Source organism: Oncorhynchus kisutch, linkage group LG19 (assembly GCF_002021735.2).
Source record: "Oncorhynchus kisutch isolate 150728-3 linkage group LG19, Okis_V2, whole genome shotgun sequence".
NCBI lineage: Eukaryota > Metazoa > Chordata > Actinopteri > Salmoniformes > Salmonidae > Oncorhynchus > Oncorhynchus kisutch.
Window position 1 is genome coordinate 56,206,015 of NC_034192.2, and position 72,089 is coordinate 56,278,103.

General features: G+C 44.2%; 1 protein-coding gene, 1 long non-coding RNA gene and 1 pseudogene across 3 annotated transcripts; 2 read left to right on the forward strand and 1 right to left on the reverse strand.

Moving 5' to 3' along the window:
* Positions 1-4,158: 4,158 nt before the first annotated feature.
* On the reverse strand, positions 4,159-37,138 carry si:ch211-153b23.7 (uncharacterized). The gene is made up of 9 exons (XM_031797175.1): positions 37,040-37,138; positions 21,468-21,539; positions 12,797-12,946; positions 9,655-9,817; positions 9,342-9,485; positions 9,068-9,202; positions 6,845-7,129; positions 5,304-5,429; positions 4,159-4,896 (listed from the first exon to the last, which is right to left on the reverse strand). Exons 3-9 carry the CDS (start codon positions 12,919-12,921, stop codon positions 4,636-4,638), a joined length of 1,239 nt encoding a protein of 412 aa, XP_031653035.1. The 5' UTR covers positions 12,922-12,946; positions 21,468-21,539; positions 37,040-37,138; the 3' UTR covers positions 4,159-4,635.
* Positions 23,809-35,749, forward strand: LOC109882157 (uncharacterized). 2 transcript variants are annotated; one of them, XR_004204164.1, is made up of 4 exons: positions 23,809-24,343; positions 29,945-30,063; positions 30,654-31,123; positions 35,629-35,749. It is a non-coding gene; the product is annotated as an uncharacterized LOC109882157 (long non-coding RNA). The 2 variants fall into 2 exon arrangements; XR_002253962.2 differs by lacking the exon at positions 35,629-35,749 and having other exon boundaries at positions 23,814-24,343; positions 30,654-32,864.
* A 30,117-nt stretch (positions 37,139-67,255) lies between the features above and the next one.
* LOC116354980 (histone-lysine N-methyltransferase PRDM9-like) overlaps positions 67,256-72,089 on the forward strand; it is a 32,450-nt pseudogene continuing 27,616 nt past the window's right edge.

Below are 72,089 nucleotides of genomic sequence, written 5' to 3' on the forward strand. Positions count from 1 at the left end.
AGTTTGAAAATATGCAATGGTGACCAGGGAGGAATCTTTGTTTGATATCAACTCTGGCTGACTTCTTAATGGAACAGTAGCCTATGGGTTGTTGCCTGGCTGATTCCTAAGAAGAATATAGTAGCAAAAACATGAGTTCATCCTCAGAAATATGCCCAGATTAAGATAAGGGATCTAGGTTTTGTTGTCATCCATGTCTAAATATGTCTAAATAATTGTTTTACCTTTTCTTTTGTATTTGGGATGCTTGAACTTCTCTATAGCTTGGTGTTAATGGACCTTTGTCTAGAGCAGTTTTGCACTGTAAAGGAATGGAGAAGTCAGTGGTCTTACTCAGAAATGTAATACTGTATATTATGGATATATTTGCCTAATGCTACTCCCACATTCAATGAATTACAAAGTTAATGTAAACTTAACTATGTAGCAAATATTGAGAGTGAAACACTATTTTATTATATGGTGAAGGATGGTTAGATAATTGTCACGTTCTGACCGTTATTTCCTTTGTTTTGTCTTTATTTAGTATGGTCAGGGTGTGAGTTGGGGTGGGCAGTCTAGGTTTGTCTTTCTATGTTGGGGTTTTGAGTTCAGCCTAGTATGGTTAGTTGTCTCTGATTGAGAATCATACTTAGGTAGCCTGGGTTTCACTTTTGAGTTGTGGGTGTTTGTTTTCCGTGTGAGTGTTTGTTGACACACGGTGGGTTAGGGGGGTTAGATAATAGTGAAGGGGGGTTAGATAATAGTGAAGGAGGGTTAGATAATAGTGAAGGGGGGTCAGATAATAGTGAAGGGCAGTTAGATAATAGTGAAGGGGGGTAGATAATAGTGAAGGGGGGTTAGATAATAGTAAAGGAGGGTTAGATAATAGTGAAGGGGGGTTAGATAATAGTAAAGGGGGGTTAGATAATAGTGAAGGGGGGTTAGATAATAGTGAAGGGGTTAGATAATAGTGAAGGAGGGTTAGATAATAGTGAAGGATGGTTAGATAATAGTGAAGGAGGGTTAGATAATAGTGAAGGGGGGTTAGGTAATAGTGAAGGAGGGTTAGATAATAGTGAAGAGGAGTTAGATAATAGTGAAGGGGGGTTAGATAATAGTGAAGGGCGGTTAGATAATAGTAAAGGAGGGTTAGATAATAGTGAAGGGCAGTTAGATAATAGTAAAGGAGGGTTAGATAATAGTGAAGGGGGGTTAGATAATAGTGAAGGGCAGTTAGATAATAGTGAAGGATGGTTAGATAATAGTGAAAGTCGGTTAGATAATAGTGAAGGGGGGTTAGATAATAGTAAAGGAGGGTTAGATAATAGTGTAGGGCGGTTAGATAATAGTGAAGGGGGGTTAGATGATAGTGAAAAGGGGTTAGATAATATTAAAGGGGGTTAGATAATAGTGAAGGAGGGTTAGATAATATTAAAGGGGGTTAGATAATAGGGATGGAGGGTTAGATAATAGTGAAGGATGGTTAGATAATAGTGAAAGAGGGTTAGATAATAGTGAAGAAGGGTTAGATAATAGGGATGGAGGGTTAGTTACTAGTGAAGGATGGTTAGATAATAGGGATGGAGGGTTAGATAATAGTGAAGGAGGGTTAGATAATAGTGAAAGAGGGTTAGATAATAGTGAAGGAGGGTTAGATAATAGCGAAGGAGGGTTAGATAATAGTAAAGGAGGGTTAGATAATAGTGAAGGGCAATTAGATAATAGTGAAGGAGGGTTAGATAATAGTAAAGGGCAGTTAGATAATAGTGAATGGTTGTCATTTTGGGGGCAGCAAGTAGCCTAGTGGTTAAGAGTATTGGGCCAGTAACTGAAAGGTCGCTGGCTCAAAAACCCCAGCCGACTAGTTGAAAAATCTATCGATGTGCCCTTGAGCAAGGTACTTAACTCCAATTGCTCCTGTAAGTGGCTCTGGATAAGAGCATCTGCTAAATCGGTAAAATGTAAAAAAATAAAATAAATTGTAAACAGAATGGTAATACTACGGTGGCTGCTAAGGAGGATTTCTACAATCCAATGGATGCTCCATATCATGGGACCACTGAGATTGTTTTTACACTTCCAACATTTTAATGAAAGGGTTGTTCTCAATGATGATCAGTCTTTATAAAAACTCTTCAAAAAATGTCTATGCATTTGGTCTAACAGGTCATTCAAATATGTTCTATACAATAAACCTCTACAGTAGTTTTCAAAAGGCTTGGTTTGAATAAGACCGTAGTTGAGAAGTGTACCGTTAATTAATCAAGTACTTATCGTCAGATGGAATTGAATGCGGATACATGGTGGGTGTCATGTATCTGGGTTAGATGGGATGTAAACATGCATTTGATGTGCCATCTTAGAATACATTATGTATAGTGTGTTGGTGTGTGATTCCATAATATTCTATAATGTTAGTGAAACAGTGAGATGCTACAGTAGGATAATTGATGAAGTGGTATTGTCTTTACACTTCTTCCACATGTGGACAGTCCGTAGCCCATTCCTGCAGTCAAGTGACCTAATGGTGTCATTGGTGGTATTCCTATTTATCATAATTGTATAATTAACAAACATTATAAAAAAATATCTAGATATAAATCTGGTGTTTCTATGTCAAACGGTTTTGTTATATTTCAGTCTCCTGTGATGTATATCAAGTGTAATATTGGGATGCACTCAAAATTAAAAATACATTTCCACTCTATATCTGACATGGTGCAGGTGTCTTATTGTTTTTAAGCCCATAGCCATGTGTGTGAGGTGTATACTTTTGTTTCAAAGTAGATTTGTTTAAGATGACTGCAGGAGAGGGTTCATGATCTCTTCTTTCCGGGCCTCTGCTATTTGAGGGGTGTGAGATGTTGATCTGTGCAGCACCAGTAAATCTGCTATTTGAGAGGGTGTGAGATGTTGATCTGTGCAGCACCAGTAAATCTGCTATTTGAGAGGGTGTGAGATGTTGATCTGTGCAGCAGCAGTAAACCTGCTATTTGAGAGGGTGTGAGATGTTGATCTGTGCAGCACCAGTAAATCTGCTATTTGAGAGGGTGTGAGATGTTGATCTGTGCAGCAGCAGTAAACCTGCTATTTGAGAGGGTGTGAGATGTTGATCTGTGCAGCACCAGTAAACCTGTGAGAGAGATCCCCACTCACCAGAGCTGCTTGGGTGTCACCAAAGATCAGCCTCTCGAGGAATGCCTAAAGACAGTACAGGCTATGTAGGTGGGAGTGGCAACGCTAACAGTGATCCACAGATGGCATTAGACCAATAATGTTGTTATGCTATGGCAGGTGTAGGCAACCCTGGTTCTGGAGTGTTTTTGATTTCACATTACAGTACCATCCCATTCCATCTCACAGCCCTAGCGGAGTTATCGTAGAGGAGATTTCCACGTGCAAAATGTATTCATCTGAGACAACAAAAACCTGTCTGAATGCCACCCTTGCTTTTAGCTGTGTGTTGTATTCAGATTCAATGGTTACGTCCCAAATAGCACCCTATTCACTGGGCCCTGGGGAAAAGTAGCACCCTATTCACTGGGCCCTGGGGAAAAGTAATACCTTATTCACTGGGCCCTGGGGAAAAGTAATACCCTATTCACTGGGCCCTGAGGAAAAGTAATACCCTATTCACTGGGCCCTGGGGACAAGTAACACCCTACTCACTGGGCCCTGGGGAAAAGTAGCACCCTACTCACTGGGCCCTGGGGACAAGTAACACCCTATTCACTGGGCCCTGGGGAAAAGTAATACCCTATTCACTGGGCCCTGGGGAAAAGTAGCACCCTATTCACTGGGCCCTGGGGAAAAGTAATACCTTATTCACTGGGCCCTGGGGAAAGTAATACCCTATTCACTGGGCCCTGGGGAAAAGTAGCACCCTATTTACTGGGCCCTGGGGAAAAGTAGCACCCTATGTAGGAAATAGGGTGCCATTTGAGATCAGACATTTTAGAAGCTATATTAGCAGTATGCTGTAGCTTTGGTGAGGACTGACACCAGCAGGTGTGGATGGAAGATGTTTTGACACTGGAAAATATCCACCCATCTTCAGTCCCCCTTTTCTGCGGATTACAGCATGGTAGCCTATGTAGGAGACTTGGCTTGGTTGGAGGGTGTGGAGGACGAGTGACGCAGAGTTATTTCAGGGAAATTAGAAGAATGACCAAAACGGTATTTCATAGTTTTTATACATTTGTTATATTTGTTTTAAGAAAATGACAACATCTGAAGTTGATCACTTGTATTTAAGGACATCCTGGTGTTATTTGAAATCAAGGGGTGTATTTAATTAGTTGAATTCACTGTGGCTTTTACAGAGATGTCCCAATAACTGCATCAAAAAGCATGACATTATGTAGGATTAAGAAAACCACTAGGTGGTAATGTTGACCATGTTATCTAAGTAGGAGGCAGAGACAACTGGAAAATCACTCAGTCCCTTTGTCGATAATCAACATTATCGGCAGAATTAGGAAATAACATAAGGTTCATACAATTTGAGAGAAAGATAATAGATACAAATCATTTAATTGTCAGATAGACACAGTCACTCAGTACTGGAGTAGGCTAGTCCTCAACGCGTTAGTGGTAATACCAACATCGTAATACAAGTTCAATGTGTGTGAGCATGTTTGTGTGTCGTCTGCCTCATGTGGACTCTTCAGTGTTCCTCCTCTCACAGTGTTTGGGGCACAGCGGGTGGTGGTCTGGCTGGGGTGTACTGGTGTGAGGATCTCTCTGCTCCTCTCTCTGCCGCCTCCTGTCTCCCCCTGCTGGCTTCTGCTCATTATTACAGCGGTGGACCAGGACAGGCTGTTTGACCAGAGCGGGACTTTTCTTCATCAGTAGACGCTGCAGGACCTGCTTGTCTGACCGCTCCTTCCTAAAGTCATCCTCGTATACCTTGAGCTGGACACAGGAGACCAGAGACAGTGGTTAGTTAGTTCGTTTTTAGTCAATTCAAGAAATATATCCCTATTTGATGAAATCCTTTTGAAAATACATTACAATATGGAATAGAAGTTTCTCCTAAAATGGAATTGACTCTGACCCTAGGATATAAAATAAAAATGATCTTTACAGCTAAGCCCTGTTGGTAGATTCACATGCAGCACATCTCCCAGATGTCTCATGAAACCATGTGGGCATTACGGATATGCTGTGTCCCATTATTTTCACGTTCAACTTAACCCGATGTCAGTTTATGTCCTCATCTGTTACGATACATCCCGTCTGCCCAGCTGTCGTTATTAATTCAGGTGTGTGTGTGCATGTATATTATATATGTGTGTGTGTGTATATATATATCCCACTACCTGCTCCTGTAGTAGGGCCATCTGTTGTCTCATCTCCTCTCTTGTCCTCCTCAGTCTCTTGTTCTCCTGCTGGGTGTGTTTGTGGTCCTTATGCTCCGTCTGGTAGTCTGCTTCATAGATCTCAGTCTGGACAGAGGACAGGGACACTGGTAGTTAATGCTAGGTGAAACACAGTTGGAGGAGAAGGGAGTGGAGGGGGTATGGAGGAGGAGGGAGCGGGTAAGGAGGAGAGAGTGGAGGGGGCATCGAGGAGAGAGTACGGAGAAGGAGGGAGCGGAGGGGGTAAGGAGGCGGAGGGGTTATGGAGGAGAGACTGGAGGGGTTATGGAGGAGAGAGTGGAGGGGGCATTCAGAAGAGAGTGGAGGGGGTGTCGAGGAGAAAGTGGAGGGGGTATCGAGGAGAGAGTGGAGGGGGCATCGAGGAGAGAGTATGTAGGAGGAGGGAGCGGAGGGGGTAAGGAGGAGGAGGGAGCGGAGGGGTTATGGAGGAGAGAGTGGAGGGGGTATCGAGGAGAGAGTGGAGGGGGCATTCAGAAGAGAGTGGTGGGGGTGTCGAGGAGAAAGTGGAGGGGGTATCGAGGAGAGAGTGGAGGGGGCATCGAGGAGAGAGTATGTAGGAGGAGGGAGCGGAGGGGGTAAGGAGGAGGAGGGAGCGGAGGGGTTATGGAGGAGAGAGTGGAGGGGGTATCGAGGAGAGAGTGGAGGGGGCATTCAGAAGAGAGTGGTGGGGGTGTCGAGGAGAAAGTGGAGGGGGTATCGAGGAGAGAGTGGAGGGGGCATCGAGGAGAGAGTATGTAGGAGGAGGGAGCGGAGGGGGTAAGGAGGAGGAGGGAGCGGAGGGGTTATGGAGGAGAGAGTGGAGGGGGTATCGAGGAGAAAGTGGAGGGGGTATCGAGGAGGGTGTGGAGGGGTTATGGAGGAGAGTGTGGAGGGGGTAAGGAGAAGGAGGGAGGAGGCTGTGGAGGGGTTATGGAGGAGAGAGTGGAGGGGTTACTGAGGAGGGTAATGAGGAGAGAGTGGAGGGGGTAAGGAGAATGATGGAGGAGGGTGTGGAGGGGTTATGGAGGAGAGAGTGGAGGGGGTATCGAGGAGAAAGTGGAGGGGGTATCGAGGAGGGTGTGGAGGGGTTATGGAGGAGAGTGTGGAGGGGGTAAGGAGAAGGAGGGAGGAGGCTGTGGAGGGGTTATGGAGGAGAGAGTGGAGGGGTTACTGAGGAGGGTAATGAGGAGAGAGTGGAGGGGGTAAGGAGAATGATGGAGGAGGGTGTGGAGGGGTTATGGAGGAGAGAGTGGAGGGGTTATGGAGGAGGGTATGGAGGGGGTAATGAGGAGAGAGTGGAGGGGTTAAGGAGAAGGAGGGAGGAGGGTGTGGAGGGGTTATGGAGGAGCGAGTGGAGGGGTTATGGAGGAGAGAGTGGAGGGGTTATGGAGGAGAGAGTGGAGGGGTTATGGAGGAGAGAGTGGAGGGGTTATGGAGGAGAGAGTGGAAGGGGTAAGGAGAAGGAGGGAGGAGGGTGTGGCGGGGGAAGTGAGGTGAACTACCTGGCATCTGAGGGCCTCCAGCTGCTCCTTTAGGTCTTGCACCTCCTTCTGGGGGTTTGCTTGGTCCTCTAGTGCCCTGTAGGGGCCAATACTGATTCTACCACTACTCAGGGCTCCTCTACCTGGGGTGGAGGAGGAGAAGAGATGGGATGATGGACCATGGCCGGAAGAGGAGGAGAGGCCGCGTATGGTGCCATGGCTGAGGCTGGGGGACAGATTCGACCCCCCAGGAGCATCAGAGATGGGGGTGGTTTCTGGAAGATGGGTCACAGTGCTCAAACTGGTCTACAGGATGGAAGGAGAGGGTAGACACATACAGTAGATATATTATATGTCACGTCCTGACATTTTTTTATGTCTCTGTTTTAGTTTGGTCAGGGCGTGAGTTGGGGTGGGCATTCTATGTGTTGTTCTATGTTTTTGATTTCTGTGTTTGGCCTGGTATGGTTCCCAATCAGAGGCAGCTGGTTATCGTTGTCTCTGTTTGAGAACCATACTTAGGCAGCCTGTTTTCCCACTATGATTTGTGGGTAGTAGTTTTCTGTGTCTGTGTGTTACCATACAGAACTGTTTCGGTTTTCATTTATTTCTCTTGTTCTTTTGTATTCAGTGTTCAGTTATATTTCATTAAAATATGGACACTTACCACGCTGAATATTGGTCTGATCCTTCCTACTCCTCCTCAGAAGAGGAGGAAAATCATTACATTATACATATATCTAATACAGTTGAAGTCGGAAGTTTACATACACTTTAGCCAAATACATTTAAACTCAGTTTTTCACAATTCCTGACATTTAATCCCAGTAAAAATGCCCTGTTTTAGGTCAGTTGGGAAATGTCAGAATAATAATAGAGTGATTTATTGCAGCTTTTATTTCTTTCATCACATTCCCAGTGGGTCAGACGTTTACATACACTCAATTAGTATTTGGTAGCATTGCCTTTAAATTGTTTAATTTGGGTCAAACGTTTAGGGTAGCCTTCCACAAGCTTGGGTGAATTTTGGCCCATTCCTCCTTACAAAGCTGGTGTAACTGAGTCAAGTTTGTAAGCCTCCTTGCTCACACACACCTTTTCAGTTCTGCCCACACATTTTCTATGGGATTGAGATCAGGGCTTTGTGATGGCCACACCAATACCTTGACTCTGTTGTCCTTAAGCCATTTTGCCACAACTTTGGAAGTATGCTAGGGGTCATTGTCCATTTAGAAGACACATTTGCGACCAAGCTTTAACTTCCTGACTGATGTCTTGAGATGTTGCTTTAATATATCCACATAATTTTCCTTTCCCCGTGATGCCATCTATTTTGTGTGCACCAGTCCCTCATGCAGCAAAGCACCCCTACAACATGATGCTGCCACCCCTACAACATGATGCTGCCACCCCAACTTTTTTGATGCGCCTCCAACTTTTTCCTCCAAACATAACGATGGTCATCATGGCCAAACAGTTCTATTTTTGTTTCATCAGACCAGAGGACATTTCTCCAAAAAGTACGGTCGTTGTCCCCATGTGCAGTTGCAAACCGTAGTCTGTCTTTTATATGGCGGTTTTAGAGAGGTGGCTTCTTCCTTGCTGAGCGGCCTTTCAAGTTAATTTTGTACTTGTTTCCTCCAGCATCTTCACACGTTCCTTTGCTGTTGTTCTGGGATTGATTTGCACTTTTCGCATGTTCATCTCTAGGAGACAGAACGCGTCTCTTTCCTGAGTGGTATGATGGCTGCGTGGTCCCATGGTGCTTATACTTGCGTACTATTGTTTGTGCAGCTGAACGTGGTACCTTCAGGCGTTTGGAAATTGCTCCCAAGGATGAACCAGATTTGTGGAGGTCATTTTCTGGAATCATTTTCTGGAATTTTCCAAACTGTTTAAAGGCACAGTCAACTTAGTGTATGTAAACTTCTGACCCACTCGAATTGTGATACAGTGAATTATAAGTGAAATAATCTGTCTGTAAACAATTGTTGGAAAAATGACTTGTGTCATGCACGAAGTAGATTTCCTAACCGACTTGCCAAAACTATAGTTTGCTAACAAGAAAATTGTGGAGTGATTGAAAAACGAGTTTTAATGACTCCAACCTTAGTGTATGTAAACTTATGACTTCAACTGTATATAGTATAGATAGTATAGATACAGTCTAAAAGAAAGCATGACAGAGTACATACACTTTTAAAAGGATCTAGAGGTAATAATAATGATAGTCATGGGGCTCACCTGTGTGCTCTTTGTCCAGTCTCTGGTGGTGTCTGTCTGATGTTGTCTATTCTCCAGCATTCTGACGTATTCATGTAGCTGCTGGTTCTTCTTCAACTCCTGCATCAGTGTGTGTTCATAGTACTCCCTCTTGTTCTACAGAAACACAGTCAGGATACAGTCAGTGTGTGTGTGTACGTGTGTGTGTGTCTGTCAGTGTGTTTGTGCGTGCACATACATTAATCTGTTTGTGCATGTGTGTGTGTGTGTGTGTACTCTGCCGGTCTGTCGGTACCTGTTCATGGTCTACTTTGAGCAGCAGCGTATTGTTGAGTTGTTTGACTGTGTTGCTCTCCTGCTCCAGAGTCTCGACTCTCTTTTGGAGACTCAGAGTTGTGCTGCGATACACATGGTCCCAGTCTTCATTCAGCTTCATCAACTAACACAGACACATCATCATCGCCACCGTCATCAGCTAATACAGACATACATCATCATCAGCATCGTCCATTCTGGCCTCGTCCAAAATAGTTTGTATTCACAGAATGTGGTACACTTGTCTCTGGTTTAATTCCTATAGTTAGTTGCGGTGTAGTTTTGTGTGTCACCTCTTTGTTGACTCTGCGTAGCTCAGTGTTCCTGTTGAGCAGTAGTAGTTTCTCCTGGTCAGCTGAGGTGACTGACATACTGTCAGTGATCAGAGACCCCTGGTCCTCCCCGGACAACAACCTCTCACCAGCAGGGACTATCTCCTCCTCCACCACCTTCGCCCTGTACACACACACACACAGTCACACACAGACACACAGACACACAGACACACAGACACACAGACACACACACACACACACACACACACACACACACACACACAGTCACACACAAGCACACACACACACACACACACACACACACACACACACACACACACACACACACACACACACACACACACACACACACACACACACACAGTGAGAATATTGTGTAGGAAACCAACAGCACTCGCCTGAACATAGCGTACCTGCAAGCAGATAGAAACATACTTGTCATATAGAGGAGCATGAACTACTACTGTGCACGACCTCACACCTACACACACGCATACACAGTTACACAGTAACACCATGTAGCATTTACACATGCCTGCAAACACAACCACCATCACTCTCAAACATCCAATTAGCTCAGTTGGGCAGGTGTGGTGCCTAGTTGGAACAAAATCCTTCAGTATCCTGCAACACTCCTGGAACAAGGCTGTCTACACCTGATCTAGTCCATTCCCCTGTGAGCTACCTGTCAACTGCGGCAGATTCAAATCATCATCGCCATCTAATGATCCCTGTGCTGTGCCTCCTGCATGCTTCTTGTGTCTAGAGGAAACCCTGCATCCTGAGATCAGGTTGTTTTTCTCAAAACTAGGGTATCATCAGAATTAAAGAACACTAATTTTGAGGCATAACCACCATGTTTTGATTTGGCTTGAATCCAATATAGTATGTTATAGTGAGTTATAGAGCATGTCCATCAACAACATTGTCTAGTCCATTCAACCTCAGAGATGGATCTCCAGCCCTTCTGTGTCCTGAAAATCCAACATGTTTTCTTCTTCTTGGACTGCAGATTAATGTGACCCAGATTAAGGAAGTTTTCAATCATAAACACTGTCTTGGAAGGACACCAAGATGCTATTTCTTCCCGTGGCAGTTTGGTCATTTATTGTAATCTAACATGAAAAAATATAAATGATAACTTCCTTCCTCTTCAGCAGGCTGCCATGCTGGGGAAATAATGGATTATCCTATAAAAATACAAATGGTCAATGGCTACTAGCCTATTCTCTCTGAGTAGGGAGTATGGCTTTACTACTGGCCTATTCTCTCTGAGTAGGGAGTATGGCTTTACTACTGGCCTATTCTCTCTGAGTAGGGAGTATGACTTTACTACTGGCCTATTCTCTCTGAGTAGGGAGTATGGCTTTACTACTGGCCTATTCTCTCTGAGTAGGGAGTATGGCTTTACTACTGGCCTATTCTCTCTGAGTAGGGAGTATGGCTTTACTACTGGCCTATTCTCTCTGAGTAGGGAGTATGACTTTACTACTGGCCTATTCTCTCTGAGTAGGGAGTATGGCTTTACTACTAGCCTATTCTATCTGAGTAGGGAGTATGGCTTTACTACTGGCCTACACGTTATGAACCAAATAATGACTGTGTCTCAAATGGCAACCTATTCCCTTCATGGTGCACTACTTTTGAGCAGGGCCCATAGAGCTCTGGCCAAAAGTAGTGCACTATATAGGGAATAAGAAGCCATTTGGGATGCCGTCAATGTCTTTTGATGTGTGGGTGCTGTGCAGTAGCAGGCTATACTACTATCAGAAGAATTGATAATTGGGTCATTGCACAAGCTAGTCTCAGCCACTTCTGGGACAAAAACAATTTCAGGATAAAAGCCTTCCGTGCAACAGGACTCAATGATCTAATTATCATTCTGCAATGTCATTCCACAGGAGTAAACAGATCATTGCACTGCAGGCTAAGTAGTGTTTTATTTGGAAACAAATTGCCAAATAATGAGTTTTATTTTTTTGTATGTGAATGCACCACAGCCTCTGCTGAGAAGTCTGTGCCTTATTGACACAGGCGGTAGTGCACTGGCACTTACTATAACTCTGGAACATAGCTCTTGGTTCCCCTTTAATGCTACTGAACAAGTCATAGAGCCTCAACAGTAGTCATGTGACCGGAACAGTGATGGACAATTCAATTTATTGACCTGGGAAACTCCCCTGACGTACCAAGTTCCGTTTTTTAATGTATGGAACCACCCACATCCGATTGATTCACATACACCCTGTTATTCACTGATAGTATTGCAAGTGTTTTCCCAGCTAGCACATAACGTTTTAAGAACCATGTGTTTTGTAGAATTTGGTGAGAGCCTGGTTGTATTATGGTTATTTTGCATACAACCTTTCCAGAATGTTTCCTACAGGTATCCTTACGGCCATATTTAAAGTGATGTTCTCAAATTGTTCAGAGAACGTTAAGAAAAAACCTTCGGTTGGAATTTCAGTACTTCAGCATAAAGTTTTCCACTGGTATCCTTATGGTTCTATTTCAAGTTATGTTCTCAGAACATAAAAAATCCATAAAAAATGTGTAACGTTCTAAGAATCTAATTTAAAAACATATACATTCTTTTCTCAGTACCAACAAAACTCTCTCTATCCTCTATCTGGTTACGTGTGTTTTCCCCTTTAAAATAGGGTCTGGTTGAATAGACTAAAATGAACAGGTTTGTATGAGTTTAAAACATGGCATACTATTGTGATCCTTGAGACGGAGTGGACTTATTCCATGGATAGCAAGGTTAGGTTCAAATCTCACTGATGCCATGTCAAAATGTAAAAAAAATAATGTTTGCATGATTAATGCCTGAGCAAATTAATTTCTGTGTGTCATATTTGTGCTTGGAATTCAAAACAGTTCATCTAAGGTAGCAGTAAAATGCTCTCAGAACCTCCCTGCAACCCCAAAAATGTATGTTCCCAGAACAGGCTAAATGTTTACTGGTGTTCTCAGAAGGTTTAAAAAAAACATTCAGTTTTAGTGGTCAGGAAACATATGGCTTCGTTCCCAGAACCAATGGGAAATCAAAAACGTACATTCCCACAACTTCCAAAGAGACAAATGTGTCAGCTGGTTTTAATCATACACACTGTGGTGGTGTTTTGGACATGCATACCTTGATTCCTCTATAGCCCCATTTTCCTCTGGGTTCTGTAGGAGAGCACTGACGCTGTAGGGTGAAGAATCTGCCTCCTGCTCAGACGATGATGATGATGATGCTGAAAGTGAACCTCCATCCATGACTGATCTGAGGCAACAAATGAACCTGACAAAAGTTGAAAAACTCCACTCAAATGAAATGAAAAAACAAATAAGAATTGAATAATTCGCCAAGATTGGTCAAGGCTGTCTTCTCTAGTGTTGGTCAAGGCTGTCTTCTCTAGTGTTGGTCAAGGCTGTCTTCTCTAGTGTTGGTCAAGGCTGTCTTCTCTAGTGTTGGTCAAGGCTGTCTTCTCTAGTGTGCAGATTTGACACTTGTATTTGACCTGATCCAACTGTCAACTGAGCCAGAATCCTCTGACGTAATGAACACAAAAGACTGACAAAATAAAATTCTCAACTGATCCAGAATCCTCTGAAGTGATGAACACAAAGTATTGACCAAATTGAAATCAATTCTCAACTGATCCAGAATCCTCTGATGTGATGAACACACACCCAAGTTGTATAAAGCCTCCACAGAGCATATGGTGGAAAGTGAATATGACTTTCAGTCTGTCTGTCTACCTAAAAAGGAAGTCTAAACATACCCTGCTGCCTGCACCCACATGCAAATGATGTTAGAATATAGGAAGTCACAGAACAATTTAGGTTGTTTTTAAACATCGTATATATAATGTGAGAATAGAAAGTCACGGAACAACTCAACTTATCTCAACTCTGTCAGAGGGTTTTTAGACTTTAATAATGTGAGAATGGGAAGTCACAGAACTCATCTCAACTCTGTCTGGGTCTGAACAATAGGTACATATTGTTCTGTTTCTATGTCATTACTTTCAAAGTGTGGGTTTTTAAGAGGTTGTTCCAAAGATTCCGAAGGTATTTTCGAGTACAAATAAAGAAGTATGACATCAGTGGGGAATTCCATTCATGCTCATGTTTCTGTTTCTCTCTGTGAGTGAGTGTAGTCTGGAGTTCACAGCATACTCTCAATGTACCAACAACTGACCAGTCCCCAATCTCACAAGTATCACAGTTACTAAATCAAAGGCATTACATGTCAATAAAAGAACACAAATGTTATCATCACAAAGCAGCCAACTAAATATTTGACTGCAAAAGTGGTTCGATTTATAGATATTGTGACACACTCCCTGAACTCAAAGTTCAGAAAATGCCTGTCTGGAGGGGGATGGGCCACATAAGCTCGTGTAACCCAATATTGCAAGATCTGATATTGCTCAAATGTGGAATACAAGTAGCCAGTTGTCTGCCCTACATACACAAACACACCAGTATTAGGATCTCTTAATACATCTTGTAAATATAGACCTGTGACTACATACACAAACCAACCAACCAGTATTAGGATCTCTTAATACATCTTGTAAATATAGACCTGTGACTACATACACAAACCAACCAACCAGTATTAGGATCTCTTAATACATCTTGTAAATATAGACCTGTGACTACATACACAAACCAACCAACCAGTATTAGGATCTCTTAATACATCGTGTAAATATAGAGCTGTAAACAGTGGTACAATGGGCAGAAATATACTGTAAACTAGGAATATTTATGATGAATGTAAGCTTGACTTTTTTTGTAGCTGATTAGTAGACAACTTTCTAAGTCAAATGTTCTCTCATTCAGTGCTATATGATCCTGCTAGACAACAATACCTACAGTTACACCTGTCTTTTGATGTTGTGGCTATTGGAATCAGCTCTAAGGAAAACAAGTGGGCTCAGACATTGGAATGACATGTTTTGGGGTCTAAGGTTCCTTGACGGATATTGTATCTTTAGCCTCTACATTTGTAATTTAGTCAGGGGGCCGCCACAGATTATCTTTGGGTCCGCACTGGATTTAGCCTCTACATTTGTAATTTAGTCAGGGGGCCGCCACAGATTATCTTTGGGTCCGCACTGGATTTAGCCTCTACATTTGTAATTTAGTCAGGGGGCCGCCACAGATTATCTTTGGGTCCGCACTGGATTTAGCCTCTACATTTGTAATTTAGTCAGGGGGCCGCCACAGATTATCTTTGGGTCCGTCACTGGATTTAGCCTCTACATTTGTAATTTAGTCAGGGGGCCGCCACAGATTATCTTTGGGTCCGCACTGGATTTAGCCTCTACATTTGTAATTTAGTCAGGGGGCCGCCACAGATTATCTTTGGGTCCGCACTGGATTTAGCCTCTACATTTGTAATTTAGTCAGGGGGCCGCCACAGATTATCTTTGGGTCCGCACTGGATTTAGCCTCTACATTTGTAATTTAGTCAGGGGGCCGCCACAGATTATCTTTGGGTCCGCACTGGATTTAGCCTCTACATTTGTAATTTAGTCAGGGGGCCGCCACAGATTATCTTTGGGTCCGCACTGGATTTAGCCTCAAATCCATAATGTCATTCAAAATCAAATATGGCTGCCATAATACTAATGACCATAAAGACTGTATTGGTGTAAAGCAATTTTATTCAGAATACAATATGGCCAACATGATTACACACTCAGACATCCTTCGCCTAAAAATACATTTCCCTTGTTCATTTTGTATTGTGTTATTCTGTCTTTAAGGTTTCATACGGGTCTTGGTATATCTAGGACTATGATAGGACTTGTTCATTTTGTATTGTGTTATTCTGTCTTTAAGGTTTCATACGGGTCTTGGTATATCTAGGACTATGATAGGACTTGTTCATTTTGTATTGTGTTATTCTGTCTTTAAGGTTTCATACGGGTCTTGGTATATCTAGGACTATGATAGGACTTGTTCATTTTGTATTGTGTTATTCTGTCTTTAAGGTTTCATACGGGTCTTGGTATATCTAGGACTATGATAGGACTTGTTCATTTTGTATTGTGTTATTCTGTCTTTAAGGTTTCATACGGGTCTTGGTATATCTAGGACTATGATAGGACTTGTTCATTTTGTATTGTGTTACTCTGTCTTTAAGGTTTCATACGGGTCTTGGTATATCTAGGACTATGATAGGACTTGTTCATTTTGTATTGTGTTATTCTGTCTTTAAGGTTTCATACGGGTCTTGGTATATCTAGGACTATGATAGGACTTGTTCATTTTGTATTGTGTTATTCTGTCTTTAAGGTTTCATACGGGTCTTGGTATATCTAGGACTATGAGTGGCACTGCCATGCCTCTTGTGTTTGAATATCTGAAGCCAAATACCTTATTAATGTGTTGTCGTGTTTACATTCATCAATACATGCTAACGAGGGATTAGCTAATGATTAGCCAGTGTTTTTCTTAAGGGTAGCTTTAGTGCATCTTAACATCTTCCAGTGTAAAGTAATTGGTAGCTTGGTAAACTATATTTTCAGAGTAGCTTCCCTAACACTGATTAGCCCATGGTAAATGCAGATGGGCAGATCAGCATCCCTATACTGCATCAGTTGGGCTACAGGTGATAATGCTTATTGCTAATAGCATAGCTGATAATATGGACCATGCATAGTCTATATACATAGTCCAATATGTTTAAAACAATAATATATATATATATTTCTTTACAAATATGCTATTGGGCTCATTTCCCTAACCGTAACCTAGATGTGACTCTGTATGGTCCATGTCTTCAACAGTGTTATCAGCTGTGTTGCTGTTGGCTCTTGTTGTTTTGTCGTTAGCTCCGATCGCCGCTGGAGATGAGACAACAACACACAGACACACAGATGTTAAAAATGATGACATGCTAGAGCAGGGGTGTCCAACATTTCAGCCTAAAAAAAGGTTTAGATTACACTCATGGTAGGCATTAATGATTTGTTTCTTTGGATTGTCATTTGCTGTTGCTACTATTCCTGGCCCATTTCATACTTTTTCAGTTAACCGATTCATTAAAGATGTTCACCTCTGAAAGGTTTCTAAGAAAACATGTTTCTCAGATAAAAGTGTTTTAGCTGTGACAAAGGGTTCTGGTATGGGACCAAGACTACACATCAAACTGTTTGGATCCATTTTTTATTTGAAATCACATTACCAGTTCTGGGTTGACCGCCAGACCACAGGCTTGCCATTGTCTCAGAAGTAGGGTTGCAAAATTCCTGGATTTTCAATCAATTCCATGGTTTTCCCTAAATCCCTGCTGGAATCGGCAGGGAATCCGGAATCCTCCAATCAGGATTTCTGGAAAAGCAGGGAATTTGTTTGAGAGTTCCCGGGATTTTGCAACCCTACTCAGAAGCTCTTCCAGTTAAGCATCATAGTCTTCCTCTGAAGTCGAAGCCATACTATGTGCCTGTTGTGATGGAGGAAGACAGACCGCTCAGGCAAGCAGTTCAGACAGGCAGCTCAGTCAGACAAGCAGATGGGCAGCTCAGGCAGACGGGCAGCTCAGGCAGACGGGCAGCTCAGGCAGATGGGCAGCTCAGGCAAGCAGTTCAGACAGGCGGCTCAGGCAGACAGGCAGACGGGCAGCTCAGGCAAGCAGTTCAGACAGGCGGGCAGCTCAGGCAGCTAAGGCAGACAGGCGGCTCAGGCAGACAGGCAGCTCAGGCAGACAGGCAGGCGGGCAGTTCAGGCAGATAGGTGGCTCAGGCAGATAGGTAGCTCAGGGAGACAGTCAGCTCAGCCAGACAGGCAGGTCAGGCAGGCAGACTGATTGACTGACAGATGGACAGACAGGTAGAATAACCGACCTACTAAGGCAGACATATAGGTGCAGGCAGACAGACCGAGAACACATAGAGAGAGTATGAGGAGCGAGAGAGAGATGGAGAGAGAGAATGGATCTCTAAAGAGCCTATGAGTTGGGTGAGAAGAACCAAGAAAGCAAATGAATATGTACAGACAAAGAAAGTCTGCAAAGAAAGAAAGAAAAACAGTGTATTTTTGAACAATGAATGTTGGCTACTGGAGCGTTTCAATATCAGTTACAATGAATGTTGGCTACTGGAGCGTTTCAATATCAGTTACAATGAATGTTGGCTACTGGAGCGTTTCAATATCAGTTACAATGAATGTTGGCTACTGGAGCATTTCAATATCAGTTACAATGAATGTTGGCTACTGGAGCGTTTCAATATCAGTTACAATGAATGTTGGCTACTGGAGCATTTCAATATCAGTTACAATGAATGTTGGCTACTGGAGCGTTTCAATATCAGTTACAATGAATGTTGGCTACTGGAGCGTTTCAATATCAGTTACAATGAATGTTGGCTACTGGAGCGTTTCAATATCAGTTACAATGAATGTTGGCTACTGGAGCGTTTCAATATCAGTTACAATGAATGTTGGCTACTGGAGCGTTTCAATATCAGTTACAATGAATGTTGGCTACTGGAGCGTTTCAATATCAGTTACAATGAATGTTGGCTACTGGAGCGTTTCAATATCAGTTACAATGAATGTTGGCTACTGGAGCGTTTCAATATCAGTTACAATGAATGTTGGCTACTGGAGCGTTTCAATATCAGTTACAATGAATGTTGGCTACTGGAGCGTTTCAATATCAGTTACAATGAATGTTGGCTACTGGAGCGTTTCAATATCAGTTACAATGAATGTTGGCTACTGGAGCGTTTCAATATCAGTTACAATGAATGTTGGCTACTGGAGCATTTCAATATCAGTTACAATGAATGTTGGCTACTGGAGCGTTTCAATATCAGTTACAATGAATGTTGGCTACTGGAGCGTTTCAATATCAGTTACAATGAATGTTGGCTACTGGAGCGTTTCAATATCAGTTACAATGAATGTTGGCTACTGGAGCGTTTCAATATCAGTTACAATGAATGTTGGCTACTGGAGCGTTTCAATATCAGTTACAATGAATGTTGGCTACTGGAGCGTTTCAATATCAGTTACAATGAATGTTGGCTACTGGAGCGTTTCAATATCAGTTACAATGAATGTTGGCTACTGGAGCGTTTCAATATCAGTTACAATGAATGTTGGCTACTGGAGCGTTTCAATATCAGTTACAATGAATGTTGGCTACTGGAGCATTTCAATATCAGTTACAATGAATGTTGGCTACTGGAGCGTTTCAATATCAGTTACAATGAATGTTGGCTACTGGAGCGTTTCAATATCAGTTACAATGAATGTTGGCTACTGGAGCGTTTCAATATCAGTTACAATGAATGTTGGCTACTGGAGCATTTTGGTATCAGTTACAATGAATGTTGGCTACTGGAGCGTTTCAATGTCAGTTACAATGAATGTTGGCTACTGGAGCGTTTCAATGTCAATTACAATGAATGTTGGCTACTGGAGCGTTTCAATGTCAGTTAGAATCTTTAGGCCCCAACTTTAAACACAATTTTATAACCTGTCCTTCATGTAAATACCTAATATGTTGATAATTATTTATGTCATTGTTTCTGTTGTCGTCATTGGTGTTGTTGGAATAGAGTTGATATTAAGTTAATTCCAAAAATATACTAATGCTGCAACAACAGCGAAGCATTGATGATGCTTTTGCAGTTTTGTTAGCCCTAGCTAGCGATCCTGGCAGGTTATCACTGCTGAGATTCATAACATTATCTATTAATCTGTGTGTCAAAATGTACGTTGAGTTGATGTAAAGTACAAAAACTGGCTGCAAAAGTTATCCTACAACTGCCTATTAGTTATGAAAATACAAGACTTCAAATCAAAATGTATTGGTCACGTACACATATTTAGCAGATCTTATTAAGGGTGTAGTGAAATGTTTGTGTTCCTAGTGTCATGACGTTGGCCTGGGGGGAGGTTTATGACAGTCATAAATACCTCTACCCCCCTTTTTCCTCTCTCTACCCTGCTGATGTGAATTTTGAAAACCCCTTAGTTAACATAGAGATTCTGGGAACATCAGAAGGTGGGGGGAAATTAACTATATTCTGGTAATCCGACCAATTGAACATATACGGTGGTACTTAATGAATATGATGTCAGTTCGGTTGTCATCTGGGACATTCTCATCAATGATAGGATGACATAAACTCTACAGTGGAAAGTCTACACATCAGAGTTATCGGATTCACATGGAATTGTGGTTCAATTTAAATGTTTGAATATAAAATTATTGGTGAAGAGATTAAATGTAATTTTACCTTCCAAATGAGAGATTTGGGTTTTCATAAGGTTAGGGCTCTGCTCAATCAGTGGCCCGCCCCTGTGAAGAGACATGGGTTATAAAACTTTTCAGACACACCCTTCTCGCTCCACTATATAAAGCCTTGACGACAATATAACCTCCTGTTCCGAGGATGTGAGGACGACGGTCCGATGTCAGAATGGTTCAGATAATAACTACAGAACGAAGCCAACATCAGCGTGAGATTTGGTTGCGAATGGTATAAACTTTGAACTCTTATTCACTGCAGAAGTGATACCTCCTAGCCGTTGAGTTAGCAACAGCAGCTGCAAATGAGGGTTAGGAAGGAACAGACAGAGTATCCCGTCTATCACACAACAACGTTACTACAACGTATCCAATTGACCAGCAGAGACATTCTTCAAAGGACAAAGGACTCGGTTTGGCAACACAGCCTTCCATCTACCACCAACCTACCGAAGCAGCTTTGAGTAAATATTTATTGCATTTTCCTCTTCCAAATGGGTGGTCATTTAGAATGCATAAAATACTGTATTTACGATAGCACAGTTTCTTCCTTTGTTCCTCAGTATTCCCGCTCTTTCACTCAAACCCAGCCCTTTTTCTTTTGTGTAACCAGCTGTCATATCTGTTCCGCCCGCTTGGGACATTTTACTTTATGACATAATTTGTGATCAAGGTATGATTAATTCTGTGTATATGTAATTCTGTGGGATTAGTTAGGTATTTAGTAAATAAATAATGAAACCCAATTTTGTATTGCTGATTCAACTTGTTAGCCAGGGTTCGTGAAGATAACCAAGAATCTACAACTTTCAGATGAGACTGAATTAAGGTGACGATTAATATTGATGTAAAATATTACTAGGTCTTTAAGAGTTTATTCGGAAGATAACAGCTCTATAAACACTCTTTCATGGTGCCCCGACTCTCTAGTTAATTACATTTACATGATTAGCTCAATCTGGTAATATTAATTACGGAGAAATTATTTTATAGAATAGCATGTCATATCACTTAATCCGGCATAGCCAAAGACACGACACTAGCACCAACAGTACAGTAGCATCTAACAATACACACATCCAAATGTTTGTTTTCCTAGCACCAACAGTACAGTAGCATCTAACAATACACACATCTAAAAGCTTAGTTTTGAAACATGGACAAGGTATCAGGAAAGATTGGATGGGAGTGAGAACTTGTTCCAATAAACTGGGCAGGTTCAGGGGTCACAGTATTCTAGCTGCTCATCATTGGCTCAAACCATACAGATAGATAGAGGACTCATCTTTGCATCAGTGCCATTATCGTGTCTGACAGCATCGGCCTCGCCATTGAGGAAATCTAAATGTTTATGTCGTGAATTTTCTTCTTCACGATTGGCTGATCCCTCCTGATGACCCGGCTGGACTTGACTCCAACAGGGTCATTCCGAAAGATCAGCCAATGATCAGCGCCACTGAAGATCACCTTCAGTGGCGCTGCCCATGCTAACACAGCCTTTTGGCCTCCTATCATTCTCTATGGCTCAAACTAAACATACCTGATCAAATTGCAGGGAGGACCGTGAGCAACGATATAAGGGTTCCATCCATTGTGTTCTGTTTATATGGTTCTGTTGGAGAAAGAAAAAAAGTCATACTACACGTGTCAAAACATGCAGGTGCAATCAAGACTTAGGATACGTCTGTATTATATGGTTCGACAGCTATTCCATTGGAACCTAACAAGTGATACTAAATGGAGTGTCCCGTAAAATACATAAAGAATCATTCTAAATGGAATGTCCCGTAAATACATAAAGAATCATTCTAAATGGAGTGTCCCGTAAATACATAAAGAATCATTCTAAATGGAGTGTCCCGTAAATACATAAAGAATCATTCTAAATGGAGTGTCCCGTAAATACATAAAGAATCATTCTAAATGGAGTGTCCCGTAAATACATAAAGAATCATTCTAAATGGAGTGTCCCGTAAATACATAAAGAGTAATTCTAAATGGAGTGTCCCGTAAATACATAAATAATAATACTAAATGCTCTGAGGCCAGGTTGCAACCGTCTTGCAGACCAGAGTGTGCTGGCTCGCAAAATGTGGGCTCGTTCCTCTGCCCAGACGTTGCTGCCTGGATAGGTATTCATCAGCTAACCTCATAATAGTTGCGTTCCCCTGCTCAGACGTTGTGTGCATCAACCAATGGTTGTGTGCTACGTCATTGACTGACAGATTGCTATGACGTATGATGTGGTTAGCAGATACGTAAAATACCTATCCAGGTATTTGTAAGATCTGTCTGGCGTCAGCAATGCCTGGGCTTAGGAACGTGCCCCACAGTTATAGCAATCTGTCAGTCGATGACACTAGAGATGGTCTTATTCAGATTTTTAGATCAGCGGAGGAGAATAAGTGGGCTTTCTGCCTCAAAAAGATATCGGAGTGAAATGTTTTATGTATGGATCTTCAAAGCAGAGTGCCTATCAAGGGGGTTATCTCTGGGGTGGCGCATGAAGTGGGTGCAGATGAAATACCTGAGGATGTAGGTGGAGTGGTTGGTGCACGTCGACTGACCCGCATTGGTAGATGGAGTGAAGAAACTCACTTCATCCATACTTTTCCTCTTTGATTAGGAGTCTCTCCCTTATGTTAAGTCGGCCCACATGAGATACCATGTAAGAGCCTTCATGCATAAACCCCTTCAGTGTCAAAGATTTTGTCATCTGGCAAGTAAATGCAGAAAGGAAGAGTATTGAATGCCAGCAGAGGTTATATGTTGCAATTGTGGTGGGGAACATGCACCCACATTCCTGGGTGAAGGGTGAAGGAGCCAGAGGTGGCCAGGGTGAAGGAGCCAGAGGTGGCCAGGGTGAAGGAGCCAGAGGTGGCCTGGGTGAAGGAGCCAGAGGTGGCCTGGGTGAAGGAGCCAGAGGTGGCCTGGGTGAAGGAGTCAGAGGTGGCCTGGGTGAAGGAGCCAGAGGTGGCCAGGGTGAAGGAGCCAGAGGTGGCCAGGGTGAAGGAGCCAGAGGTGGCCAGGGTGAAGGAGCCAGAGGTGGCCAGGGTGAAGGAGCCAGAGGTGGCCTGGGTGAAGGAGCCAGAGGTGGCCTGGGTGAAGGAGTCAGAGGTGGCCTGGGTGAAGGAGCCAGAGGTGGCCAGGGTGAAGGAGCCAGAGGTGGCCAGGGTGAAGGAGCCAGAGGTGGCCTGGGTGAAGGAGCCAGAGGTGGCCTGGGTGAAGGAGCCAGAGGTGGCCTGGGTGAAGGAGCCAGAGGTGGCCTGGGTGAAGGAGTCAGAGGTGGCCTGGGTGAAGGAGCCAGAGGTGGCCAGGGTGAAGGAGCCAGAGGTGGCCAGGGTGAAGGAGCCAGAGGTGGCCAGGGTGAAGGAGCCAGAGGTGGCCTGGGTGAAGGAGCCAGAGGTGGCCTGGGTGAAGGAGCCAGAGGTGGCCAGGGTGAAGGGCTAGCCAGCTTGTGTCCTATCTGGAGCCGGAGAGACGAGTGGAAAGAGTGAGTAGCGTTCAATATGCAATGGTAGTAGAGCCTGCACCAGTGAATATTTCTCGTCAACCTAGGGAGTTAAAAATGTGGACTTTGTATCATATTTGAGTTTTTATGAGTGATGTCTGTCTTTTCCCCCTTTCCTACTATGGATATATATATATTTCTTTTACCACCCGTACAGTAGGTGGCGGCATGCACCTCTTGACGCTTGTTTGCGGACCGCCATTATACATAAGAAAAAGAAGAGGATGACACAATCATTGGTTGATGTATGCAACGTCTGCGCAGTAGACGTCAGATCGAAGACAGTACATTATAAAGATAGGCAGAAACTGCTTCTCCAATAGAAATCCCCCATCACGCTTGTAGGCAATGTTATCTAGCTAAACTCATGCTCAGTAACATGCCATCTGCTTTCACTGTCAAACACGTTCTCGTTGTTAGTCGTCTCGCGCCACACTACGCATGTGCAAACCGTAGTTCGATATAAAAGTTTTTGACGAAAATGAAAACGTGTCAATTTGTCATTTTCACGAGATTGGGGTAATACCATGTTCAACTACTTAAGACATTTGCTCGAATCTCGGTTTTGCCTTTAGATTTTGAGAAAATTAACAAATAAGGAATAATTTGTCACTTCTCTCATACCCCAAACCATGACCTTCGCAAGCGTTCCAGGCAGTCTCGTGATGTTGCGGCTTTGGGTTTAGAAACTGGATAATGTAGCTAGCTTTTTCCAACAACGGTTTCAAAAGGCCAGTAATTTACAATACCTGGCTGAAAATTACGTTCTTGTTATTATAACCAATTTGTTTTTTAATTTATGTATGTAATTTAGTAAATGCAGCAGCTACCGCCTCAGTCTGGGACTAAAAGCGTCATCAATGGACGACTGCAAATTCATTAGGATTATAAATTCTTCTGACGAGGTGAGTTGAAACATTTCTAGCCTAATGTTACTGTAGATATCTAGCCAGTAGATCCTGACCCTACCATTACGCTTGTTTGCACAGCTGCACTGTGACTGGAACGAATTGCAAAAATCGCTGAAGTTGGAGACTTTTATCTCCCTCACCAACTTCAAACATCAGCTATCTGAGCAGCTAACCGATCGCTGCAGCTGTACATAGTCTATTGGTAAATAGCCCACCCTTTTCACCTACCTCATCCCCATACTGTTTTTATTTATTTACTTTTCTGCTCTTCTGCACACCAATATCTCTACCTGTACATGACCATCTGATCTTTTATCACTCCAGTGTTAATCTGCAAAATTGTAATTATTTGCCTACCTCCTCATGCCTTTTGCACACATTGTATATAGACCCCCCCCTTTGTTTTTTACTGTGTTATTGACTTGTTAATTGTTTACTCCATGTGTAACTCTTTGTTGTATGCTCACACTGCTATGCTTTATCTTGGCCAGGTCGCAGTTGCAAATGAGAACTTGTTCTCAACTAGCCTACCTGGTTAAATAAAGGTAAAAAAAAAAAAAAAACTGGGGTCGGAATAAAAGCCAATTTATGCTTGATCCTAAAATGTGAAATATGGTCTAGGCTTTTTATGGAGTGTGTGACGCAATTGCGGGGCATGCAGAGGCCAAATCAAGCTCCATACCACATTCCCTTGCACATCTCACATGTTATATCTTCTTCAATGAGTTAACGTTTGTTGGCATTGAATAAATATTGCATTACCGCACCAACTAGACTGGAGTATAACTCCCTTACTCTTTGCTTGAAAAAAAAAAAGGGTAGAAATCAACAAATACCCTACCATATAACCCAACACTAGTTAAAAACCCACCACCATATTCTACTGAATCTAGTTGTACCTCAGGCCAACAGCCTGAAAGGATGGGACACTACCACTCAACACACCCTGTAACTCTTCTGATGTCAAATCTTGTACACCCAAATACTTCTCTGCATATAATCCTCCTAAAGCATATATCACTCGTTGGCCTGTCCATCTGTACTGGTACTGAGCTACTACTCACAGCACTTCTCTCAGGATCCCTACCCCTTGACCCATCTTCCTATAATTTCTTCACTGCTTCCACATATGACAAGTTCTGCAGTACTCTAACCCTGGTACCCTCAACCTGCCTCACTCTCACCGGACATTTCTGATCCCCAGCCGTATGGGCACCCCTATAGATAATACATACCGCTTCTTTCCCCAATGCTACACATTCATTTTGTCTTATGCCCTTCTGCACACTTCTCACACCTAGGAACCTCCCTCCCACACTCTGCTGCCACATGCCCATAAGCTTGACGCATGTAACAAGGTAATGTATTTGGTACAAAAGCTAGTAAGGGATAACTGATACACTATGTACAAAGTATATGGACACTCCATCAAATTAGTGAATCCAGCTATTTCAGCCACACCCGTTGCTGACAGGTGTATAAAATCGATCAAACAGCAGTAGACTTTCAACATGGCACTGTCATAAGATGCCAGCTTTCCAACAAGTCAGTTCGTCAAATTTCTGCCCGGCTAGATCTGCTCCGGTCAACTGTAAAGTGCTGTTATTGTGAAGTGGAAACATCTAGGAGTAACAACGGCTCAGCTGCAAAGTGGTAGGCCACACAAGCTCACAGAATGGGACTGCCAAGTGCTGAAGAGCATAAAAATCATCTGTCATCGGTTGCAACACTCACTACCGAGTTCCAAACTGCCTCTGGAAGCAACATCAGCGCAATAACTGTTAGTCGAGAGCTTCATGAAATGGGTTTACATGGCTGAGTAGCCACACACGCATAAGATCATGCGCAATGCCAAGCGTCGGCTGGAGTGGTGTAAAGCTCACCGACATTGGACTCTGGAGCAGTGGAAATGCGTTCTCTGGAGTGATGAATCTCGCTTCACCATCTGGCAGTCCATAGGACGAATCTGGGTTTGGCGGATGGCAGGAGAACGCTACCTGCCCCAATGCATAGTGCCAACTGTAACGTTTGGTGGAGGAGGAATAATGGTCTGGGGCTGTTTTTCATGTTTCGGGCTAGGCCCCTTAGTTCCAGTGAAGGGAAATCTTAATGCTACAGCATACAATGACATTCTAGATGATTCTGTGCTTCCAACTTTGTGGAAACAGGTAGGCCCTTTTATTTTTTCAGCATGACAATGCCCCAGTGCACAAAGCAAGGTCAATAGAGAAATGATTTGTCGAGATCGGTGTGGATTGGCCAGCACAGAGCCCTGACCTTTACCTCATCAAACACCTGTGGGATGAATTGGAACGCTGACTGCGAGCCAGGCCTAATTGGACAACATCGGTGTCCAACCTCACTAATGCTCTTATGGTTGAAGAAAGCAAGTCCCTGCAGCAATGTTCCAACATTTAGTGGAAAGCCTTCCCAGAAGAGTGGAGGCTGATGTACCAGCAAGGGGGGGACCAACTCCATATTAATACCTATGATTTTGGAATGAGATGTTCGACGAGCAGGTGTCCACATACACTCAATGATCAAAAGTATGTTCTAAAGTCACTTTGTCGGGCAAAGACTCAACATCAAAACGCAAAAGAACAGACAACGACTCAGTTTCTCCGCTCACGCCACCCTGTCTGTGTCGCACAAAATAACGAGCATCACAAACACCGGATATATTTATCTTCAGTTGGTCCACTTTCACATTTACCGCTACGCCAGTAATCACTCGCCCTTTTCTTGAGAGCAAAAACAATTCACATCTCTTGTCCCCCGTAGTTTGATGCGGAGAACCTTCTCCCTCTCACCAACAAACACAAACAATTATCACAAGACCACTTGGGGTTACCTTCACCGATTCCACGGCACCTAATTCTGTTTTAACCCGCCCTGAAAACATAAAAAGATCAGCCAAAAGGCAAGGTTCCCCTTTTTCCAAAAATGTCACTCCTACCATCAGACTCATCCTGACCCTCGGTGCAAGCCTCTGGCTCTGATAACCACACCTACCACCTCCGATACTTCACCCTCATTCACTTCCATTTCTCCTCCTGTCTTCGATCTGGTGTACAGCTCACTCTGCTTACACGTTCTACTATTCTTCTTCAACAAACCATTTCCATTTGTAACCAATTCAAGCTCACCCTCTAACTCCCTCTTTCTCTTCAACCTCCTCTGCTCCCCCATTCCTCCACCGTAATTCAAGTAAATGTCTCCTTTATGATAATACTAAATTTCTCCTAACATGAATCTTTCCCTCTGAAGCGATGTCATTCCCTGCTTGCTCCAGCCCTCCCACTTCAGCTGTGACACAAGTGCAAATGACCACAATTTGTAACAATGTGTAGGGCTTCCATATAGCTCTGCGTTTTCATGATTTGTTGACAGTAGGTGGGGGCGGTATGTCTTGTGTAAACACAAACGCACTTCCTTTACAATAGCCCTGCTGTGCTCCGCTAAGCTCAAGAAGTATGAAAGCCATGACGTCTGCGGGAGGCTGCATCGCAGTAAATGCTGTACGGCCACTTCCCTGTCGGATTGACCAAATAAGAATCTGTTCTTAACTGACTTTCCTGGTTAAATAAAATTGAGGTATGTTGTTTCTGACCCATATCTCGCGCCGGCTCTGCAGTGTCTTAATAGTTCCTTCTCTCATTTCCGGGGTTGGGACATACACTACCGTTCAAAAGTTTGGGATAACTTAGAAATGTCCTTGTTTTTTGTTTTAGAAAAGCACTTTTTGTCAATTAAAATAACATCGAATTGATCAGAAATACAGTGTAGACATTGTTAATGTTGTAAATTACTATTGTAGCTGGAAACGTCTGCTTTAAAAATAAAAATGGAATGGAATATCTACGTTTATCAGCATCCATCACTCCTGTGTTCCAATTGCATGTCACATCAACAGTGAAGATGCTGGCCTTCCAGGCAGAGTTAAAAGCCATATCTCTGTCCAGTGTCTGTGTTATTTTGCCCATCTTAATCTTCTATTTTTATTGGCCAGTCTGAGATATGGCTTTTTCTTTGCAACTCTGCCTAGAAGGCCAGCATCCCGGAGTCGCCTCTTCACTGTTGACGTTGAGGCTGTTGTTTTGCATGTACTATTTAATGAAGCTGCCATTTGAGGACTTGTGAGGCATCTGTTTCTCAAACTAGACACTCTAATGTATTTGTCCTCTTGCTCAGATGTGCACTCCCACTCTTTCTATTCTGGTTAGAGACAGTTTGTGCTGTTCTGTGAAGGGAGTAGTACACAGCGTTGTACGAGCATCAGTTTCTTGGCAATTTCTCGCATGGAATAGCCTTCATTTTCAGAACAAGAATAGACTGAGTTTCAGAAGAAAGTTCTTTGTTTCTTGCCATTTTGAGCCTGTTATCGAACCCACAAATACTGATGCTCCAGATACTCAACTCGTCTAAAGAAGGCCAGTTTTATTGCTTTAATAATCAGGACAACAGTTTTCAGCTGTGCTAACGTAATTGCAAAAGGGTTTTCTAATGATCAATTAGCCTTTTAAAACGATATACTTGGATTAGCTAACACAACGTGCCATTGGAACACAGGAGTGATGGTTGCTGATAATGGGCCTCTGTACACCTATGTAGACATTCCATTAACAATCATCCATTTCCAGCTACAATAGTCATTCACAACATTAACAATTATCCTAGTGGTTAGAGAGTTGGACTAGTAACCGAAAGGTTGCAAGGTCGAATCCCTGAGCTGACATGGTAAACATGTGGTTTTGCCACTGAACAAGGCCATTAACCCACTGTTAGGCTGTCTTTGACAATAAGAATTTGTTCTTAACTGACTTGCCTAGTTAAACAAAGGTAAAATAAAAATTTCTGATCAATTTGATGTTATTTTAATGGACAAAAAAATGTGTATGGCGTATGGTATTTCCTCAATAGAAACGACGTGAGCAGAGATCAGCTTCTCATTAGCTAGCTAACGTTAGCTTTATTATATCTATATAACGTTAGGTGTACTGTTTTGAAATAACAGTCTATATATTTATTTGATTGTATACTTTATATACATAGTCTTAGCAAGCTCTTTGGCAGCAAGCTAAGCATTTTTAGCTAGCTAGCTTTGCAAATGTTAGCCTAGTTAGCTAGCTAGCATCAAGTGTTGGTGATAGAAAAATGGCCGTAGAAGCAACTCTAGCTTAGGTTAGAAGAAAGACTGACGTTTATTTTTTACTGGAGAATTACTTTTGAATTAATTTTGATGCACCCGTAGAACAAGGAGCTAGTTAGCAAAGATTTTTTAGATCTGTGCACTTGGTGTACCACATCTTCTATTAGCCATGAGAGATAATGCCATCATGGTTTGATAGGCCTGAGACCCCAGTGCAGCTCAATGTAAACAAGTGTAATGGTAGGGTGGGAATATTCTGGCTTGCATAGCATGGGCAAACCTAACACAAATGAAAGTTTATGTAGTTGCCATAATATTTGATGGGGATCGGACCACTCGTCCGGATAAACATTAACGTTAGATAACTTACCGATAACTAGCTAACAGTTAGCTAGCTGATATGCTCAGTGTCTGCTTGTGCCATTTGCACCATGATACACCCCTAGGATGCGCACACACCCCTAGGATGACAAGGATTTGAAGACATGTTTCTCAAAGATGGAATGGACTGTGAGAGATGTGAGAGTGCACTACAGAAACTTGAAGAGGAACCACCTGGCTATAGGTAAGTGTCCCCCCTGGACCTATATCATGGACATTTTAAATGTATCACTATTACTTGAAAGGTATTTAAATGTTTTAGATTAGGTGATTAGATACGTTAGCTAGCTGTGTGTCTTTACACGCCTTAGGAGTCATTGTCCATGTTCGAATACCCGTACATGCATTCTAAATAGTAGGCATTTTGGGATTATTAGTATTTTTTTATATATATAGTATGTGAAATTTTGAAAATGTAGTGTGATTTAAGTGCCAAGATCTCATACTCATTTTGGCTTTTCATCAGGTAGAATTCATTTCACACTATTGAGGAGACAATCGTCTTTCGAGATTCACATGTTTGACAACAGCTCATAATTGCTGATGGGTTGCGCTGTACAAAAATGAACGAATGTCTGGAATCAACATAATTTCGCGTTAGATTATACGTTTTCAGTAGAATTAGCCTAGTATGCTGATATTTTTGCTTACTGCATTAGTTTTCATTAAACGGTACATTCTAAATAGTATACAGTTTAAGGCAAGCCAGATTTCAGACACGGCGACTGTTGTAATGAGCAGTGTCTCTACTGTGTGTGCGAATGTGTCCCTCAGGGCTGAACTCCTCAGTACCTGCTTTTATGAGGAGAGGCAGATTTGAACTGGCGAACAATGCTCCGCTTCTCGCACCCAGAAACTTCAAGGAGGATGAGTGGACGCCTCGCGAGAGATGCTGGAGTTATGTAGTGAAAGCAGAGCAGAAAGAGATGACCGTCACAGTGAAAGAAGAAGGAAAAAGAAGCTTTCGGAATGAAAGGGGAGGCTCTGACAAGATTTAAAGAAGAGGAGGACGTTACGGTGAAAGAGGGGGAGGAAGAGATGACTGTCACAGTGAAAGAAGAGTAGGACGTTACGGTGAAAGAGGGGGAGGAAGAGATGACTGTCACAGTGAACGAGAGGGAGGAAGAGATGACTGTCACAGTGAACGAGAGGGAGGAAGAGATGACTGTCACAGTGAAAGAGGGGGGAGGAAGAGATGACTGTCACAGTGAAAGAGGAGATTGGAGATCTGATTAACACCAGGAGTAAGTATACCGTCTTAAAAATGGGCACAACTGCTGTTGAACGATGTTTGGTTTTAAAGGGGTTCTACTGAAGTTCTACACTTATATGTTCTATACTGTAGGGATTGTTAAAGCTACAAATATTAGATTGCTTCCAACATTAATGGAGCAAATACTCTCATTATATTTGTCTCTCTTTCTGTAGTGCTTTGTTCAGTCTCAATACTCAACATACCATGATAGCAAAAATGTTTTTTAAACGTGACTTGAAGCTCTACATTGATTTTTAAAATCTCAATGGTTTTAATGTACCACTAGGCTAGTAGACTGGTAGGACCTACTGTCCTGATCAGGTCAGGCTACAGGAGACCACAACCCTACAGATTATCTCTCAACCCCAACAGAGGAGGAGAGATCTAGGGGTCTGAAGATGTGGCGGGGGTTTATGACCCCTCACGCCCCTGGTCAATCTCAGGCCACAGACAAATTCCTTTGTCCTGTTACTATGGAGAACCAGCCTCAGAACATTAAACATGAAATAAAGGGACTTTGGAACAATGGTTTCCGTCAGCCACAATGGTGGTCATGACGATAGATGGAATATGAAAATGTATAACATTTTTGTTTTGTTATTAAAGGTTAATAGATGACGGTATTACGAAAACATTGTAACGTCAACAGTTTACCTAGTATATGTTTGATGTTTATACATTGTACGTTGTATGGAAAATATCCAAATCAAAGAGAATGTTTTTGGTAAAGATGAAATGTAAAGTTAGTTGTCTGAAATTGGATTTGAATAAAATCTAGACCATGACCATAACTTGGAACGCCCAGAGAATTGCCCTAAAGGCGGTTACGCCCACTTCTCACACAAGGGCATAAAACCTGTGAGTAAAGAATTTACAGGAGACTACGTGACCCAAGCTGCAGCCAAGGTCTAAAAAGTCAACAAACCCAGAACGCAACACAAGTTTGAAGACAAAGAAATCTTTTTCTACCCAAGCTACGGATGAGTAGCTGTGTCTAAGCGGGTGAATTCAAGCCGGACCCCCTAGCATCCAATCCCAGCGTATCGTGGTATCTAAACGGTTTCATTCCTATGCTGTGAGCTCTGATCTTCAGAGCTGTCTGTCTTCAGAAGACCCCTTCCAGAGTAACGGTGAGGGAAGACTCCTAAGCCAAAAGGACACTGACATTGTGAGGACGACCGGAAAGGTGCGCCGGAGAAGTGCGTCATCGAGCAGCCTGAACGGTCCACGCAGAGAATCCTCTGAGATCTTCCCCACGTAATTACATCATTATATTCTGACCCATAAGAGTGGCAGTTTGGGGCAAGGCTAGGGTTAGAATAGCATAGCTGACAAATTCACCCAAATGTATTTTTCTCTCGTGTACTTTCTTTTTCCTCTCTCCCTTTGAAATCCCCATTGTGTGTAACACGCGCCATAGTGTGTTGGCCCGTTATACTAAGTTCTAATCAATAGCCTATAATGTGTTTTGTCTATGTGTATCTTTTATCATCATTTTAGCTTTCTAGTAAATAAATATTCAACTAAGATTGGTGTGGTACGAACTCATTGGTGAGACCCGGGTCCTTGCAGATTCACGGACTATATGACGTTCAGAACGAGATTCAGTTAATCACGCAATTAGAAACTTTTAATCATTCAATGAACAACAGTCGTCACATTAACTAATACAACGTCATGACACTACCCTGATACCACTAGACTGGTAGGACCTACCCAATGATAAAAGTTGTAAAAATAATGGGAAAAGTCCAAATAAAACATAATAAAAGGTACATTTGAATGACACTAAGTGGCAGTGTTTTTACAACTAATGCCCAGGTTTGCCTGAGGCTGATGCCGTGCAGGGGTTTGTACACATGCATAAACACACACTCATTCAAATAAACACATACAAGAACACACACATACATGTAATGGTGCCAGACATGCACACAAACATATACAGTTGGCATTGCTGTTAAGATTTTGGTTGGGCAAAACTAATCATGGCGGTGTTTGCCTTAGTAATCTCACTAGGATAAAGACCTCCTCCATTCCTGTCATTATTTAAAGAGATCATGATACCTCACATCTCAAAATAGGGATACTTAATGTTAGATCCCTTTCTTCAAAGGCAACTATAGTCAATGAACTAATCACTGATCATAATCTTGATGTGATTGGCCGGACTGAAACATGTTTAAGCCTGATGAATTTACTGTGTTAAATGAGGCCTCACCTCCTGGCTACACTATTGACCATATCCCCCGTGCATCCCGCAAAGGCGGAGGTGTTGCTAACATTTACGATAGCAAATTTCAATTTACAAAAAATAAATTATGTTTTCGTCTTTTGAGCTTCTAGTCATGAAATCTATGCAGCCTACTCAATCACTTTTTATAGCTACTGTTTACAGGCCTCCTGGGCCATATACAGCGTTCCTCATTGAGTTCCCTGAATTCCTGTCGTACCTTGTAGTCATAGCAGATAATATTCTAATCTTTGGTGACTTTAATATTCACATGGAAAAGTCCACAGACCCACTCCAAAAGTCTTTCCGAGCCATCATCGACTCAGTGGGTTTTGTCCAACATGTCTCTGGACCTACTCACTGTCACAGTCATACTCTGGACCTAGTTTTGTCCCATGGAATAAATGTTTTTCCTCATAATCCTGGACTATCGGACCACCATTTTATTACGTTTGCAATTGCAACAAATAATCTGCTCAGACCCCAACCAAGGAACATCAAAAGTCGTGCTATAAATTCACAGACAACACAAAGATTCCTTGATGTCCTTCCAGACTCCCTCTGTCTACCCAAGGACGCCAGAGTACAAAAATCAGTTAACCACCTAACTGAGGAACTCAATTTAACCTTGCGCAATACCCTAGATGCAGTTGCACCCCTAAAAACTAAAAACATTTTGGAAAAAATTGGAAAGGAAATGGCGCCACACCAAACTTCCAACTAGCTTGGAAAGACAGTACCGTGCAGTATCGAAGAGCACTTACTGCTGCTCGATCATCCTATTTTTCCAACTTAATTGAGGAAAATAAGAACAATCCGAAATTCCTTTTTGATACTGTCGCACAGCTAACTAAAAAGCAGCATTCCCCAAGAGAGGATGGCTTTCACTTCAGCAGTAATAAATTCATGAACTTCTTTGAGGAAAAGATCATGATTATTAGAAAGCAAATTACGGACTCCTCTTTAAATCTGCATATTCCTTCAAAGCTCAGTTGTCCTGAGTCTGCACAACTCTGCCAGGACCTAGGACCAAGAGAGACACTCAAGTGTTTTAGTACTATATCTCTTGACACATTGATGAAAATAATCATGGCCTCTAAACCTTCAAGCTGCATACTGGACCCTATTCCAACTAAACTACTGAAAGAGCTGCTTCCTGTGCTTGGCCTTCGTATGTTGAACACAATGAGGAAAATAATCATGTACAACCAACTAAACTACTGAAAGAGCTGCTTTCTGTGCTTGGCCCTCCTATGTTGGACATACTAAATGGCAATCTATCCACCGGATGTGTACCAAACTCACTAAAAGTGGCAGTAATAAAGCCTCTCTTGAAAAAGCCAAACCTTGACCTAGAAAATATTTGTAAAAACTATCAGCCTATATCGAATCTCTCATTACTCTCAAAATATTTAGAAAAAGCTGTTGCGCAGCAACTCACTGCCTTCCTGAAGACAAACAATGTATACGAAATGCTTCAGTCTGGTTTTAGACCCCATAATAGCACTGAGACTGCACTTGTGAAGGTGGTAAATGACCTTTTAATGGCATCAGACCGAGGCTCTGCATCTGTCCTCGTGCTCCTAGACCTTAGTGCTGCTTTTGATACCATCGATCACCACATTCTTTTGGAGAGATTGAAAACCCTAATTGGTCTACACGGACAAGTTCTGGCCTGGTTTAGATCTTATCTGTCGGAAAGATATCAGTTTGTCTCTGTGAATAGTTTGTCCTCTGACAAATCAACTGTAAATGTTGGTGTTCCTCAAGGTTCCGTTTTAGGACCACTATTGTTTTCACTATATATTTTACCTCTTGGGGGATGTCATTCGAAAACATAATGTTAACTTTCACTGCTATGCGGATGACACACAGCTGTACATTTCAATGAAACATGGTGAAGCCCCCAAATTGCCCTCGCAAGAAGCATGTGTTTCAGACATAAGGAAGTGGATGGCTGCAAACTTTCTACTTTTAAACTCGGACAAAACAGAGATGCTTGTTCTAGGTCCCAAGAAACAGAGATCTTCTGTTGAATCTGACAATCTTAATGGTTGTACAGTCATCTCAAATAAAACTGTGAAGGACCTCGGCGTTACTCTGGACCCTGATCTCTCTTTTGAAGAACATATCAAGACTGTTTCAAGGACAGCTTTTTTCCATCTACGTAACATTGCAAAAATCTGAAACTTTCTCTTTCTCTCTCTCCCACTCTGGTGTTTTACATTTGAACATGTTCTGTTTATCTTTCTCTCTCCCAGACTGTGAGGACTGCAAGTCTTTCTTCATGGAGCAGTACAGGTGCATCAAAGCTGGGACTGGGAGACTGAAAAACAGCTTCTATCTCAAGGCCATCAGACTGTTAAATAGCCATCAATAGCACATAGAGGCTGCTGCATATATACATAGACTTGAAATCACTGGACACTTTAATAAATTTAACAAATATATTACTCATCTCAAATGTATACACTGTATTCTATTCTACTGTATCTTAGTCTATGCTGCTCTGACACTGCTCGTCCATATATTTATACATTAATTCATCATTCCTTTACTTAGATTTGTGTGTATTGGGTATATGTTATGGAATTGATAGATATTACTTGTTAGATACTACTGCACTGCCAGAGCTAGAAACACAAGCATTTCGCTACACCTGCAATAACATCCGCTTAACACGTGTATGTGATCAATAAAATGTGATTTGATTTGGAATTCCTTCAACCCCCACGGCTTGGTTTTTGCTTTGACATGAACCGTCAACTGTGAAACCTTTTATATAGACAGGTGAGTGTCTTTCCTATTCATATCCGATCAATTGAATTTACCACAGGTGGACTCCAATCAAGTTGTAGAAAGATCTCAAGGATGATCAATGGAAACCGGATGCACACGAGCTCAATTTCGAGTCTCATAGAAAAAGGGTCTGAATACTTATGTAAATAAGGTATTTCTATATGTCATTATGGGTGCTGAGAAAAACAACTAAATGTCATCCATTTGACATTAACACTGTAATGTAACAATGTGGAAAAAGTCAAGGGGTCTGAATACTTTCCGAAGGCACTTTATATCAGTGAATATTGATATACAATATACAGCAGAAACAACTCATATTATGCATCATTTTAGAAAATGCCACCAAACGGCATCGGAGTTAAGAGGTTACTGCTACATGAAATAAGTTATCACACGCAGCTCTTTAAGTCAGTTTGATAGCGGGAAAATGCGAATATTGTCTTGAATGTGATTTTGTTTAAATATTTGATTAAAAATCTGATGATAATTTAATGGAAGCCTAGCTAATGACAAATTTATCATTGCGTTTAAACAATGTTTTCTGTTGTGTATTATCATGTCCTGAGATGTCCCTGTGCAGGTCACATAGTCAGGATAATATCTATATTGTAAATGTATTTGTTGTGATTTCCCTTCTCTTAATTTCTCTCTCTCTCTCTCTCACCCACCCACCCACTCTCTCTCTCACCCACCCACCCACCCACTCACTCACTCACTCACTCACACACACACACACACACACACACACACACACACACACACACACACACACACACACACACACACACACACACACACACACAGACACAGAGATGTGAACATTGAGTCTTTCCAGATCTTCTCGTGCTCTGGCTGTCCGTTCTCCTTCACCTCTCAGATCTTCTCGTGCTCTGGCTGTCCGTTCTCCTTCACCTCTCAGATCTTCCTCCTCAAGCACATAAAGAGATGTCACCATGATGAGTATGTCAGACTGTTGAGGAGTGGAGAGATCAGATCAGAGAATCTCATGTCCTCCAGCAGCTCACAACACCATGGAACCACCACAGCTTTATTCAACCCAGCTCCCACCAGGAAACAGAGAGAGACGGACAAGCCACGACCACACTGTTCTCAGTGTGGGGAGAGCTTCACAACAGGGAGAATCTCATCAGACACCAGCCCATTCACACAGGAGAGAAGCCTTCCACTGCTCCCAGTGTGGGAAGTTTCAGGGAGTCAGGAAATTTAAAGATACATGAGCGCATTCACACAGGACAGAAGCCTTCCACTGTTCCCAGTGTGGGAAGAGCTTCAGGAAGTCAGGAAATTTCAAGATATGTGGGAAGAGCTGTGGGAAGTGTGGGAAGAGCTTTGGTTTCATAGACGTTCTAACGGCACACCCAGCGCACTCACACAGGAGAGAAACCGTTCCACTGCTCCCAGTGTGGGAAGAGTTTCAATACAGGGACTGATTACAATAGACAAGTTCACTCACACAGGAGAGAAGCCGTTCCACTGCTCCCAGTGTGGGAAGCATTTCAGGAAGTCGGGAAAGTTACAAATAAACTAGCGCATTCACACAGGAGAGAAGCCATTCCACTGCTCCCAGTGTCGGAAGACTTTCATTCTAAATCTAAAGACGCACCAGTGTTCTTAAAAAGTAAAGAAGATGTAACTTGTAATTAGAATGGTAATGTGACAATGAGATTCAGTAACTTTATATTCTATCAAGAAACATGACTGAAGTATTTTGTACATAGATACCAGGTTTGGGATTAGTTCAGGAAGTACAATTTAAATTCCAATGTTTTTCAATCATTGAAATGTGGACTTGACATGGAATTGACCCCAACTCTGATAGATAATGTTGAATTATTCTGATATGATATTCAGGGAACTCACATTTAAATATAGTAAATTACGCATGTGTATATTAACTGTGAATATTTAACTAATCTTCATGAACTGAAATGTATACCCCCTCAAATCATAAACATGGCAAGATTTAAATCTGTTTTTGATATCATAATAAAATACACATCTCCTCTCCTTTGTTGCTCATCTTGTCAGATATGAGCAACTCACACCCAGAGAAGGATTCACTCATCTTCATCATTCTATGTATTCATTGTTGATGGTCTGACTCCAAGTAGGGAGTTGTTCTGAGGCCAGTTTATTTTCTCTCCAGGGGCCTCATTTATAACCTTTGTGTAAATGTAACACTAAATAGCTACATGTGCCATTTCTAAAAAGACTGCACGCACAAAAATATAGATTTTTAAACTTGATGCACCTCAGAAATGTGCATGTTTCCCATTATAAACCAGACCTGCTGTAAAACTATGTGTGGGAAAAGGGCATTAAGACTCCGCCTGAAAAACGCCCATCGGGCACCTTTTATGGTGACAATAATGCCCTTATTTGCTGTGTACTTTGGAAGTATTAGAATTAGGCCAAGACCACATGTAAACGAAATAGCAATGTACTATCAACTTGATGAAATGTCTTTGGAGGTGTTGGCAGAATGTTTTCCTTTACAGTGACATTTGCTGTATCTGACCATTTCTGAAAGACGAAAACAATTACAAACTATTGTGGACATATAAACAGATCGTTTGAATTCAATAATCTAAATATACTGTACTGCCGGCAAATTTTTTATAAAAACTACAGTACACACAAAAGATCAATTCTACTGTAACTTATAAACTGGGCTCTCTGTCGGATGTATGTAATTTATTGAAACTATAATAGCCTAACTAACAGGCCCAAGTAAATTAGATGTTTGGGGTAATTTGTTGTATGGCTACTTCGGGAATATCAACTCATCATGGCCAGAAAAAGTGAGGAATTTATTCTGCAATGATTATGGTATATGTATTATGTACACTATAGCGTTCAACAGTTTGGGGTCACTTAGAAATGTACTTGTTTTTGATAGACAATTGCTAAATAGTTTTTCTATTTAAATAACATCAAATTGATCAGAAATACAGTGTAGACATTAATGTTGTGAATTACTATTGTAGCTGGAAACGGTGGATTTTTAATGGAATATCTACATAGGTGTACAGAGGCCCATTATCAGCAACCATCACTCCTGTGTTCCAATGGCACGTTGTGTTAGCTAATCCAAGTTTATAATTTTAAAAGGCTAATTGATCATTAGAAAACCCTTTTGCAATTATGTCAGCACAGCTGAAAATGGTTGTTCTGATTAAAGAAGCAATAAAACTGGCCTTCTTTAGACTATGTGACGTAGAAGTCCGTCACTGGCCGCGGGCAGCATTTGGTTCTTATATATACACATATTCATCACTCCTCCCTGCGCCATTATACCATAAGTTAACAATGTGGGTCGACACACAATTTTACTTCTGTCTTGGTGCATGCATTCCACACTTGTCAATGTTCATATTTGAGAGATACAATAATTATTATACTTATCAATGTTGTGGATGAGCGCATTGTTTGTTTGTTCTGTTCCTCTCTCTCCATCTCTGTAGCTTCTGGGTATGCTGGAAAAGGACCCGAGCTAAGGGAATTGGGTTGGCTTTATAGTGCCTGTCCCAAATGGCTCATTAATGCATATGGGCATATTGAAAGATATTATCAGTAGTGATGTAATGTTGTAAATGTTATGTTGTGATATTGTTTAAAACCGTGTTGCAATGTATATCCTTTAGTATGTTTAGTTCATGGAAAATGTAGGTTTGTATTGTTAATTGATTAATTAATTAGGGTTAATTGTTCTGAGGGGAGGGGCTAGCCCTACAAAAGGAGCCTCTCTCCAGTCTCTAAGGGGGATTTTTTGGATTGAGCTGTGGATGGGGCAGCATTGTTGTTAAGCTGTCCCATAAGGTAGACGTTGATGGCAGTACTGTTGTTTTCTGTTCCGGAATCACTTGTAAATAAACACCTTTGCACAGAAGAACTTTTGCGGTTCCGCCATTTTTTTATTTTTATAGAGGTTAGGATATCCAGTTTAGCCATCTGGCCTACTCTACGTGACATATGTTGGGAAGTGGTGGGATGGCGTACCGCAAATCAGTGAATTCCAACAAGAGAGGTAAAGGAATGCGTACAGGATTGCGTTCTCAGCAACAGCATCAACTGTCAGAAAAGGTACCTGAAGTTGAACCGGGGTGGAATACCATGGAATCGTCTGGTGAAGAAGAGGTCAAGTATGAGAAACTAGGAGCCCGACCGCGGGGCCAAAGTCAACCAGAACTGGGTGAGCTGCTGACTGAAGGAGCAGTTGGGGGACCAGAACCACACCCAACCATGGTAACCCTTTTTCAGCAACTTCTCACCTGCCTTGAGAGGAGGGACGAAGACCTCAAGCAGGAGTTACGTGGCCTACGCCAATCTATCCTCACAGCTCCCCACCAGGCGGAACTCGTCTGGATCTGGAGCATCAGCATTTGTGGGTTCGATTACAGACTTGAAATGGCCAGAAAAAAAACTTTCTTCTGAAACTCATCAGTCTATTCTTGTTCTGAGAAATGAAGGGTATTCCATGCAAGAAACTGCCAAGAAACTCCCTTCACAAACTGTCTCTAACCAGAATAGAAAGAGGGGTGGGAGGCCCCTGTGCACAACTGAGCAAGAGGACAAGTACATTAGAGTGTCTAGTTTGAGAAACAGGCACGTCATAAGTCCTCAACTGGCAGCTTCATGAAATAGTACCCGTAAAACACCAGTCTAAACGTCAACAGTGAAGAGGCCACTCCGGGATGCTGGCCTACTAGGCAGAGTTCCTCTGTCCAGTGTCTGTGTTCTTTTACCCATGTTAATATAAAATTTTTATTGGCCAGTCTGACATGTCTTTTTCTTTGCAACTCTGCCTAGAAGGCCAGCATCCCTTAGTCAAATTAGAAGTTTTAGCTTCAATGTCCAAATAAATACGTAGGGGGAGTGTATACCAAATATACTGAACAACAATATAAACTCAACATGAGACAATTTAAACGGTTTTACTGATTTACAATTCATATAAGGAAATCGGTCAATTGAAATAAATAAATTAGGCCAAATATATGGATTTCACATGACTGGGCAGTGGCCCGATCTCGGAGGGCATAGGCCCACCCACTGAGGAATTAGTTTTTCCCGGACAGTTTCATCAGCTGTCCGGGTGGCTGGTCTCAGACGATCCTGCAGGTGAAGAAGCCGGATGTGGAGGTCCTGGGCTGCGTGGTTACACGTGGTCTGCGGTTGTGAGGCCCGGTTGGACGCACTGACAAATTCTCTAAAACAACATTGGAGGCGGCTTATGGTAGAGAAATTAACATTAAATTCTCTGGCAACTGCTCTGGTGGACATTCCTGCAGTCAGCATGCCAATTGCACTCTCTATCAAAACTTGAGACATCTGTTGCATCGTGTTGTGTGACAAAACTGCACATTTTAGAGTGGCCTTTTATTGTCCCTAGCACAAGATGCACCTGTGTAATGATCATGCTGTTTAATCAGCTTCTTGATATGCCACGCCTGTCAGGTGGATGCACTATCTTGGCAAAGGAGAAATGCTCACTAACAGGGATGTAAACAAATTTGTGCAAAATCTGAGAGAAATAAGCCTTTTCAGCATATGGAATATTTATTGGATCTTTTACTTCAGCTCATGAAACATGAGACCAACACTTTAAACGTTGCGTTTATATTTTTGTTCAGTATAATAGCATATAGATAAATTAACGTGTACTGTATGTAAACTAGGTAGTAATTGAAGGTCAGGTTATCCTTGCTTGTCAGTTCCATCTCTAGTGAACAACACCATATTCTCGGTTAATGGACCAATCATATGCTACACCAGGAAAACAATCAACTGTATTGAGGGATTGTTAATATTTAAGTGTTGGTTATTCAGGCTAAGCCTTGTTTAATCTTAATCTAAATGAATTCCTAATCTAAGTACATGTTTTGCTGCACCAATATATCCCAGATGTGTTGGGAAGGTTCATAGACCAGCAGGCAGGACTAATAGGAGTTTAGCCTCTTGTCTGAGAACGTAATGACCTGTAACGGTTTGGAGCTGGACACATGCACGCAGGGTGGAGCGTGGGGAGGGTGTTAGACCGTTCACCTTGAGAAATAGGCCTAATGGAGAATACTGACAGCAATGGGAAAAACAATCTACATTTAAAAGAAGAAATAGGGAACAAATTGTCTGTTTTAATGACTGACTGTAATGTCCTCATAAATGGCTACATATCAAATATCAACCTAATCCCTTTACATGAAATATGGTGCCATATGGGACACAGTCAATATGTTATTGTAGCTCTAATCATAAAGCCTAGAAAAGGACACACGACCACACTCTGGCCCTTCTGTTAAACAGGACATCAGTTCCTTCACTTTCTAACACCACTCGGTTCAAGTAATAACGATTCTGTTTTAATGATTTAATGTGTCTGTTTGTTCGTTATAGTCAGAGAGAGAGCAAGAGAGAGATGAGACGTAGGGTGAGAAAGAAGGAGAGAGAGACAGGGAGAGATGAAAGACTGAAAGAAAGAGACGTATGGAGAGAGATGGTTGCACAAACATGACAGGGAATTCAGCTTACTGCAGTGGCCTGCCCAGTCACCAGATCTCAATTTAATTGAACATCTGTGGGATGAGATGGAACAAGCTTTTCAGAGCCGAGATCCACTACCAGCCAACTTGACACAACTGTGGGAATCATTGGAGTCAACATGGACCAGGATCCGTGTGGACCGCTTTCAACACCTTGTAGAGTCCAAGTTGAGGCTGTTCTGAGGGCAAAAGGGGTTGCTACTCAATATTAGGAAGGTGTCCTTAATGTTTTGTACACACAGTATACATTCAAAATGTATTCAGACCCCTTAACTTTTTCCACATTTTGTTACGTTACAGCCTTATTCTAAAAAAAAATGTTTTATTATCTCATCAATCTACACAATACCCCATAATGACATCACAATACCCCATAATGACATCACAATACCCCATAATGACATCACAATACCCCATAAAGACAAATCCAAAATTTAAAAAAAAAATATATATATATATATAAACTCAAATATTACATTTATATAAGTATTCAGACCCTTTACTCAGTACTTGGTTGAAGCACCTTTGGCAGTGATTACAGCCTCAAGTCTTATTGGGTACGAGCGCTACAAGATTGGCACACCTGTATTTGGGGAGTTTCTCCCATTCTCATAGCTTGATTTTTGCTCTGACATGCACTGTCAACTGTGGGACCTTATATAGACAGGTGTTTGCCTTTCCTATCATGTCCAATCAATTGAATTGAATTGATTGTGCTCAGTCTCAGAGAATCCCATCATATCACTCTACATCCTAGTTAGGACTGTCAGGATTATCATCATATCACAACATCCTAGCTAGGACTGTCAGGATTATCATCATATCACTACATCCTAGTTAGGACTGTCAGGACTAAGGTATCAATCACTCTAGACCTCTGAGGAAGAATGATGACTTGCAGACATTCACACACAGTTGAAGGTGATTGGAAATGCAAGGCCCGCCTGTCAATAGCAAAAAGGCTTTTTAATTAAGAGTCTGATAGAACATGATATTAATCTGAGCGTGAGGCTCCCAGCAGGTGGGATCAGTATGGAAGACAACAGGCCCCTGTTTACAGGAAGAACAATGGGGCTGGTTTTAAAGAGAACACATGTAGATGGATCAGATTGGTGTAAACATTAGTCACCATGGAGGTTAGAAGGGGTGATGTGTACTGTAACCATTGAGGTTAGGAGAGGTGGTGTGTACTGTAACCATAGAGATTAGGAGGGGTGGTGTGTACTGTAACCATAGAGATTAGGAGAGGTGGTGTGTACTGTAACCATAGAGATTAGAAGAGGTGGTGTGTACTGTAACCATGGAGCTAAGGAGAGGTGGTGTGTACTGTAACCATAGAGATTAGGAGAGGTGGTGTGTACTGTAACCATAGAGATTAGGAGAGGTGGTGTGTACTGTAACCATAGAGATTAGAAGAGGTGGTGTGTACTGTAACCATGGAGCTAAGGAGAGGTGGTGTGTACTGTAACCAATGAGCTAAGGAGAGGGTGTGTACTGTAACCATGGAACTAAGGAGAGGTGGTGTGTACTGTAACCATGGAGCTAACGAGAGGTGGTATGTACTGTAACCATGGAGATTAGGAGAGGTGGTGTGTACTGTACCTGGTAGCTGTGTGTGTACTGTAACCATGGAGATTAGGAGAAGTGGTGTGTACTGTAACCATGGAGATTAGGAGAGGTGATGTGTACTGTAACCATGGAGATTAGGAGAGGTGGTATGTGTACTGTACCTGGTATCTGTGTGTGTACTGTGTGTGTACTCTAGTATGTAATCATTTGACCTGAAATAGATTTGAAGAGTTCATATAGAGTTCAATGAGGCTGAACGCAACGTGTGTGTATGTGTGTCACAAGGACATCTGGACACGGGTAGACAGACAGGTAGACAGACAAGTAGACCGGTAGACAGGCAGGTAGACAGACAAGTAGACCAGTAGACAGGCAGGTAGACAGACAAGTAGACCGGTAGACAAGCAGGTAGACAGACAAGTAGACCGGTAGACAGGCAGGTAGACAGAAAGGTAGACCGGTAGACAGGCAGGGCGACAGACAAGTAGACCGGTAGACAGGCAGGTAGACACACAGGTAGACCGGTAGACAGGCAGGTAGACAGAAAGGTAGACCGGTAGACAGGCAGGGCGACAGACAAGTAGACCGGTAGACAGGCAGGTAGACACACAGGTAGACCGGTAGACAGACAGGTAGACAGACAAGTAGACCGGTAGACAGACAAGTAGACAGACAGGTAGGTAGACAGACAGGTAGACCGGTAGACAGGCAGGTAGACACACAGGTAGACCGGTAGACAGACAGGTAGACAGACAAGTAGACCGGTAGACAGACAAGTAGACAGACAGGTAGGTATACAGACAGGTAGACCGGTAGAGAGACAGGTAGACCGGTAGACAGACAGGTAGACCGGTAGACAGGCAGGTAGACACACAGGTAGACCGGTAGACAGACAGGTAGACAGACAGACAAGTAGACCGGTAGACAGGCAGGTAGACAGACAGGTAGACCGGTAGACAGGCAGGTAGACAGACAGGTAGACCGGTAGACAGGCAGGTATACAGACAGGTAGACAGGCAGGTAGACAGACAGGTAAACAGAAAGGTAATACACAATATCAAGATAGTTACATCAACACTGTAAACTGATCTCAGGTGATGCTCTCGAGTGTGACACAATCATCACAGACCCAGAAGTACCTCTACAGTGTACACTACAGTACCTCAATGGAGACCATTACATTGTACACTACTGTACCTCAATGGAGACTATTACAGTGTACACTACTGTACCTCAATGGAGACCATTACATTGTACACTACTGTACCTCAATGGAGACCATTACAGTGTACACTACTGTACCTCAATGGAGACTATTACAGTGTACACTACTGTACCTCAATGGAGACCATTACAGTGTACACTACTGTACCTCAATGGAGACCATTACAGTGTACACTACTGTACCTCAATGGAGACCATTACAGTGTACACTACTGTACCTCAATGGAGACCATTACAGTGTACACTACTGTACCTCAATGGAGACCATTACAGTGTACACTACTGTACCTCAATGGAGACCATTACATTGTACACTACAGTACCTCAATGGAGACCATTACATTGTACACTACAGTACCTCAATGGAGACCATTACAGTGTACACTACTGTACCTCAATGGAGACCATTACATTGTACACTACAGTACCTCAATGGCAACACAAGTGACACAATAGGTTGAGTGTTTTTTTCATTACAAGGGCAATTTTCTACTACTCACCTATTTAATTTGAGTATTGCTAAAACCATAATCAATTTAGAGTAGAGTGTACCTCCGGCTGGTCCTGTTCTTCTCAAGCCAGAATTACTAAAACTCTTGCCTTTGGCTCTTTCTTTTCAATACTGTATTTACTCTTTGAAAAATAATCACATTTAGCATTAGAGTTGCTTTTTAATATGAGTTTGTGTTGAGTACAGTTCATTTGTACTGGGGTGAATAGTTAGTATCAGTCCCTATAAGTCCTCTATGCAGTACCTCAGAGTCCTGTAGAGCTGTTCTACAGCGTGGAGGGAGGGTCACAACGGGGTCAGTAGAGCTGTACCGCAGTGTGGAGGGAGGGTCACAACGGGGTCAGTAGAGCTGTACTGCAGTGTGGAGGGAGGGTCACAACGGGGTCAGTGGAGCTGTACTGCAGTGTGAAGGGGGGGTCACAACGGGGTCAGTGGTGCTGTACCGCAGCGTGGAGGGAGGGTCACAACGGGGTCAGTAGAGCTGTACTGCAGTGTGGAGGGAGGGTCACAACGGGGTCAGTGGAGCTGTTCTACAATGTGGAAGGAGGGTCACAACGGGGTCAGTGGTGCTGTACCGCAGTGTGGAGGGAGGGTCACAACGGGGTCAGTAGAGCTGTACTGCAGTGTGGAGGGAGGGTCACAACGGGGTCAGTGGAGCTGTTCTACAATGTGGAAGGAGGGTCACAACGGGGTCAGTGGTGCTGTACCGCAGTGTGGAGGGAGGGTCACAATGGGGTCAGTGGAGCTGTTCTACAATGTGGAAGGAGGGTCACAACGGGGTCAGTAGAGCTGTACTGCAGTGTGGAGGGAGGGTCACAACGGGGTCAGTAGAGCTGTACTGCAGTGTGGAGGGAGGGTCACAACGGGGTCAGTAGAGCTGTACCGCAGCGTGGAGGGAGGGTCACAACGGTGTCAGTAGAGCTGTATTGCAGTGTGGAGGGAGGGTCACAACGGGGTCAGTAGAGCTGTACCGCAGTGTGGAGGGAGGGTCACAACGGGGTCAGTGGAGCTGTTCTACAGTGTGGAGGGAGGGTCACAACGGGGTCAGTAGAGAGGTACTGCAGTGTGGAGGGAGGGTCACAACGGGGTCAGTAGGTCCACAAATACAAATTCCTTCTAGACACCGTTGACCTAGAGCACACAAAAAAAACGATACATACCTCGGCCTAAACATCAGCGCCACAGGTAACTTCCACAAAGCTGTGAAGGAGCTGAGAGAGGCAAGAAGGGTCTTCCATGCCATCAAAAGGAAAATAAAATTTGACATACTGCACTCAATGAGCTGTAAACGGCCATAAGCAAACAGGAAAGCATTCATCTAGAGGCGGTGCTCCTAGTGGCCGGGGACTTTAATGCAGGGAAACTTAAATCTGTTTTACCAAATTTCTATCAGCATGTTAAACGTGCAACCAGAGGTGATAAAAAATCTGGACCACCTTTACTTCACACACAGAGACACATAATGCTCTCCCTCGCCCTTCATTTGGCAAATCTGACCTTTATCCTATCCTGCTGATTCCTGCTTACAAGCTAAAATTAAGGCAGGAAGCACCAGTGACTCAATCAATAAAAAAGTGGTCAGATGAAGCAGATGCTAAACTACAGGACTGTTTTACTAGCACAGACTGGAATATGTTCCGGGATTCTTCCTATGGCATTGAGGAGGACACCACATCAGTCCCTAGCTTTATCAATAAGTGCATCGAGGACGTTGTCCCCACAGTGACTGTAAGTACAGGCCTAAGATCGAATCGTATTACACCAGCTCTGACACTCGTCAGATGTTGCAGGGACGGCAAACTAATACAGACTACAAAGGGAAGCACAGCCGAGAGCTTCCCAGTGACACAAGCCTACCAGACGAGCTAAATAACTTCTATGCTCGCTTTGAGGCAAGTAACACTGAAACATGCATGAGAGCATCAGATGTTCCGGATGACTGTGTGATCACGCTCTCCGCAGACAGGTGTGAGTAAGACCTTTAAACAGGTCAACATTCACAAGGCCGCAGGGCCAGACGTATTACGTTGACGCGTACACCGAGCATGTGCTGACCAACTGGCAAGTGTCTTCACTGACATTTTCAACATCTCCCTGTCTGAGTCTGTAATACCAACATGTTTCAAGCAGACCACCATAGTCCCTGTGCCCAAGAACACTAAGGTAACCTGCCTAAATGACTATACCTGAGCTCTGAAGCAAGCTTCCAGAAAATTGGAACGGAAATGGCGCCACACCGAACTGGAAGTCTTGCGACTAGCTTGGAAAGACAGTATTGAAGAGCCCTCACTGCTGCTCGATCATCCTATTTTTCCAACTTAATTGAGGAAAACAAGAACAATCCTCAATTTATTTTTGGTGCTGTCGCAAAGCTAACTAAAAAGCAGCATTCCCCAAGAGAGGATGACTTTCACTTCAGCAGTAATAAATTCATGAACTTCTTTGAGGAAAAGATCATGATCATTAGAAAGCAAATTACGGACTCCTCTTTAAATCTGCATATTCCTCCAAAGCTCAGTTGTCCTGAGTCTGCCAGGACCTAGGATCAAGGGAGACACTCAAGTGTTTTAGTACTACAGTGCCTTGCAAAAGTATTCGGCCCCCTTGAACTTTGCGACCTTTTGCCACATTTCAGGCTTCAAACCTAAAGATATAAAACTGTATTTTTTTGTGAAGAATCAACAACAAGTGGGACACAATCATGAAGTGGAATGACATTTATTGGATATTTCAAACAATTTTTAACAAATCAAAAACTGAAAAATTGGGCGTGCAAAATTATTCAGCCCCTTTACTTTCAGTGCAGCAAACTCTCTCCAGAAGTTCAGTGAGGATCTCTGAATGATCCAATGTTGACCTAAATGACTAATGATGATAAATACAATCCACCTGTGTGTAATCAAGTCTCCGTATAAATGCACCTGCACTGTGATAGTCTCAGAGGTCCGTTAAAAGCGCAGAGAGCATCATGAAGATCAAGGAACACACCAGGCAGGTCCGAGATACTGTTGTGAAGAAGTTTAAAGCTGGATTTGGATACAAAATTATTTCCCAAGCTTTAAACATCCCAAGGAGCACTGTGCAAGCGATAATATTGAAATGGAAGGAGTATCAGACCACTGCAAATCTACCAAGACCTGGCCGTCCCTCTAAACTTTCAGCTCATACAAGGAGAAGACTGATCAGAGATGCAGCCAAGAGGCCCATGATCACTCTGGATGAACTGCAGAGATCTACAGCTGAGGTGGGAGACTCTGTCCATAGGACAACAATCAGTCGTATATTGCACAAATCTGGCCTTTATGGAAGAGTGGCAAGAAGAAAGCCATTTCTTAAAGATATCCATAAAAAGTGTCGTTTAAAGTTTGCCACAAGCCACCTGGGAGACACACCAAACATGTGGAAGAAGGTGCTCTGGTCAGATGAAACCAAAATTTAACTTTTTGGCAACAATGCAAAACGTTATGTTTGGCATAAAAGCAACACAGCTCATCACCCTGAACACACCATCCCCACTGTCAAACATGGTAGTGGCAGCATCATGGTTTGGGCCTGCTTTTCTTCAGCAGGGACAGGGAAGATGGTTAACATTGATGGGAAGATGGATGGAGCCAAATACAGGACCATTCTGGAAGAAAACCTGATGGAGTCTGCAAAAGACCTGAGACTGGGACGGAGATTTGTCTTCCAACAAGACAATGATCCAAAACATAAAGCAAAATCTACAATGGAATGATTCAAAAATAAACATATCCAGGTGTTAGAATGGCCAAGTCAAAGTCCAGACCTGAATCCAATCGAGAATCTGTGGAAAGAACTGAAAACTGCTGTTCACAAATGCTCTCCATCCAACCTCACTGAGCTCGAGCTGTTTTGCAAGGAGGAATGGGAAAAAATTTCAGTCTCTCGATGTGCAAAACTGATAGAGACATACCCCAAGCGACTTACAGCTGTAATCGCAGCAAAAGGTGGCGCTACAAAGTATTAACTTAAGGGGGCTGAATAATTTTGCACGCCCAATTTTTCAGTTTTTGATTTGTTAAAAAGGTTTGAAATATCCAATAAATGTCGTTCCACTTCATGATTGTGTCCCACTTGTTGTTGATTCTTCACAAAAAAATACAGTTTTATATCTTTATGTTTGAAGCCTGAAATGTGGCAAAAGGTCGCAAAGTTCAAGGGGGCCGAATACTTTCGCAAGGCACTGTATATCTCTTGACACAATGGGGAAAATAATCATGGCCTCTAAACCTTCAAGCTGCATACTGGCATGGTTTGCTTTCGTTGTACAGCCTTTTTGAAATCGGACACTGTGGTGGGATTAACAACAAGTTTATCTTTAAAATGGTGTATTATACTTGTATGTTTGAGGAATTTTAATTATGAGATTTCTGTTTGAATTTGGCGCCCTGCACTTTCATTGGCCGTCGTCATATCGATCCCGTTAACGGGATTTCAGCCGTAAGAAGTTTTAAGGCAAGGGCTTGATTTCAAGGTTTTACTGCTAACCTACAGACATAACATGGGCTTGCTCCTACCTATCTTTGCGATGTGGTCCTGCCGTACATGCCTACACGTACGCTACGGTCACAAGACGCAGGCCTCCTAACTGTCCCTAGAATGTCTTAGCAAACAGCTGGAGACAGGGCTTTCTCCTGTAGAGCTCCATTTTTATGGAATGGTCTGCATACCCATGTGAGAGATGCAGACTAGGTCTCAACCTTTAAGTCTTTATTGAAGACTCATCTCTTCAGTAGGTCCTATGATTGAGTGTAGTCTGGCACAGGAGTGTGAAGGTGAACGGAAACGCACTGAAGCAACGAACTGCCCTTGCTGTCTCTACCTGGCCGGTTCCCCTCTCTCCACTGGGATTCTCTGCCTCTAACCCTATTACAGGGGCTGAGTCACTGGCTTACTGGTGCTCTTCCATGCCGTCCCTAAGAGGAGTGCGTCACTTGAGTGGGTTGAGTCACTGACGTGGTCTTCCTGTCTGGGTTGACGCCCCCCCCCCCCTTGGGTTGTGCCGTGGCGGAGATCTTTGTGGGCTCTACTCAGCCTTGTCTCAGGATGGTAAGTTGGTGGTTGAAGATATCCCTCTAGTGGTGTGGGGGCTGTGCTTTGGCAAAGTGGGTGGGGTTATATCCTACCTGTTTGGCCCTGTCCTGGGGTATCATCGGATGGGGCCACAGTGTCTCCTGACCCCTCCTGTCTCAGCCTCCAGTATTTATGCTGCAGTAGTTTATGTGTCGAGGGGCTAGAGTCAGTTTGTTATATCTGGATTATTTCTCCTGTTTATCCGGTGTCCTGTGTGAATTTAAGTATGCTCTCTCTAATTCTCTCTCTCTTTCATTATTTCTCTCTCCCGGAGGACCTGAGCCCTAGGACCATGCCTCCGGACTAGCTGGAATGATGACTCCTTGTTGTCCCCAGTTCACCTGGCCGTGCTGCTGCTCCAGTTTCAACTGTACTGCCTGCGGCTATGGAACCCTGATCTGTTCACTGTGATTACTATTATTTGACCATGCTGGTCATTTGAGAACATCTGAACATCTTGGCCATGTTCTGTTATTACCTCCACCTGGCACAGCCAGAAGAGGACTGGCCACCCCTCATAGCCTGGTTCCTCTCTAGGTTTCTTCCTAGGTTTTGGCTTTTCTTGGAAGTTTTCCTAGCCACAGTGCTTCTACACCTGCATTGCTTGCTGTTTGGGGTATTAGGTTGGGTTTCTGTACAGCACTTTGATATATCAGCTGATGTAAGAAGGGCTATATAAATACATTTGATTTGATTTGGAAGGAATTTACAAAAAAACAGAGCAAATAGAATGCTATTTGGCCCTAAACAGAGAGTTCACAGTGGCAGAATACTTGACCGCTGTGACTGACCCAAACTTAAGGAAAGCTTAGACTATGTACAGACTCTGTGAGCATAGCCTTGCTATTGAGAAAGGCCTCCGGAGGCAGACCTGGCTCTGCCCACTGAGCTGCACTTTCTAACCTCCCGTCAAATGTATGACCATATTAGAGACACATATTTCCTTCAGATTACACAGATCCATAAAGAATTTGAAAACAAACACCATTTTTATAAACTCCCATATCTACTGGGTGAAATACCACAGTGTGACATTGCAGCAGCAAGATGTGTGACCTGTTGCCCATATTTATTTATTTTCCCTTTTGTACTTGAACTATTTGCAGATAATATGACATTTGATGTCTCTATTCTTTTGGAACTTTTGTGAGTGTAATGTTTACTGTTCATTTTTATTGTTTATTCCACTTTTATTTATTATCTACTTGACTTGCTTTGGCAATGTTAACACATTTTTCCCATGCCAATAAAGCCCTTTTATTGAATTGATATGGGGAGAGAGGGGGAGATGGGGGAGAGAGAGAGAGGGAGAGAGGAAGAAAGGGAGAGAGGGGGAGATGGGGGAGAGAGGGAGAGGGAGAGAGGGGGAGATGGGGGAGAGAGAGAGAAAGAAAGAAAGACAGAGAGACCTTTTTTATTATCTATTTCACTTGCTTTGGCAATGTTTCCCATGCCAATAAAGTCCTTCAATTGAAATTGAGAGAGGGAGAGAGAGACCGAGAGAGGGAGAGAGGGGGAGAGGGGGAGAGAGGGAGATGGAGATTAGGGAGAGAGGGAGATGGAGAGAGAGAGGGGAAGAGGGAGGTATAATGAGAGAGGGAGACAGAGAGAGGGGGAGAAGGAGATAGAGGGGGAGAGGGGGACAGAGGGGGAGAGGGAGATCAGGGAGAGAGGGGGAGATGGAGGAGAGGGAGGTACAAGGAGAGAGGGAGACAGAGAGAGACAGAGAGATGGGGAGGAAGAGAGGGAGAAGGAGAGAGGGAGAGAGAGCGTAGAGGAGTGTCAGAAGAAAAACTCAAAGAGGAGAGGAGAATTCAAAGACAAACATAAACATAAATTCACAACACATAGAGAACCAGGAGTCCCAGCTAAAGCTAACGAGGTGAGGTCTATACAGATGGCCTGAGTCCCAAATGGCACCCTTTGGGCTCTGGTCAAAAGTAGTGCACTATATAGAGAAAGGGTGTCATTTGGGATGCTGTCTCCATGCAGGCATGAAGTGGAATCATTCTCCCATAACAATACGTCAGCACAGGCAGTACCCTCTCTGAATGAGGTTGTTCCATACAGGCAGTACAATCTCTGAATGAGGTTGTTCCATACAGGCAGTACCCTCTTTGAATGAGGTTGTTCCATACAGGCAGTACATTCTCTGAATAAGGTTGTTCCATACAGGCAGTACATTCTCTGAATGAGGTTGTTGCATACAGGCAGTACATTCTCTGAATGAGGTTGGTCCATACAGGCAGTACCCTCTCTGAATGAGGTTGTTCCATACAGACAGTACATTCTCTGAATGAGGTTGGTCCATACAGGCAGTACCCTCTCTGAATGAGGTTGTTCCATACAGGCAGTACATTCTCTGAATGAGGTTGGTCCATACAGGCAGTACCCTCTCTGAATGAGGTTGGTCCATACAGGCAGTACATTCTCTGAATGAGGTTGGTCCATACAGGCAGTACCCTCTCTGAATGAGGTTGTTCCATACAGACAGTACATTCTCTGAATGAGGTTGGTCCATACAGGCAGTACATTCTCTGAATGAGGTTGGTCCATACAGACAGTACATTCTCTGAATGAGGTTGGTCCATACAGGCAGTACATTCTCTGAATGAGGTTGGTCCATACAGGCAGTACAGTCTCTGAATGAGGTTGGTCCATACAGGCAGTACATTCTCTGAATGAGGTTGGTCCATACAGGCAGTACAGTCTCTGAATGAGGTTGTTCCGTACATGAATGCATGTTCAGGAAGTATGCTTTATATCCAGTAATCTACAGGTGGCTGGGTACAGGTACATACTGTACAATGGGTACCATTAGACACGCCTCATGGACCAAATGGATTTGAAAAGACCTGACATTATCAACCATAGGGGTCAAGGGTTATACAGTGTGGCAGATCTATAGACCACAAACTGACTGTGACTCACCCCTTTGATAACCAATCACAGCCTTGACCCAGTCAACATGACCCCTCCTCTCCTGTTCCCCCCCCCCCCCCCTCCTCCTTTTCCTTCCCAAGCCTTCCAACTCAGAGGTAATCTTTGCTGTGTTAATAGTATAATACATCATGTCCACTGGCTGCCTCTTTCTGCTCCATGCTCTCCCCCATAAGGGACTACACACAGCAGAGAAAACACGCTGAAAACACAGAAATTACCATTCCGGCCATTTTCAGAACAGCGTGCTGCCATTCCCGGGAGGGAAGCAGGACTCCACTGCCTGTGTAATGTGTGTGTGCCTGCATTGTGTATGTTGATGTATGGCGCAGGGATCTGACCTGAGCCCTAAAGGACGATTATACATCCAGACTAGACAGCTATGGCTTTGCCCTGTGTGCTTTAGGTCAGTTTGACAGAATCAATGGTTCAATTAACGTGGAGACCAGGCCCAAAACAAAGATACTAATCAACCCATCTCTCTGTGAGGAGAGTGTGTGTGTAGCCAGGGCAGTGTGTGTGTGTGTGTGTGTGTGTGTGTGTGTGTGTGTGTGTGTGTGTGTGTGAGTGAGTGAGTGAGTGAGTGAGTGAGTGAGTGAGTGAGTGAGTGAGTGAGTGAGTGAGTGAGTGAGTGAGTGAGTGAGTGAGTGAGTGAGAGAGAGGGATAGTGAGGGAGAGAGAGAGAGTAGGAGTGAAAGATAGAGAGAGAGAGAGAGAGAGAGAGAGAGAGACTTTTGGTCTTTCTTTATGAAAACATTCTCAATTCATTTAAAACTCACCCCCCCACTCCTAAAATAAAAAATACAAATATATCCTTGTACTGCATACATGTACCATACTCACCTTTCCATCTACCACATGATACAAATCCCCATACACAAAAACCCTCTCCTACAACCGTATATCCAAAACATCTTCCCCAGCAATACAGACAGCCCCCCCAACACACCATATCTCCTCAAACATCTCCACACATTTGATCATTTTATAGAACTCAAACTCAACCCTAAGGCGCGCAGAGACCATCCCATTAAACAGTAGTAAATGGTCTGTTATCCCCCCCACCTTTGACCCTGTTCCTCCTTGTTAGCCAAATAGCTAACTTTGCCTGAGCAAACAGAAAATTCAACAAAACACATTTTTCTTTCTCCAATACCTGTATCCCATTATAAACATCCCAACAGCAAAAACCACCCCCAACCTGTCACACAGACATTCCAACAGCAAACACCACCTCCAACCTGTCACACAGACATTCCAACAGAGACATTAATGACATTAACCTGGTGCACACAGAAAACACATGAATCACAGTTTCTTTCATTTGACAGAAAGGACACCCCTGCCCAATTCCCGGATCAACCCGTGCCAACCAGCTGTTAGTGGCCAGGGCTCCATGAAGAACCCTCCACTGGAGGTCCCCTGACCTCTTTGGTACTGGGGGTTTGTAGAGCGCCCTCCATCTAAAACCCACCATACTCTCCGCCCCACATACCCCCTGCCACTGATGTGCCTTCACTCCTGTTAGGCCTCTAATGCTCCTAACCTTAACGCAGAGGTTGTAGAGGGCTTTACCTCCCACCCCCTCAAACTCCCCCAGGCTCGGAGTGTTAAAATCTAACAAGTCCTCCAGACCCCCTTGCCAGTCTCCAGTCTCTGCCGTCACCTGCAGTGGCGGGAACATTGGTGGCCCCTCTCCCTTTGGCCTCTCAAACACCCCCCTTACCAGCTCAGACAGTGCCTCCTGGTCCTCCTCCAGGAATCTCTCCAGCAGCCTAAGAGACGTTATTCCTGTTTGTTGTGCCAGGACTTACAGGGTTTTCCACCCCTCCTCTCCCAGCAGTCGCTGGTCATCCAGCCTTTGTAAACCCCCTGCCATCAGTTGCCTCTGCAGGGTGGCCGACTGAACTGATCTCAAAGGGATGGCTGGGTTGTGGAAGATAGGCTCCTCCCACACCCACTGCCCAGGCTCCACACCCCCTTCTCGTGTGGGCCTTAGCAGCTGCCAGGCCCTCAGCACCGCAGAGTAAAACTCTGAGAGACCTGCTGTACTCAGCCTCTCCAGATTCATGAGGAACAGCTGCCGGTCCAACCCTAATCCGCCAGCTCTCCTCAGCAGCGCGCATGCTGGTTCCCTCCAGCCAACATCAGTGTGGTACAGCAGTCTCTGCACCGCCTTTAGTCGGAAAGCAGCCATCCTGCTCTCCAGTTCCACCAGGCCCTGTCCTCCTTCGTGGACGGTCATGTACAAAACTGCTGCCTTCAGCCAGTGATGTCCCGACCAAAAGAAGTCCACCAGCTTGCGTTGCAGGTCTGCAAGCAGACCGGCGGGGGGGTTGAGGACAGCCAGTTTATGCCACAAGGAAGATGCCACCAGGTTGTTGATTATCAGCACCCTCCCTCTATATGACACTTGGGACAGGAGCCACCTCCACCTGGCCAGTCTTGACACCACTGCCTGTGACAGCCCCTCCCAGTTCTTGCTGACCCACCGCTCTGAGCCCAGGTACACCCCCAACACTTTAAGCCCTTCACAACCCCACTGCAAACCCCCTGGAAGCAGAGGAGGAGCCCTATCCCCCCATGCCCCACATAACAGAGCTTTGCTCTTTCCCCAGTTTACCTTAGCTGATGAAGCTCCCTCGTACACCTTCAGACTGGTCTCTAGTTCCTGCATATCTTGCCCATCCCTGACCATCACAGAAACATCATCTGCATATGCTGAGACTGCTATTCCTGTCACCACATCCATGCCTGTCCAGCACACTCCCCGCAGTCTCCTGCGTAGCAGTCCTAAAAAAGGCTCAATGGCTAGTGTGTACAGCTGCCCAGATAGAGGGCATCCTTGTCTAATGCCCCGTCTCACCCAGACTGGCCTACTGAGCCCCCCTCCCACCTTAACCATACATGACGCCCCAGCATACAACAGCTTCACACAGGTCACAAAACTCTTCCCAAACATCACATTAAACAGATACTCATGATCCACTCTATCAAAAGCCTTCTCTTGATCTAAAGAGACCAGTCCAAAGTTCACATTAGAACCTCTCGACAAGTCCAACATGTCCCTAATCAAGAACAAGTTGTCCGTGATTGAGCGTCCCGGTACACAATATGTCTGGTCCTTGTGTATTATAGAGTCCAGATGGGACTTCAGTCTGTTAGAGAGGACCTTGGCAAAAATCTTGTAGTCCGCACAGAGTAATGCCACAGGCCTCCAGTTCTTAAGTTCACACAAGTCCCCTTTTTTGGGCAGGAGAGTCAGAGCCGCCCGACGGCAGCTCATCGGCAACTCTCTTACCCCGACGCATTCACGCAACACGCAAAAGAAATCCTGTCCAATTGTTCCCCAGAATTTTTTGTAAAATTCCACTAGAAGTCCATCGACCCCGGGTGCACGACCGGGGGACATCTGTGTTACTGCCTCTGCCAGTTCATGTGACAACAGAGGAATGTCCATTTCATCCCTCTGTGCCTGAGAGAGCTTAGGGAGTCCTGCGAACAAGACCTGAGCACACATAGGATCACACATTTCTGCCCTATACAATTCAGTATAAAACTCCACAGTCCGCTCCCGCATCTCCCCCACCACAGAGGTCACCCGCCAGTCAGACAGCCGTAGACAATGCATACCCTTGGCTTCACTGCTCTGTCTTTCCAAACCAAAGAAGAAGGAGCTGGGAGCATCCATCTCCTTGAGCATGGAGAACCTGGCTCTTACGAGTGCTCCCTTTGCTTTAACCTGGAAAAAACTGCCCAGGTCTCTACGTAATTCGGCTAAGTTAGCCTGGAGGCCTACATTGCCTTGCCCCACCATCTCTACCTCCATCTCACTAATACACCGCTCTAGTTCCCCCAATACTCTCCTAGCCTCTGAGGATGAGAGAGCTGTGTACTGTTGACAGAAAAGCCGAATTTGCACTTTCCCCACATCCCACCATTGACTCAGAGACTCATACTCCTCTCTTCGCTGCCCCCATCTTTCCCAAAAAGTCTGGAAACCTGAGCAAAAAGTGGCATCTTGTAAGAGCTTTACATTGAACTTCCAATAAGATGCCTGCCGGGGCCCTGGTGAAATAGACAGCCGAGCCATGGTTATGTGTTGATCTGAAAACCCCACTGGGAGAATGGTAGCACCCAGCAGCCTATTGCTCTGATTCCTGGACATGTAAAAACGATCAAGTCGAGCTGCACTCACCCTAGCCCCAAAAACCTTCACCCACGTATACTGTCTTGTGTTTGGATGTTTAGTTCTCCAAACATCCACTAGGTCGAACTGATTAATGATGTCCCTTAACACTCCCACTGACACTGAATGAGGCTCTTCCCCATTTCTGTCTTTTGTCAAATCCATTGTACAGTTCCAGTCCCTCCGATCACCAGCGTCTCCTCAGGCGCTACCTGTGAGAGTTCCTGTCCCCTCCGATCACCAGCGTCTCCTCAGGCGCTACTTGTGAGAGTTCCTGTCCCCTCAGACCACCAGCGTCTCCTCAGGCGCTACCTGTGAGAGTTCCTGTCCCCTCAGACCACCAGCGTCTCCTCAGGCGCTACCTGTCAGAGTTCCTGTCTAAGACTCCCAAATAGAACCCCTCTTTCTCTCCCTGTGTTAGGCGCATACACATTTATAAAGACAAAACACATGTTGTTAATTTCTGCTTTAACAACAAGCAACCTACCCCTACACACCTCCTTTGAGGAGCAAATTTTTACAGCCAGACCCGGTGCAAAAAGTACTGCCACCCCTGCACTAAGATTTGTCCCATGGCTCAACACACTTGCCCCTTTCCACCAGAGCCCCCAATCAACTTCATTCACCACATCACTATGCGTCTCCTGCAGAAACAACACCTGTACTTTTTTTTGTTTTACATATTCACCCAACACACTCCTCTTTCCCGCATCTCTGGCGCCATTTATATTTAGCGAGCCTACCCAAAGAGTCTCCATAAGAAGTGGGAGAAAAGCCAGCAGAGAAATAGACCAATAGCAAAGCACAAAAAGCCCCAGTGTCAGTAAGAAATTAAACATTTAAACAGTGTCTGAAGGTAAACCTTTACGCACTGTTGTGACCCACTTCCTCAACCTAAACCGTTTCCTGGGTGAGAGGATACCATGCCCCTCATTTGTCATAGCATGTTGTACTGATCTTACAAACTTTCTAGGATCAGGAAAAAAAGCCTCAAGATTAACTTTTTTCCCCTTAGTCTCATTCAGGAACCTTGTCAGTTCTCTCAACGTGTACTTAGACCCCTCTGGTTGACTGGCTGTCAGCTCCGGGCCAATTGAAGAGGAGTCTGAAAAAAATAACTCCTCATCCTCTTCCTCAGACTCACTTTCCTCCTCTTCTCTATCTCCCACCCTGACCACCTGCCCTTTCTCTCTGGTTAGGGCCTCACCCACAGCAACAGGCAACATTTCCATGGTGCCTTTGTCCACACCCTTTTTCCTTTTCCTCTTGACACCCTCCTCCTCCCCCCTAATCTCTTATACTTCCCCACTATACTCTCCTCATCCACTAGAATAACCTGACTAGACGCAGTATCATCTGCACCACCCTCCATAGCATGACTAGGGCCAGCCTCAGCTACACCACCCTCCATAGCATGACTAGGGCCAGCCTCAGCTACACCACCCTCCATAGCATGACTAGGCCCAGCATCATCTGCACCACCCTCCATAGCATGACTAGGGCCAGCCTCAGCTACACCACCCTCCATGGCATGACTCGGCCCAGCATCATCTGCACCACCCTCCATAGCATGTCTAGGCCCAGCCTCAGCTACCCCACCATCTCTAGCCTGACTAGACCCAGCCTCTGCTTCTCCGCCATCTCTAGCCTGACTAGACCCAGCCTCCACTACCCTACCATCTCTAGCCTGACTAGACCCAGCCTCTGCTTCTCCACCATCTCTAGCCTGACTAGACCCAGCCTCCACTACCCTACCATCTCTAGCCTGACTAGGCCCAGCCTCATCTACACCACCATCTCTAGCCTGACTAGACCCAGCCTCTGCTTCTCCACCATCTCTAGCCTGACTAGACCCAGCCTCCACTACCCTACCATCTCTAGCCTGACTAGGCCCAGACTCATCTACACCACCATCTCTAGACTGACTAGACCCAGCCTCCGATACACTACCATCTCTAGCCTGACTAGGCCCAGCCTCATCTACACCACCATCTCTAGCCTGACTAGACCCAGCCTCTGCTTCTCCACCATCTCTAGCCTGACTAGACCCAGCCTCCACTACCCTACCATCTCTAGCCTGACTAGACCCAGCCTCTGCTTCTCCACCATCTCTAGCCTGACTAGACCCAGACTCCACTACCCTACCATCTCTAGCCTGACTAGGCCCAGCCTCCACTACCCTACCATCTCTAGCCTGACTAGACCCAGCCTCTGCTTCTCCACCATCTCTAGCCTGACTAGACCCAGCCTCCACTACCCTACCATCTCTAGCCTGACTAGGCCCAGCCTCATCTACACCACCATCTCTAGCCTGACTAGGCCCAGCCTCATCTACACCACCATCTCTAGCCTGACTAGGCCCAGCCTCTGCTGTCTGCATCTCCTTACCCCCTGCATTTTGACCTCGATTTCTATGGCCTTTATGTGGGCACGCAAAACTCTTGTGCCCCAAATCCCCACATTCAAAACACCGTAGACTATCTGTGCTGCCAAAACCTGCATAGAGCCCCTCCCCATGCCTCACTTTAAAATGCACATTTAGCTGTTGCTCATTATTGTTCAGAAACATAAACACTTGCCTCCTGAACGAAACAACGTGCTTAACGGCATCTGCCTGAAAACCTGCTGACAGTACACGGAAACCGCTAGCAAACTTACCAAAACGACTCAGCTCTTTCCTAATTTGATCATCCGTAATAAACGGAGGCAAATTTGCCACTACAACTCTTGTTGAAGGGGTAGAGAGAGGTGAAATTGACACCAACACATCCCTTACAAATATTCCGCTAGCAATTAGCCTACCGACCAAATTAACCCTTTTCATGAACACAACCACAGCTTTGTTCATTCTAGAAGCAGAATGTATAAACTCAGCTCCTACCTGTTCACCGACCGCGAGCAGAACCTCCTCCACCTTAACTCCGTTCTCAGGAACACACCTGAATCCATGCTGTATCGACAGCGTCTCCTCCGCGCTAGGCTGAGAAGCCATTGCGCACACTACACCTTCCAAACCCCAGGAAAGTTACTCTGTCCTCTTCCACCCTAACTTTGAAAAAAAACTTTGGATACCGCTAAAAACAAATATTGCATTAACCCTCCACCATAGAAAATAACTAAGAAAATAAGAATCAAGAAAGTTAGTTAGGATAGAGCTCTCCACACCAAACACTCAAACTCCAAAAACTCCCAGCATGCACCGAGAGAGAGAGAGAGAGGGAGAGAGAGAGAGAGAGGGAGAGAAAGAAAGAGAGAGAGAGAGAGAGAGAGAGAGTAGGAGTGAAAGAGAGAGAGAGAGAGAGAGAGTAGGAGAGAGAGAGAGAGAGAGAGTGAGAGAGAGAGAGAGAGAGAGTAGGAGTGAAAGAAAGAGAGAGAGAGAGAGAGAGAGAGAGAGGGAGAGAGAGAGTAGGAGAGAGAGAGAGAAAGAGATAATCATTCTTACATATGGCCTGAAAAACATTCAGAAGTTAGGGCAGATATACGAGATGATGTTAATGAAGACGTGATTTCCTCATGCTTGGTCGTTATTCTGAACCTGATGGAAGAGCAGGCTGTTCTCAGAGTTTACTCAGTACCACAACAAACAATAAACAAACCAGACAACACATATGTCAGAGATGAAAGGAGACGCCGGGCTGTCTAAATATGGTAGACCTACTATGTGTGAAGTGAAACCCACAGCCACCTGAGCTTTCACGGCAAGAGCAGACGCTGTGGTGGGACACTTCAGTCAGACGCTGTGGTGGGACACTTCAGTCGGAAGCTGTGGTGGGACACTTCAGTCAGAAGCTGTGGTGGGACACTTCAGTCAGAAGCTGTGGTGGGACACTTCAGTCAGAAGCTGTGGTGGGAGACTTCAGTCAGAAGCTGTGGTGGGACACTTCAGTCAGAAGCTGTGGTGGGACACTTCAGTCGGAAGCTGTGGTGGGAGACTTCAGTCAGAAGCTGTGGTGGGACACTTCAGTCAGAAGCTGTGGTGGGACACTTCAGTCAGAAGCTGTGGTGGGACACTTCAGTCGGAAGCTGTGGTGGGACACTTCAGTCAGAAGCTGTGGTGGGAGACTTCAGTCAGAAGCTGTGGTGGGAGACTTCAGTCAGAAGCTGTGGTGGGACACTTCAGTCAGAAGCTGTGGTGGGAGACTTCAGTCAGAAGCTGTGGTGGGAGACTTCAGTCGGAAGCTGTGGTGGGAGACTTCAGTCAGAAGCTGTGGTGGGAGACTTCAGTCAGAAGCTGTGGTGGGACACTTCAGTCAGAAGCTGTGGTGGGACACTTCAGTCGGAAGCTGTGGTGGGAGACTTCAGTCAGAAGCTGTGGTGGGACACTTCAGTCGGAAGCTGTGGTGGGAGACTTCAGTCGGAAGCTGTGGTGGGAGACTTCAGTCAGAAGCTGTGGTGGGACACTTCAGTCAGAAGCTGTGGTGGGAGACTTCAGTCAGAAGCTGTGGTGGGAGACTTCAGTCGGAAGCTGTGGTGGGACACTTCAGTCAGAAGCTGTGGTGGGAGACTTCAGTCGGAAGCTGTGGTGGGAGACTTCAGTCGGAAGCTGTGGTGGGAGACTTCAGTCAGAAGCTGTGGTGGGACACTTCAGTCAGAAGCTGTGGTGGGACACTTCAGTCAGAAACTGTGGTGGGAGACTTCAGTCGGAAGCTGTGGTGGGAGACTTCAGTCGGAAACTGTGGTGGGAGACTTCAGTCGGAAGCTGTGGTGGGACACTTCAGTCAGAAGCTGTGGTGGGACACTTCAGTCAGAAGCTGTGGTGGGAGACTTCAGTCGGAAGCTGTGGTGGGACACCAGTCGGATCATTCATGAGAATACAGTGGAATCTGAAAACATGGCCTGCTTTTCCAATAGCACCATGTCGTGCACTACCTTTCACCAGGGCCCACAGGACGCTACATAGGAGAACTGAGTTTAATAAATATGAAATCCCTGGATCGTTAGCGGGATATGGTTGAGGGCAAACACTGCATAATCAGCTTGTGGTTGTGTAACCACAGAGCCATCCATGTACAGTGTTACATAGTTCAGCAGAAACCACTGAGGGTGGACTGTCAATGGAACTCCATGTGTACACTGAAAGTTCCAAGTGAGTTAGGAGTCTAGTTAGGAAATTCTAGGAAGGATAACAATCTTGAAATGTTTGACTACAAAATTGAGGAGAGTTTACTGAACCCTGCAGTGTATATCATGTGAGGAGATGAGGATGAGAGATAGAAAGGTGAAGAATATAGGAGACAGGAGGAGCTGATGGTGATGTGGTGAAGAGAGGAAGAGAGAAGAGATATGTTTCAGTGTGGTGGACTGCGGTGGGCTATCCCTCCACCTCTCTGACAGACCAGTCAATGGGTTTAATCAGCCCAGTGCATCCCAAATGACACTCTATTCCCTAGTTTACTACTTTTGACAGAGCCCAGGTCAAATGCAGTGCACTGCATAGGGAATATGGTGCAATTTGGGACGCAGTTAGGGAAGCGTGCAGACCGATTGACTGTCTCCAACAAAAACAATGAATTTGCCTTTACCTGGACTGGAGAGGCCCCTCTCTCTCTGTCTTGGCTTTAAGGAGAGATAGTATGAAAGGATTTTAAATGAGATGAGAGCATACTGTATGTCAGGGTACCCCAACTGGTGACCTGCAGGTAGTTTTATTTGGCCCACATAGCCTGTTTTCTGATAAAAAAATTAAAAAATAAATAAATATAGATATTTTGTATTATTATTGTTGAACATAAGACTGTAAAAACACCAGGAAATCCGGTCCAAGTGATTTTTATTTAAGAAATCTGTTCCCATGTGTGATAGAGACACGTGATCACATACAAATGTAATTATTATGTTTTAGTCAAACATTATATCTGTTTGGGCTTCTTGCGTTTAATTTACAGTCTACAAATGATTTGTAATTATGTTCTGGCTCCCCGACCATCCTGTGGCTGAATGTAGTTGATGATCTGGACTGGGGATGCCCCATCCCCGCTCTCTGTCTTAGCATGAAGGAGAGATAGTTGGAAAGGATATTAAACTAAATGAGAGCATTCTGTCTATGCTACTATAGGATGGATATGTGCATTTCATTCATCTGACCCTCCGAAAATATAATAATGTTTCTCAATGGGAAGTCAAGCATTGATTCACAGTAACACTCTAAACCCAACATGGCTAATTTTAATATATTGACAACTGTACATTGTATTTTTGTTAACACCGCATATTTATATACTGGATTCTTGACATAGCTCACTCAATATATCTGCCGCTTATCTTGTGTCAATTCTCCCGGTGTACATACGTATAGATTACATTTTACTACTGCTAAATTGTTATTTCTATATTATGAGAGGAACCAGGATATGCAGGGTCAGTAGAGTGCTATAGGCCTACTGTATGATGAGGAACTAGGATATGCAGGGTCAGTAGAGTGCTATAGGCCTACTGTATGATGAGAGGAACTAGGATATGCAGGGTCAGTAGAGTGCTATAGGCCTACTGTATGATGAGGAACTAGGATATGCAGGGTCAGTAGAGTGCTATAGGCCTACTGTATTATGAGGAACTAGGATATGCAGGGTCAGTAGAGTGCTGTAGGCCTACTGTATTATGAGAGGAACTAGGATATGCAGGGTCAGTAGAGTGCTATAGGCCTACTGTATGATGAGAGGAACTAGGATATGCAGGGTTAGTAGAGTGCTATAGGCCTACTGTATGATGAGAGGAACTAGGATATGCAGGGTCAGTAGAGTGCTATAGGCCTACTGTATGATGAGAGGAACCAGGATATGCAGGGTCAGTAGAGTGCTATAGGCCTACTGTATGATGAGAGGAACTAGGATATGCAGGGTCAGTAGAGTGCTATAGGCCTACTGTATTATGAGGAACTAGGATATGCAGGGTCAGTAGAGTGCTATAGGCCTACTGTATTATGAGGAACTAGGATATGCAGGGTCAGTAGAGTGCTGTAGGCCTACTGTATGATGAGAGGAACTAGGATATGCAGGGTCAGTAGAGTGCTGTAGGCCTACTGTATGATGAGAGGAACCAGGATATGCAGGGTCAGTAGAGTGCTATAGGCCTACTGTATTATGAGGAACTAGGATATGCAGGGTCAGTAGAGTGCTATAGGCCTACTGTATTATGAGGAACTAGGATATGCAGGGTCAGTAAAGTGCTGTAGGAGGCCTACTGTATGATGAGAGGAACTAGGATATGCAGGGTCAGTAGAGTGCTATAGGCCTACTGTATTATGAGGAACTAGGATATGCAGGGTCAGTAGAGTGCTGTAGGCCTACTGTATGATGAGAGGAACTAGGATATGAAGGGTCAGTAGAGTGCTGTAGGCCTACTGTATGATGAGAGGAACTAGGATATGCAGGGTCAGTAGAGTGCTATAGGCCTACTGTATGATGAGAGGAACTAGGATATGCAGGGTCAGTAGAGTGCTGTAGGCCTACTGTATGATGAGAGGAACCAGGATATGCAGGGTCAGTAGAGTGCTGTAGGCCTACTGTATGATGAGAGGAACTAGGATATGCAGGGTCAGTAGAGTGCTGTAGGCCTACTGTATGATGAGAGGAACCAGGATATGCAGGGTCAGTAGAGTGCTGTAGGCCTACTGTATGATGAGAGGAACTAGGATATGTAGGGTCAGTAGAGTGCTGTAGGCCTACTGTATGATGAGAGGAACCAGGATATGCAGGGTCAGTAGAGTGCTGTAGGCCTACTGTATGATGAGAGGAACTAGGATATGCAGGGTCAGTAGAGTGCTGTAGGCCTACTGTATTATGAGGAACTAGGATATGCAGGGTCAGTAGAGTGCTATAGGCCTACTGTATGATGAGAGGAACTAGGATATGCAGGGTCAGTAGAGTGCTGTAGGCCTACTGTATGATGAGAGGAACCAGGATATGCAGGGTCAGTAGAGTGCTGTAGGCCTACTGTATGATGAGAGGAACTAGGATATGCAGGGTCAGTAGAGTGCTGTAGGCCTACTGTATTATGAGGAACTAGGATATGCAGGGTCAGTAGAGTGCTATAGGCCTACTGTATGATGAGAGGAACTAGGATATGCAGGGTCAGTAGAGTGCTATAGGCCTACTGTATGATGAGAGGAACTAGGATATGCAGGGTCAGTAGAGTGCTATAGGCCTACTGTATGATGAGAGGAACTAGGATATGCAGGGTCAGTAGAGTGCTGTAGGCCTACTGTATTATGAGGAACTAGGATATGCAGGGTCAGTAGAGTGCTGTAGGCCTACTGTATTATGAGGAACTAGGATATGCAGGGTCAGTAGAGTGCTGTAGGCCTACTCTATGATGAGAGGAACCAGGATATGCAGGGTCAGTAGAGTGCTGTAGGCCTACTGTATGATGAGAGGAACCAGGATATGCAGGGTCAGTAGAGTGCTGTAGGCCTACTGTATGATGAGAGGAACTAGGATATGCAGGGTCAGTAGAGTGCTATAGGCCTACTGTATGATGAGAGGAACTAGGATATGCAGGGTCAGTAGAGTGCTATAGGCCTACTGTATTATGAGAGGAACCAGGATATGCAGGGTCAGTAGAGTGCTATAGGCCTACTCTATGATGAGAGGAACCAGGATATGCAGGGTCAGTAGAGTGCAGTCCTGGGATCCATCATTATGCACACCTGCACGTCATCATGAGGCACACCTGGACTCCATTACCTCACGTATTACCTCCCCTATATCTGCCACTCCCTTAGGTTTTTTCCCCGGTCAGTATTGTTCCTGTGTTTATGTGTAGAATCTGCTGTTATGTTGTCCTACTTCAGTTCTCCCTCTACTTTAGGCAACAGATGAGAGCCCCCACCGTGAGAGGTCTAAGGCTGCCATGGTTATATCTCTGCTGACTGGACGGGCGTTGGAATGTGTCACGGCTGTCTGGGAGAGAGGATGAGCTAGATTCATATGAGGGGTTCATGACTCTGTTCAAATGCATCCTCGATCATCCCCCGGAGGGCAGAGAGGGAGGTGGCCATCGCAATGAGTGCGTCCAGGGAGAGGTTGTCGCCTCGACAGGCCAGTTCCGTCTGGACCACCTCACGCAGACCTCTTCTGAATAGGTACTCTCATCGCTTCTCTCCATCCCTCAGTGAACACTCTGGATCAGAGCCTGAACCTATGGAGGTAGGGGTCACACACTTCCCTGCGGCGGAGCGATGCAGACGGAGGCAGCTGGTGCTCTCACTGTATTGTGGTCAAGGAGGGCACCAGCTCCAGCGGTGTCCGGCAGTTCCTAATCCGTGATCCACAAGAGCAGAGGGACGGTCACGTGATCTTCCACCTCCTGGGGCAGGAGTGATTATTCCATCTTCATCACTCTCTGCTAAACTCTTTTTGGTGTCCATCACACCAGTTGACTGTCCTTCATGTACGGTGTCTACAGCATTAGTGTATTCCGGTGCCACTGGGAACTTCATTGACCAGACCCTTGCCTACTCTCTTAACATCATCTCATACCCGCTCCTCTCTTCTTTCCCGGTTCAAGCCCTCGATAATCGGCCACTAGGATCCGGAAACATCCCACACATCACACAACCACTCACCCTCACCATGGAGTCCGTTCATCAGGAGAACATCCCCTTCTTCACCACCAGTGCACCAGATTTTCCTCGGCCTCCCTTGGCTTCAACGCCATAACCCCACCATTTCATGGTCGAGGATGAGAATCACAGACAGGTTACCCAAATGAAGGAGGACCTGCTTCCCCATCCCCTGTGGTTCCACGTCGGTTGAGAGTCCTTTGGTTGCCCTTCAGCCCAACATCCCAGAGGTATACCAGGACCTGTGGGAGGTATTCTCCAAGTCTTCCTCCTCACTTCACTCACGTTTGAGCAGTCCTGGAACGCCTCCTGGCTAATCACCTGTTTGTCAAGGCTGAGAAGTACTAATTTCATCAGAAGGCTGTCTCCTTTTCAGGCTACCAAACCAGCCCGCAGGGAGTGAGGATAGATGACAAGAAGGTAGATGCAGTCAGGTCATGGCCAGTCCCAACCACCTTAAAGGGGTTACAACGGTTTTTGGGGTTTGCCAATTTCTACCACCGTTTCATCAGGAACTTCAGCTCCGTCACCACCTCTCTCAAGTCAATGGTGGTCCCCGTAGGTTTGTGTGGAGCCCAGCAGCCGACGAGGCCTTCCGTCTACTCAAGGGCCGTTTCAACTCCGCCTTATTGCTCAAACACCCAGATCCCATGATATCCTTTGTGGTGGAGGTGGACGCTTCAGATGTGGGTGTGGGGGCAGTTCTGTCTCAACAACAAGATAATCCACAGAAATTGTATTCTTGTGCATATTACTCTAAGAAACTGTCCCCTACTGAGAGGAATTACGACATCAGTGATCGAATGCTCCTGGCGGTGAAGTTGGCATTAGAGGTGTGGAGACACTGGCTGGAGGGCTCCAAGGAAACATTCATCATCCTCACTGACCATCTGAACCTGAAGTACATACAGACAGCGAGGAGGCTGAATCATTATGCACACATTATGCACACCTACACGTCATCATGAGGCACACCTGGACTCTATTACCTCACGTATTACCTCCCCTATATCTGCCACTCCCTTAGGTTTTTTCCCCGGTCAGTATTGTTCCTGTGTTTATGTGTAGAATCTGCTGTTATTGTTGTCTCGTTCCATGGTTCACTAAACATTTCACCTGCTTCTTGACTCTCAGCGTCTCCGTTACACTGCTGTATTATGAAAGGAGCTAGGATATGCAGGATCAGTACTGTGTATCTGTATGGGATAAAAAGTAGCACCATTACAATATACCCTTATACATCACAGCCATTAGAATACAGGGCAGCTTGTATCCCCCCCAGTCATCCCGTTTCATTTAGAAAAAAGGGCTTTGTTATTCCTAAATCTTGCCTTAAATTGTATATTCACATATATATTACAAGGTCAAACAGTGTTTCACAATTCTCCATTGATGCAACGAAGATAATGCATGGATGAAGTTTACTAAGAGTGAGTCCCAGATAGAACCCTATTCCCTATGTAGTGCACTACTTCTGACAAGAGCCCTATGGGCCTTTTAGCTAACCCTTCCCCTAACCTTAATTAAGCCTTCTAGTTAACCCTATCCCTAGTTAAAGCTTTCCTTAACCCTAACCGTAATCCTTTAACTTAACTCCTAACCTTAACCCCTAGCTAATGCTAACAACAAATTGGAATTCGTAACATATTGTAGGAATTGAAATGTGTAACATGTCATACAAAATGGATGATGAACATCCACAAATCAATACTTACCATATGAAACGTAACATATCATACTGAATCGTATTTATCTGATTTACGTACAGAATAATATGAAATGCTCTGAGATGAGGTTGCAGCGTTACACTGGTGCCAAGACCAGTCTTCTTGTCTTTGCTGGACATCTGTTCCACTGGATCAAATCAAATTCTCAATTTCTCTTTTATTGTTTTGCCTGCTGGGACTGTAAAGATGAGCAATAGGTAGATGTCATTGTCATTCAAGGGACTCTTATGAATTTGGCTCAATGACAGATATTTCTACAGTTTCTGTGATATGAACGGACACTGGGTTTAAATGAGGACACCCCCACCCCGCTTACCTTCTCTCATCTGACTAGTGTCCAGTGGGGTCTGGTCTGGATTTTAGGACTTGGCTCTCCAGAGCTCCGGTCTGTAGATACATGAAGATCAGACACACATGAAACCTGGCCTTCCCTGACAATCTTTCTCTACCTTGGTTCCTGCACTACCGTCCCTTCCTCCCTGTAGTACCTCAACCTACCAGAGGGGACGGCACAGTACCAGATTACACTGCCCCATTCACATCACAATACAAGATTACACTGCCCCCATTCACATCACAGTACCAGATTACACTGCCCGATTCACATCACAGTACCAGATTACACTGTCTGCCCCATTCACATCACAGTACCAGATTACACTGCCCCATTCACATCATAGTACCAGATTACACTGCCCCATTCACACCACAGTACCAGATTACATTGACTGCCCCATTCACATCACAGTACCAGATTACACTGCCCCATTCACATCACAGTACCAGATTACACTGTCCCCATTCACACCACAGTACCAGATTACACTGCCCCCATTCACATCACAGTACCAGATTACACTGCTCCATTCACATCATAGTACCAGATTACACTGCCCCATTCACACCACAGTACCAGATTACATTGACTGCCCCATTCACATCACAGTACCAGATTACACTGCCCCATTCACATCACAGTACCAGATTACACTGTCCCCATTCACACCACAGTACCAGATTACATTGACTGCCCCATTCACACCACAGCACAAGATTACACTGACTGCCCCATTCACATCACAGTACCAGATTACACTGCCCCATTCACATCACAGTACCAGATTACATTGACTGCCCCATTCACATCACAGTACCAGATTACACTCCCCCATTCACATCACAGTACCAGATTACACTGTCCCCATTCACACCACAGTACCAGATTACACTGACTGCCCCATTCACATCACAGTACCAGATTACACTGCCCCCATTCACATCACAGTACAAGATTACACTGCCCCATTCACATCACAGTACCAGATTACACTGCCCCATTCACACCACAGTACCAGATTACACTGACTGCCCCATTCACATCACAGTACCAGATTACACTGACTGCCCCATTCATATCACAGTACCAGATTACACTGCCCCATTCACATTACAGTATCAGATTACACTGCCCCCATTCACACCACAGTACCAGATTACACTGCCCCCATGCACATCACCAGATTACACGTCCCCCATTCACATCACAGTAATACATTACGTCCCCCATTCACATCACAGTAATACATTACGGCCCCCATTCACATCACAGTAATACATTACGGCCCCCATTCACATCACAGTAACATAATCCTCCTAACCCATGCAAGGAAAGCTACAATTTGAATCTTCCAAATCCTGAGGAAAAATACAGGATATTATTTGGAAGATTACACTTCCCTTTAGTATCCTTCCATCCCCCTTATTCCATCTCTCTATTCCCCTTTCCTCCCTTCATCCCCCCATCCCAAAGAAAAGGGCTGATGAAGGCATTTGATCACGTACACTTCCGTATTCCTCCCATCGCTCCGTGTCCGTCCCAGGCTGAGATACCGGCGTCGTTAGCTCACCGCAGACCTAATTGGGGCCTGTCTAATAACCCGGGCCCCGGGGGGCCACTCTAATGAACACAGACTATAATTAATGCCATGGTGACGGATATTGCGTTTCTGCCTACAGGACTGGGCCTGTCCCACGCTCGCTGCTCTTACACCAACTTCTCATTTCTTTCTCTCGCTCTATGACTCTCTTCGCTCTCTCCCTTTCTCTCTATCCCTCCTTTTGTGTGTTTGTGCCTCTATGTGTGTGTCTGTATTTGTGTGTGTGTGTCTGTATTTGTGTGTGTGTGTGTCTGTATTTGTGTGTGCGTGTCTGTATTTGTGTGTGTGTGTCTGTATTTGTGTGTGTGTCTGTATTTGTGTGTGTGTCTGTATTTGTGTGTGTGTGTGTCTGTATTTGTGTGTGTGTGTGTCTGTATTTGTGTGTGTGTGTGTCTGTATTTGTGTGTGTGTCTGTATTTGTGTGTGTGTCTGTATTTGTGTGTGTGTGTGTCTGTATTTGTGTGTGTGCGTGTCTGTATTTGTGTGTGCGCGTGTTTGTATTTGTGTGTGTGTCTGTATTTGTGTGTGTGTGTGTATGAGTGCTGTGTCAGTGGGAGTGAAGACCTCTTCTGCCCCTCAGAGAGCGTGCCCAGATCCATACTTTCATCCT

Excerpts from the sequence above, each read along its gene's own strand:
- si:ch211-153b23.7 (XM_031797175.1), bottom strand. The coding sequence starts at position 12,921 with ATGGATGGAGGTTCACTTTCAGCATCATCATCATCATCGTCTGAGCAG. Across the intron at positions 9,203-9,341 it reads TCAAAGTAGACCATGAACAG|AACAAGAGGGAGTACTATGA; the intron begins GTACCGACAGAC and ends GTGTTTCTGTAG. Across the intron at positions 5,430-6,844 it reads TGGAGGCCCTCAGATGCCAG|ACTGAGATCTATGAAGCAGA; the intron begins GTAGTTCACCTC and ends TCCTCTGTCCAG.